The 72,089-nt window shown below is 39.5% G+C and overlaps 1 protein-coding gene across 2 annotated transcripts; it reads right to left on the reverse strand.

The window, feature by feature from the left end:
• Positions 1–29,743: 29,743 nt before the first annotated feature.
• On the reverse strand, positions 29,744–56,431 carry TRA2B (transformer 2 beta homolog). 2 transcript variants are annotated; one of them, XM_052000057.1, is made up of 9 exons: positions 56,237–56,429; positions 39,844–39,977; positions 38,432–38,594; positions 37,346–37,534; positions 35,920–36,035; positions 34,191–34,274; positions 32,379–32,438; positions 31,349–31,422; positions 29,744–30,729 (listed from the first exon to the last, which is right to left on the reverse strand). In XM_052000057.1, exons 1-9 carry the CDS (start codon positions 56,270–56,272, stop codon positions 30,719–30,721), a joined length of 867 nt encoding a protein of 288 aa, XP_051856017.1. In that variant the 5' UTR covers positions 56,273–56,429; the 3' UTR covers positions 29,744–30,718. The 2 variants fall into 2 exon arrangements, with proteins under 2 accessions (XP_051856017.1, XP_051856018.1); XM_052000058.1 differs by lacking the exon at positions 29,744–30,729 and having other exon boundaries at positions 31,341–31,422; positions 56,237–56,431.
• Positions 56,432–72,089: the final 15,658 nt, after the last annotated feature.

Genomic DNA, 72,089 nt, shown 5'->3' on the forward strand with positions numbered 1-72,089 from the left:
AAGGAAAAGATTACAAGCCAAAACTAAAGTGGAAGGAGTACTGATACATGATTTTTTGTTTGCAGATAATTGGACATTAAATGCAGCCTCCAAAGCTGAGGCAACAAAGTACAGATTTATTCTCTGCTGCTTGTGCCAATTTTGGCCCAACAATTAACATCAAGAAAACACAGATGCTACATCAGCCAGCTACCACATCGTCCAGATGTGGAATCACTGGTTACAGCAAATAGAGTTTTGAATGATGGATAAGCTCACTTACCTTAATAGTGTCATTTCCAGAGATGTACACATAAAGAATGAAGTGGACACACATGTGGCCAGAGTTAATTCAGTCTTTGAGAGGCTCCAAAGGAAAGCGTGAGAGATAATAGGTCTTAGACTGACTACAAACTGAAGTTCTTCAGAGCCTTGTGCTGACCTCTTTGTTGTATATTTATGAAAGTGGACAGTGCCAGCGCCATGCCAGGACACTGACTCGTTTCTGCCTGAATTGTCTTAGTAGGATTCTGAAGATCACCTGGCAGGACGAGGTAGCAGACTCCGAGGTCCCTTCTCGAGCTGAACCGCCAAGCATCCCAACTCTGTGGTTGGAGGGAGCACAACTCCGCTGGGTTGATCATGTTGTTTGAACGTCAAATGTACACTTGTCAAAGAGACTGTTTTATGGACAACCCACAGAGGGAAGCACTCCCATACATGATAGCCAGAAAAAACTCCAAGGACCCTCTCAAGGTCTCTCTTAACTCTGGAATTTATGGTGTGACACAAGGGACACTGGCACAGGACCACCCAGCATGGCATGCCCTTATCAGAGAAGGTGCTGTACCCTATGAGCAAAACAGAATTCAGAAGAAATGCAAGATGCACAAAATTAGAGAAGCCCCCCCCCCCTCCTTTTTCATATGGACTATTTGTGTCCGACCTGTAGCAGAGCATTCTGAGCTCGTATTGGTCTGATTGGCCTTGGTCAGACACACCGGACCTTGAGTCTTATAGTGATGACATTTTGGTTCTCTTCAAGAACGACAGGCAACAGTCAATGAACGACAATCTGACCAATTCCAGAGAGTGAAATGGCAACCAGAAAAGTTCATGTAACTTGGGCTGCGTTAAATGGCCCCTTTAAAAAACAGACAAACAAAAAAAGAATGGCACCTATTCAAACAATAAGAAGGAATTGTGCTTTACCCTGCTGAGACCACATGAAGTTCATGTCTAGGGGTCATATCTTAGGAAGGGCATTTATTAAGGCAATCAAGATGGTGAAGGGCTTTCCACGAGTTTAGGTTTATTCTAATGAAAAAGTTTCTTATTTATAAGACTGTTTCTAAAAGGAACGAGCTGCTTTGGGGAGGGAAATGTTCTTTATGAAGGTCTACAAACAGAGGGTGGAGGATCATTGAGAGGCAGTGTGGAGTAGTCAATAGGTGCTGGATTTGGAGTCAGGAAGCTGGGTTCAAATTCTCTCTCAGAAATTTTCTAGCTATATAATGTCACTTCAGTTGTCTCACAATCAGTTTTTTCCCATATAAATGGAGGGAATTGGACTTGATGACCTCACATATTTCTTTCAGTTCTAAATCTGTTTCCTTACCTGTAACATTAGGGTGATGGGGTGCAGCTTCTAGGAGAAATACAGCAGCAATCCTGAGGCCCCTAAACGTTAGGAGGGTAATTGTTCTAACAATCTGTTTGTCAATGATCCTAAAATCTCCTGGCCTTGGGAATCTTATAGTATAGTCCTACAACCACAGCTGACCTCCAGATAACAATCTGTTGGTCAGTGATTGTCTTAGTAGGATTCTGAAGATCACCTGGCAGGACAAAGTACCGGATTCTGAGGTCCTTCCTCAAGCTGAATGACCAGGCATTCCAGGTCTCCTGTTCCTGAGACAAATGATGAGATACCTACCAGACTATTCCTCAGTTCTACCTCTAAGCCATAAAACAAGCTTATCAGTGACATGAAGAACTGGATCTCTCTCTTTTCCTGTAAAGTTATCTTCTTGCTCCTGGTGCTGCATCCTTTTGGAATTTGGCCCACTTCAATTGGCGTTACAATTATAACAAACTTTGCCCCTTGACTTGGAGATGGGCTCAAGCCTTCAAATTCTTTTGAGACACCTTGGTCAGACACACCGGACCTTGATTCTAACAAGGCTTTTGGGGTCTCCTTTGAACCTCAACAAGAGCATTTCTAAGATTCCTGATCTTCTAAGATTCAGGTACATTTGGACACAATGGGCTCAGAGAAGCAGCAGCTTCTGGGAAATTTTGTTTCTACCTCTCATCCCTTCTCGTAGTTGAGTCCCTGGGATACCTAACTGGGACTAAGAACTCATCCTTCCCTAGAGACATTACTGGTTACTGTACTGATCTTGTCTTTGGTGCAAATTCACAGGATCTACTGCTAGTGCTTTGTTGCATCAGGAGACTTTAGGACAGGTGTAAGACTAACCATTCTTTTTTAACATTTTTCCTTAATTTCAAACAATCAACTCCCAAACCAACGATTGGAACCCAAGCCTCCGTATGCATTTAGGAAGCAGGGCAATTGTTATTGTCTTCTGAGTCAGAAATCAACCAGCGGTCCCACTCATTTCCCACACTTTGGGTCTCTCCCAAGGAGCCCATCCACAAAGCAGAAAAAAACCCATAAAACACTCATCAGAGCTCGTAAACAATGTTCTTCCCCATTTGGAGATTTTCACTTTCCAGAAAAATGTCCAAGTCTTCCAGTCTCATGGCGCCACCTTGCGGTTTGGACTCCCCTCAGGACACCCCCTTCCCATGCTGATGAGGCCTCGGTTCTTCAGGGGTGTGGCCAGTCCCAAGACTCCCAGAACCGCTCTATCACTAGAGCATCTTCTTGATGTTCCAGAATTCTAATTTCAGGCAGAGTGACCAGGTCTTTGGCCAAAGTGCCAGGCCCCTCCATCCCTGGGGCCCGAAGGGCAGACACGGCTTCTCCTTCCATCTGGAGGTCGGAGTCATCCCCGATAATGTTCTGGGAAGGTCTTGCCGTCTGCTCTGCCGCTCTGCCCTACGGACCTCTGGGCTCTCTAAGCTTTCAAAGCCTTTCCGTTTGCCCTACAGTTGAATTCTCCATGTGGTGTCTCTTCCAAATAGAATGTGAGCTGCTTGAGAACAGGGCTAATCTTAATCCACTTAAATCCCCCGTGGTTTAGCACAGCACTTGCTCAGAACATAGTAACCACGTGAGCCTTGTTTTTCACTTATCTAGCTAATAAGCAATATTTTTTTTGGTCTGTGTGGGGGAAGAGATGAGACAAATGAGACTTAAACCAGGTATGATTTCTGGCCTTTGTCCCAGAATTCCAAAACCCCTAGTGACGGCCCAGATCACAGCTGACCTCCCTGCAAAGCTGCTATTTGTCTATCTGGCTCCCCAGGTCGCAAACTCCAACCAATGGGGAACTTGGAAGAAGGAAAAAAAATCAAAAGATCTCAGGGGGGAAAAGTGCAAATAGAGGAAGAGGATGATGAGGGTGAGAGATAATAGATGGACGGCTTCAGTTTCCACTGATCTCCTGGAGATGGCAAGAAAAAGCAAGGAAAGCTTCCGGCATGTTGGGTGGACCTCCTATAGCGAACTTATGGGGGAGACCATGGCCAAGAATCTCAGCTTGGCCCCCATGGAGAGAAGAACACAAATCTTTGGGGTACCTTTTGTGAAGGAGTGAATAAAATCATATTAATAAACACCACATCAGGGATTTTTATCTTTACTATCATCATTCCTAGCATCCGTTACAGAAATTAGGGAAAGGAGAGAGGAAAAGGGATGAGCTCTACAGGAACTGATGAGTTCATCAATAAAGATATCAAGAAGAGAAGATCCCAGGGGAGAGTCGAGGGGAACAAGACATGAATGAGATTCTGCAAAAAAAGAATGAGAAGAATAGTCAGAAAGAAAGAGAAGCAGGAGAAAACCGTGTTGTGAAAACCCAGGAAAAAGTGAATATCTAAGAAGAGAGAGGGAGTAATGGTGTTCAGTGATGCAGAAAGCGCCACGAGAATCCCGACTCAGAAAAGGTCAATTAAAAGAGTGCTGGTGGCTACCACCGGGCACATCCACAGTCAAGGGTTGGAATGGGGATGATGACCTAAGACAGGAGCCCAAGAAGGCTCAGCCAAACAAGGAGAGAACAAGGAGAGAGCTGGGAGCCCAGGAAAGAGAGATTGTCTCGCGGAGAGAGGGGCTCAAGTTCCACAAAGAGGCTGGGGCCATTGGCTGTGACAATTAGGGTAGCACTGGTAACAGCTGAAAGAGGAAGTTGGAAGGGAGGTTGTTGAGGATCTGAAAGTGGAGAGAAGCGGAGGCCATGACTATAGACAACTCTTTCTAGGAGTCTGGCTATAAAAAGGGAGGAAATTACAGGGTACTAATTGAAGGGAATGGTAGAGTTTATGGCAATTTGTTAATGATGGGGACAGTTGAGTGTATTACTTAGCACTAGGGGAGGAATCAGTGGTTAAGGACAGATTAGAAACAAAGGGGAGAATCTCTTCTCGACAGGAGTGGAGGACTGTGGGTATGGAATATGGCTTATACATCCGACCTTGTCAACTAATTTGGCTGGATAGCTTTCTTCTCCCATTAAGTGGAATGGCTCTCTGGGAAGAGTCAGGGAGTGCTGGTTAGTGTTCAACTAATCCTTTATATTTTGCAATGCATTTTGTTGTTCTTAGTTCTTTGCTCTCCAAAGGACCAGTGACTTCTGGGAGGTGATATCTTGACTTGCCAGAGAATCACATTTAAGTACGACAGAGCTAAGCAGAGTCATCAGTCTCATTTTCTTCTCCAGAGCCATTCACACCCTGGGGTACAACATAAGTCAAGACAACTGACTTAGCAACGGCCTAGATGTAGTGCATGACCTTGGTCTCTCTAAATTAAAATCTTTCCCAGGTCTCAGTTTGTCCAGGCAATATCCATTCAGTGACTAAGGGTAGGTAAGAATCAAGAAAAAAGATGTCGTAGTTTACCATCACAAAAGTATTATTCTGGAAGGGGAAGACCCTTGAGAACAGAAAGCAGTTGCTTTCTCTCTTTCATTCTAAGCCATCAGAACCTAAACAACAAGCCATTTGATAATTTACTGAAGTGTAGGTGGTAGTAAAACAAACTGTCAATGACATTTATTTTATTTTTAAACAATATTTTATTTTTCCTAATTACATATAAAGATATTTTTCCTTGTTTTTCTTTCTTTTTAAAGTTTTAAAAATAAATTTATTTATTTTAATTTGTTTTACTTTTCCATTTTTTATTTACAATTTTTTGCTTTTCAAACATTTTTGGTTTTTTAATTTTTCTTTAGTTTTAAAAATATTTTTATTTACTTTTATTTGTGGTATTTTTATTACTTTTTCTTTCTTTCTTTCTTTTTGATTTTCCCCCCTTTCATCCCCACATCACCTCCAGGCAGGCTATAGTTAAGAAAGGATATATTTATGTACATATACACACACACAAAATGTAATGTCAGAGAAACTGAGGCAAGACAGAGATTAGGTTGTAATCTCTTTTTTTTTTCCTGAGGCAATTGGGGTTGTGACTTGCCCAGGGTCAAACAGCCAAGAAGTGTTAAATGTCTGAGACCAGATTTGAACTCAGGGCCTCCTGACGTCAGGGCTGGTGTTCTAATCACTGCACCACCTAGCTGCCCCATTTTTAATCTTTTTAATGTGGAGAGTTTAGGCTAGCCAACTGAATCGAACTCACGTTCAAAAATCATTTGGCCTTGAGGAACTGAGACAGGCAACTTTTATAGAGTTTTTAGCTAAACAGGATAATCCAAATGACATTTACTTTAAATAAATTAGAGATGGGATGTCTGGATGGGAAACAGAAGACAGGATCCAAGACACAAGTTGAGAAAGGTGATATTATGAACATCTTTGTTTATATTAAATATTTTATTTAATATAAACAAAGATGTTCATAATTATAATTACATGATAGTAATTATATAAGTAATTATTAAAATTAATCAAATCTTTTATGTTAATTAACAATATATCAATCATTATATATCATATAAATACATTATTAATTATATATAATTAATGACAAATTTAAATGTTAAAAATAATATATTGTTATGCCAGTTTCCTTTAATTGTTCTGCCTCAATTCCTTGAATTGTTCTACCTCAGTCCCCCTGGCTGTAACCCCCCTTCCTGACCATTAGGACTGATATAAATTAGGGTTGGGAGGCCTGACCACTAGCATTCCATAGAGCCATAAAACTGCAGATGGTTAATGTCTGACAGGGGGTGATATCTCCCATCTCAGAGTGAGTGACTCCCAGCCCTCCTGATGTATGAGGATTTATGATCTTTCCATACCCCCAACCTGTCAGAACCAGATTAAGGGAACTTCCTGGAAGTTCCCACTCAACAGTGCTCACCCCCACCCTGCTTTGTTCCCCTGATTGCTGGAGCCCTGTAAGACTCTCTGGAATCCATCACTTGCTGCTGGATGCTTTGAGATACGAGTCCAATTCAGCCGCTGGGGGTAACATGGATCCTGTTTTGCCCCCAGCACAATCTCTCCCTCTAAATAAAATATTAAAAACTCTCTAATCTCAATCTTGCCTCAGTTTCTCCAGCATTACAATACTAATATAAAAATATTAATAATAGAGTAGTTTAATTAATTTAATTAATTGGTCAAAAATATTAAATAATAATAATATTGAAGGTAACTAGCGCGGTTTTCACAGGAGCGGAGATTTGGGGATGGGTCATGAGCTAGGGTTTCATCAAGGTGTGTCCCTGCTGTGGAAACTCCCTCCACCGGTACAGATCTCCCTCTCCTCAATAGCTGGAATCTTGGCGATTTCTTAGGAGACTTTCCCAGAGTTGTACAAGCAAGCTGTGTCAGAGACAGGGCTGAAATCAATGCTACCTGCTTCCATCTGCTCCCCCCAGCCCTCCCCCAGCCCAGGGCTCTGCACAACTGGGAGTGCTCTGTCTGTGCTGCATGGAGGCGCTTGGGGGAATGTCGATGCTTTTGATCTCAGAGAGTAACCAAGTATCTTCATTCTGCAAACACTGTGCGAGGAGCCAAGGTTGGCGGGAAAGGAAAGGAAAGGAGAACGGATCACAGCGTATCCCACATCACCCCAGGCTTGGAATGGGGATGGTGTACGCTCACATACAGACTCATACATACACTCACGGAGCACTTATACAAACATGTCTATGTACATACTCATGCACACACATGCATGTATACTCTCATGCAATGCATATCACACATGCACACATTCATACACATACCAATATATACATTCATGCACTCAGTGCACCACACATCCATAAAACATTCATGATCATACATGCATACATGCAAACTCAACACATTCACACGCACACTCATACATGCACACGCTAATATACACATACAGACACTCACACATGCATTAGATTAATCACAGTTTAAGAAAACTAAAATTTGTGTTACAGCCAACTTGTCTAGGAATCTTCAAAGATCCGAGAGATCGGCCACTAGAAAGGAAGGGATGGGGGGGATAGCCATGGATTTTGTCTTTCAGACACATTTCTGGTAATGAAGTTGGAGATGGAAATATTCTGAGAAAAGTCATTTTCCCGCAATCAATTTTACATAAGACCATTAATTTTTTTTAAACTACTTTACATTTGGGATTAACTTTTTTTTTTTAAATTAAAGCTTTTTATTTTTCAAAACATGCATGGATAATTCTTCGACATTAACCCTTGCAAAAAAAAAAAATCCTTCTTCTACCCCTCACCTAGATGGCAAATAATCGAACATATGTTAAACATGATAAAAATATATGTTAAATCCAATATATACAAACATGTTTATACAATTCTTTTGCTGCACAAGAAAAATCAGATTAAACTGTAATGGCGAAGAAACTGAGCAAGACAGAGATTAGAGACCGATTCAATAGTTTATTAAATGGAGAGAGATACTGGGACCAATGGTTCCATGAGTCCAGCCCTGAAGCATCAGAGGGCAAGCCTTTCATAGGCTAACAAGAACAACGATACAATGGGGAAGGCTCCTGGGTGGGGATAACCCAATGGCGGGGAGGCCCCTAGGATGACACAATGTAGGGAGGTACTGGAGAGGTTACTGATATTCTAATGATGTCTAAAATGACAAACCTTTTTCCTGTCAAACATTAAGAAGGAATATATAACCTATGTCTATAACCTAAAGATATAAAACCTTTATCTCATCAACCATTTAAGAGGGAATGATTATAGCCTGGGATTTTGGGGCAGAGCCACAGAGGTAGACCTTTATCTCATCAAACATTAAGAGGGAAAGGTTATATAACCTGAGGCAGAATAATTAAATAGGACAATTAGAGAAACTGGATCACGACTTTAAAAGGAAACTTTGGCACAACAAAGCCAGAAAAGAAAATGATGAGGAGATTAATATGCAAGAAACAACAAAAAAGGTGAGAATGCTATCTTGTGATCCACATTCAGCTCCCACAATTCTCTCACAGGGTGTGCATGGCTCTCCATCACAAGGTCACTGGAACTAGACTATAAATATTTTTTAAAATACAAAGACACAGGAGAAGAACTTTGGAGATCTAGGCGTGAGTTCCCTGGTAGGATTCCTCTGCTGAGTTATTCTCCACTCTGATACACGTCCCACAACAGGAAAGAAATAGGTGAAACAGAATAATGGCAATAAGGGGGAAGCTAATGATTAGATCAATCAGTCATTCAACAAACATTTTCTTTTCAATAAACATTTATTAAGTGCATATTTGTGCCAGACACTACTGGACACAGTATACACAAAGATAAAAATGAAATTTAAAAAGTTGGAATTGGTTTAATGTTTTGGGCAACTAGGTGGCAGTACAGTGGTTACAGCTCCAGGCCTGGAGTCAGGAAGATTCACTGTCCTGATGATGTGATCTATGGGGTGGGATTTGTCACCAAATTGTGTGGAATAGAGAGATAAGGTGAAGAACTTACTATGTGAATTATTTTTCTATATTTTATTTTCGTTATTTCTGTGTTTCCCCTATGACCTGTATAATATGTGCAGGCCCATACTTACTTGTCTTGGCCAGCTATACTACTGTCTACTTAATTACCTGAAGCCTGAAGGTCCTGACTTTCTTTTTCCTAGAAATCAGGTGATTTTGGGGAAACAGAAACCTTCCATTCCAATCTCTCCCGATAGCAACAACCAATTAGATGCCTCCCCTTCCCTTCTCAATGCTCTCTTACTTATGATGTAATCTCTTGTAGAAAAGCTGTGTATCTTTACTACTTCTTAAGTCCTCAAGCTTTCTCTTCCTTATCTCGTGATGGGATGGCTTATCCTCTGGAGGTATAATAGACGACCTTTCTACAAAAATATTGACTGATCTCTGAGTAGTCATTTTGAGTAAGGGGCTTCTAAATCCCACACAAAATGATGGCAGGTACCAAAAGCTGGGGTTGTCATGTGGAGAATTACCAATGGCCATTTGTAGAGGGCCGGAACTCTGGAGAAGTATACTTGAAACAAGGATACTTACAACAAGGTGTTAACTCAGTGGGATTGAGATGATGGTTCTCTAATTCCCATATATACTTAGTACTTAGTATGGTGATATAATGGTTCTCTAGTCACACATACATAGTTGTAATGACATAATTGTAACAGGCTATATAAGGGCTGAGAGAAGTGGGGACAGAGTCAGCTATAGAGGGCCAGAACTCTGGAGAAGTATACTTGAAATGAAAATACTTCTCCAGATCCAGCCCTCACAGCTATTCTCTTTGGCAAAAGGTAGATTTATTTAGGGGAAGGGGTTACAGAACAGACACCCGGAATGGTAAATGTGTGGGACAGTGAGACCACAAAAATAATTGGGAGATTCTCAGAGTGAGAAAAAGCAAAAAGGGAGGTATTACAATCTCAGCAGAAAGAGCATTTCCAACTAAAGAAATGCAAAGCACAAACTACAAAACACAAGATTAAATAGAACAGAAGCGCCCCCCACCTCCCCCCACCCCCATCCCTTGACCTTCTCTTCCATTGTCTGGGGGAGTCCAGGCTTATATTCTAAACAGGGAAATCTATCCCAGAAACAAAAGAATAAATTGCCTTTAAAAGAAGTACTTAAATGCTAATTAAGAGTTGGGGGAAACAGAAGGGGAAGGTTCATTCAAGACAATGGAACACCTGCAGCTTTTTAGCTCTGGCTCCACTTGTTGCAAAGCTTCAAGGCCTAATTAGGGCACAGTTTAAGGCTGTTTCCCATGAGAGGGGCTTCACTCAGTTTATCCCATAGGGTAAATGGGAAATAGAGTGGGGGAGAAATGAAAGACAAGTTCCTCAGTGGAACTCCCAATTACCAGTAGAGAGGGAGGTTGGGGCATGGCCTCAGCTGGCAAGCTCAATCCTGAAAGGGACTTAGTATCCTAAAAGGGTTAGTTAGCTGTAAGGGGGAGAAGTGGAGCTGAGAAGTAGGGGATTTACCACATGGCTCGGGGGAAGGGAAAAGACACCAGGAGACAGAGTGCCCAGATGGACTGACCCTAAGCAGGGTAGAGGCAAAGCCCTGGGCCATAAATTATTTTATAGGGAAAATTTAGCCTCAGGCTCTTGACATAATTTCTATTTCTAACTAAATTACCTTTAGGGTGTGGGACCCAGGAACTAAATTGATCACCATTATCAGAGCCTTCTTCCTGCTTGCCTAAGGAATTAATTTTTTAAATTAATTCTTCTGCTAACTATACCTAACATCGAAGATCTCACCACTGATTCAAATTTGGTTTCAGACACTTACTCAGACACAATACTAATTGATTCCAACTTTCATTTCATTTTTATCTTTGTGTATAATGTGTCCAGTACAGTGCCTGCCACAAATATGCACTTAATAAATGTTTATCGAAAAGAAAATGTTTGTGGAATGACTGATTGATCTAATCATTAGATTAGTGAGATCCTGAGCAAGTCACTTTACTCTGTTTGCCACAGTTTCCTCATCTGTAAAATGAGCTGGAGAAGGAAATGGCCCACCACTACAGTATCTGCTGAGAAAACCCCAAATGGGGTCCCAGAGAATCAGACAGGACTGAAGTGATTCAACAACATATAATACTCTACACAGAAGATCTCAGTCGCTTCCTACAATCCTACCCAGCCTTCAGAGATAGATGCTATTTTGTCCTGATTTGGGAAAGATTTCTTTCTAGATTCCCACCCTCTCCTAGTTAATAATGTAAATTGTCCTTTAATCACAAATCCTGGTCCCTTTGGATTCCAATAGAAGATCTGACCTGTTCCCAGTCCCACCCGGATCTGAGCCAACTTTGGGGCTATACCCAAAAGGCCTTGAGCTAAGTCTCCTATTATTAAAAGGCCACACTGGGAACCCCTCTTTGCAGAGATTCCAAACATGGTAGCCATGTGAGGACCCTCTGTTCCCTGGACCCTTTGTCCAGTGCCCTCCTTATCTCTATCTTCACCTAATAATAAACCTCTTTTATCAATCTAGCTTTCCGGGCCAATAAATGCTTTTATTGGGAACTCGCGCTGCTACTAGACCTCATTTACTGCCGTACCCTTGCGCTGAATCTGTACCCCAAACATGCCATTAGACCTTAATCCTAATTTCATTTAGTTACCCCAAATCTAGACCTCAACAATCCCTTTTACAAATAGGGAAACTGAGGCTGAAAGGTAAAGTGACTTACCCAAGCTAAGTACCTGAGGCTAGGTCCAGTGCCTATAAATGCTTCACTGCCTGACATGGTAAATGGCTCATGGAGCCCTGAAAGGTCCTACTAAAGGATGATGATGATGATGATGATGATGAACAGCAAAGCATTTTATATCTCATTCAAAACAACAAAACACAAAACAACAAGAAGGTAACATGAAAACAAACAGAACATTTTGTGCTACTATCTTGTTAATAAACTTAACCCCACACTACCCTTCAAACTATCGTATAAATAATACAACAAAATCTTGAATACAATATATATCGGATTTAATATATTTTAACATATTTAACATGTATTAGATTACCTGCCATCTAGGAAATGGGGTTGAGGGAAGGAGGGGAAAAGTTGGATTTAGATTCCTAAACAAAAATAAAAACAAAAACAAACCAAAAAACTTCATTCTCATTGGTCTGTAGTTTGGGTCTACTCTTTTTTTTTTTTTTTTAATAACTTTTTATTGACAGAACCCATTCCAGGGTAATTTTTTACAACATTATCCCTTGCACTCACTTCTGTTCCGATTTTTCCCCTCCCTCCCTCCACCCCCTCCCCCAGATGGCAAGCAGGGACTACTACTCTCAGGTTCTGTAATGTCGTAGTAACTGAGGCAAGACAGAGATTAGGTTTTAATATTTTAATAGCGGAGAATGTGGGCTAGTCAGTTGGACAGGATTCCTGCACCAAAGATAGCCAACTTCTAACAATTAAAACACAGACCTTTTATAGGGTTCCAGCTATAAGGAAACAAAGGCAAAGGGGAAATGTAATGCCGAAGAAACTGAGCAAGACAAGAGATTAGAGACCAATTCAATAGTTTACTAAATGGAGAGAAATACTGGGACCAATGGATGCATGTTTGATCCCAGGGCTGGACGAGACTATCATCTCAAAGAGTCCAGCCCCGAGTATCATCACAGCAAGCTTTTTTATAGGATAACAAGAACAATGACATAATGGGGGAGGTACCTAGGTGGGGATAACCTAATGGTGGGGGAGACCCCTAGGATGACACAATGGAGGGAGGTTACTGATATTCTAATGATGTTAAAATGGATAAATCTTTATCCTGTTAAACATTAAGAAGGAATGTCTGTAACCTAAAGATATAAAACCTTTATCTCATCAAACATTAAGAGGGAAAGGTTATAACCTGAGGCAGAAGAACTAATAGGACAATGGGGAAAGTAGGTCAGGACATCAAAATGGAACTTTGGCACAACAGGACAACACTGGATAAGTCATTATTTCAGGAGGGATCATAACTTTAGTTCTGACAGATTGGGGATCAAGAAAGAGCAGGGGACAGAGAGTCTGGGACAGGAGATAGTGAGCAATACCTAGGCATTTGAGATAAGCCATCTGGGGTTTTAAAACACTGTAATGTGAGAGGGACCAGAGCTTAATGGGGTAAGGAAAAAAGGGATGGCCATAATAATTTTATTCAGGATATAGCATAATAATTCAGGGAAACTGAGGCATTACAGTTCAAAGGTGTATCCTGCAGATATCTGACTTTGGGAATGACATAATGGCAACTTCAATAGTAGTAGAGACCCTAATACTTTTCCAAAAAAGCCCAGATCACCTGGCTTTGGGAATGACGTATTCATCTTGGGAATGTAACTATTTGGGAGTGATATGGCACAACTTTAGAGAATGTGTGTGAAAAAAATGGGAGCCAAGCTTGATATCTTTATTCCACTAAGCTATCCTTCAAAGACATCTACCCTGTCATCCAAAATTCAGGGCTGCTATCTCACACCTGGACTCTGATTTTCTTAGTTTCATGAAAGGAAGGGGGTGATTGTTAGCACTCATTACGAAATTTCCCAGAAGTCACGTCAATCTGAATCCCATGATGTCATTTACCGTAAGTTCTATTCTCAAATTCTTATAAATTTACCTGCAGTATTACTCCTTGTGCTTTGCTGTCTTCCTTTCTTGAAATTTAGCTTGCTTTAATTAGTATTAATTATAATTAAAATCTGCTTTTTTTTTTTTTTTTTTTTTTTTTTGGCTTACTGAGGCAATTCGGGTTAAAGACTTGCCCAGGGTCACACAGCCAGGAAGTGTTAAGTGTCTGAGATCAGATTTGAACTCAGGTCCTCCTGACTCCAGGGCTGGTGACAATTAACTCTTAATGAAAGGTATTTACTATGCTAGAATAGGATTTTTTTTTTTTAAGTAACAACTGTTGTATTGCAAAAAACAGCCAGTGAGACTTGGTAAAATTTCAAGTGGAGTTTATGAATTATACTTGCATATGTTTTGAAAATAAAAACCTTCAATTAAAAAAAAAAACCATAAGTTAGAGGGCGTTAATTGTATAATCAGGAAGAGACAGAAGCAGACATCATTAGTTATCGAGAGCAGGGGAGTACCGAGAGCAGGGGTACAGGAGGGGGTGCTCTGACCACAGAGCACAAGGACTTTGCATTCTGCTTAGACAAAATGCTTGGGTAAGCAGGGGGTGGGGATGGGGCAAGCAGGAACTAGTTCAACACTCAAATACACACCCCCCTAAAAACTGGAGGGAGGGTACTCTCCCACAAAAATACATCCATCCACGATAAGAATGGGTTGAACTTTGGAGTTCAGCGATACACGTGTGTCAAAGGCCACCCATAATCCTGGCTACTTTGGGGCCTGGATGCTGTGTGTGTTCCCACTGCCTTTTCCATTGCTGGCTCTCTTCTCTGCTTCCAGTGGTCCCGCTCTTCAAAGCTGCTTTCTTCCTCCATGACTATCTCTGTTTCCCTCTATCTGGAGTTTATGGTTTGGCTTCTTCAATTTTGCCAAGATCTCTAATCAATGAACCCCTCAAACTGCTGGCTGCACTAACCAGTGGGAACGGGAGAAAAAGAAAGAACAATACTTTCTTCTTCCCTGGCATTGTGTCCTCCACAAAGCGTTCCCGAGTTTGCCGAGACTTCAGTTTTGACCTGATCAAACTCACTCAGGGCTTAGCTGAGAGCTGGAGCACGGCTAATTTGTTTGTTCAGTCAATCATGAGTCTTTTTAATTTAATCCGACAGATGTTCATACCTCATTAAAGAGTCCCATTGTGTCACACCTTGTTAACGCATTAAAATTTCTTCCCATATGACTTTTTCAACTGAATCGAGGGTGTGTGTGAGAGAACCATATTCTTTCCCCTTCCTTAGGTAGGTATTGGACTGACTACTAGGTCTATTACTTCTAAATCTAAAATTGCAGGATTTTGTGTGGCTCAGAAATGGTGAGGGGGGTCACCATTTAATAAAAAAAGCTGGAGAGATCTCTAGGAGCAAAGCAAAGTTTATTGTACCTTCACCCATCCAGCAGGCAATCTAAGGGAGGACACACCTTCTGGGGCAGGATTAACACTTTAGTCCCTAAGGCAAATACTCCTCCCACCTCTGACCCTCATCTCCATGGGCTGAGGGTCTCACATTCTAAATACAGGAACTACCCAAGAAATTGAACTTGACCAATAAGTACATAGTTGCCCATATTTGATTGAAATAGGGAGAAAATGATGTCATGGGAGTATAGCAGAAAGGGGACTTAAGTATGCCCTTGAATCAATGCTCAGAGTCCTTCAGGCCTCCTCTAACTCTGAAATAGATGGAGCCTTACTCGATTTTCACAATTGTCTTGAAAGATCTCACCTCATCTCGTTCAATTTGATAATAAATATATTATTGGGACTCCTCAAAAATCCACTTAGGGAATATAAAAGGCCATTTTGGGGGGATAAATTCTCAGCCCAAAACACAATTCAAAACAAATTAGGTTATTCAGTGGGTAGAGCACTGGCTCTGGAGTCAGGATCTCAGACTAAGTCAGTCTAACCTCAGACACTGAGCAAGTCACCTAACCCCAATTGCCTCCAAAAGAAAATTATGTCATTGTTCTTGTTATCCTATAAAAAAGCTTGCTGTCCCAATACTCAGGACCAAGATCCCTCTGGTCCCAGTATCTCTCTACATTTAATAAACTATTTAATTGGTCTCTACTCTCTCTCTTGCTCAGTTTCTTTGACATTACAGTGGGAGGGTCCACACTTGGACTAGTGGTCTTTCTATTCTTTGTACAATAATTCTGTGAATGGCACAAAGGATAGAGTGTTGGGCAGAAAGTCAGAAAGATGCGATTTTACTCAATCTCAGACACTTACTAGTTGTGTGATCCTGGGCAAGTCATTTGACTTCTGTCTGTTTCAGTTTCTTCCTCTGTAAAACAGAGATAATAACGGCACTTCTCACTCAGAGTTGATGTGAGGATCAAATGAGATAATAAGGATAAATACAGTACCTGGCACAAAGCAGGTGCTGCATAAATGCTTATTCCTTCTTTCCCTCCCTCCCACAGAAAAAGGGCTGGGAAGAAATGTTTTATTCTAAATATAAAAAAGCAAAACCAAGCTAAAGACTCTAACTGACTTTCTCAAGATATGTAGAAATCGGGCCGCTACCAACGTATTATGTGACCTTAGAGGAAGAAAGGAAGGAAATGAGCATTTATTAAGGGTCAACAATGTACCTGACATTGTGCTAAGTGCTTTGCAATTATTTTCTCATTCAATCCTCCCATTATAGAAAGAGGCAGATGCTATTGTTATCCCTGTTTTATGGTGGAGGAAACTGAAGTTGTCAATGATTTGCCCAGGATCACGGAGCTCTAGTGTCTGAGGCTGGATTTGAATTCAGCTCTTCCTGACTCCCAAACCTAGCACTCTATTCACTGTAGCGGCATCGAGCTGACTCTAGGGCCTAGAGAAGTTATTTCCCCAAGTTGGATTTCAGTTTTCCGACTACAAAAGGAGGAGAATGGACGATAGAACCTCTGAAATCCCTTTCCCCATTGGAATGGCCATCACTTGGAAGTAGAGATTGTTTTTATTGTTCATTTATATCTTTAGTTCATTCATTAGTTGATCTTTTTTTCGATGATGGAAAGGGGAAAACTATGAGAAGAAAATTTTTAAATGGAGAAAGGTATTGTCCTAGAATTGATATGAAAAAGTAGTCACTACTGGTTCTTTAACAAGTTTGTACAGGAGTCTAGACCAATGAGGGAGCTATTAAAAACTCCATTTTGCCTTGATTTCATTAAGAGCTTTGGTGCAATCAGAATGGTCCCTAAATAGTAGCCTCCACATTGGTTGTTCCTCAGAAAGTAAGCCATCCCATCCCATTCCATCCCTTTCCTCCCTTCCCCTTCCTCTCTTCCCTTTCCTTCCCCTTCCTTTCCCTTCCTTTCTCTTCCCTTCCTCTCCCTTCTCTTCCCCTTCCTTCCCTTCACTTTCCCCCTCTCTTCCCCCTCTCTTCCCCTTTCCTTTCCTTCCCTCCCTTTCAATCTTCCCCCTTCCCTCTTCCTTTCCCTACCTTCTGTTCACACAGGGCATCATATCCTCACCTGTGGCTGCTCTGCCCAAAGGAATGTAATTTTGTTTTTGATCACTGAACCCTCCCAAGACATCTTGGGGTTGCGCTGCTAGATTTTTTTCCGAAGGACCAAGCCTTAAATCCAGTCACTGTGGCTCTCATCGATTGGCCCACACTAAGTCTGAGCCAGAAGGTGGCAGAGTATTTCATCAGGAGTCCTCAGGAATTGTGGTTGGTTTTTGAGTAGAGTTCCTAAGTCATTTGAAGTTCTTTGCCTTTGCAAGGTTACTGTTTTGTATAAATTGTTCTCCTGTTTCTATTCACTTCACTCTGCATATAAACTTTCCCAGGTTTCTCTGGTACTAAGGAAAGAAAAGGATAATATTTTGCCCAACTCTTTTTTGGTTTTTGTGCTGAAACAATTGGGATTACACAGCCAGGAAGTGTTAAGTGTCTGAAGCCAGATTTGAACTCCGGTCCTCCTGACTACAGGGCTGGTGCTCTATCCACTGTAGCATTTAGCTGTCCCTTGCCCAACTCTTTTTAATAGAATTTTTTTTTCCAAATACAGGTAAATATAGTTTTCAACATTCCCTTTTGCAAAACCATGTGCTCCAAATTTTTCTTCCTCTTCTCCTCTTCCCCCTCCCCAAGACAGCAAACAATTTGATATAGTTTAAATGTGCAATTCTTCCAAATATATTTCCATACTGTGCAAGAAAAAAACAGATCAAAAGGGAAAAAACAAAAACAAAAACGAGCAAACAAAGAACAACAAAAAGGTGAAAATATTCTGCTTCGATCCATAGTGTCTCTATAGTTTTCTGTCTGGATATAGATGGCATTAACCATCCCAATGCTATTGAAATTGCCTTGAATCATCGAATTGCTGAAAAGAGCCGTATCCATCCCAATTCATCATCATGCAATCTTGTTGCTGTGTACAGTGTTCTCTTGGTTCTGCTCACTTCATTTCCCATTAGTTCATGTTAAATTTTCCCAGGTTTTTCTGAAATTGGCCAGATCATCATTTCTTCTTTTTTTTTAATCATAACTTTTTATTGAAAGAACATATGCATGGGTAATTTTTTACAACATTCTTGCACTCACTTCTGTTTTGACTTTTCCCTTCCATCCTTCTACCCCCTCCTCTAGATGGCAGGCAGCAGATAATTATTTCTTTTTTTTTTAAATATATATATGTACATATATAATTTTATAATAACTTTATATTGACAGAATCCATGCCAGGGTAATTTTTTTTTACAACATTATCCCTTGCACTCACTTCTGTTCCGATTTTCCCCCTCCCTCCCTCCACCCCCTCCCCTAGATGGCAAGCAGTCCTTTACATGTTGAATATGTCACAGTGTATCCTAAATATAATATATGTGTGCAGAACCGAACAGTTCTCTTGTTGCACAGGGAGAATTGGATTCAGAAGGTACAAATAACCCGGGAAGAAAAACCAAAATGCAAATAGTTTACATTCGTTTCCCAGTGTTCTTTCTTTGGGTGTAGCTGCTTCTGTCCATCATTTATCAATTAAAACTGAGTTAGGTCTCTTTGTCAAAGAAATCCACTTCCATCAGAATACATCCTCATACAATATCGTTGTCGAAGTGTATAATGATCTCCTGGTCCTGCTCATTTCACTTAGTATCAGTTCATGTAAGTCTCGCCAGTCCTCTCTGTATTCATCCTGCTGGTCATTTCTTACAGAGCAATAATATTCCATAACATTCATATACCACAATTTACCCAGCCATTCTCCAATTGATGGGCATCCATTCAATTTCCAGTTTCTAGCCACTACAAACAGGGCTGCCACAAACATTTTGGCACATACAAGTCCCTTTCCCTTCTTTAGTATCTCTTTGGGGTATAAGCCCAGAAGTAACACTGCTGGATCAAAGGGTATGCACATTTTGATAACTTTTGGGGCATAATTCCAGATTGCTCTCCAGAATGGTTGGATTCGTTCACAACTCCATCCAACAATGCATCAGTGTCCCAGTTTTCCCGCATCCCCTCCAACATTCCTCATTATTTTTTCCCTCATCTTAGCCAATCTGACAGGTGTGTAGTGGTATCTCAGAGTTGTCTTAATTTGCATTTCTCTGATCAATAGTGATTTGGAACACTCTTTCATATGAGTGGTAATAGTTTCAATTTCATCATCTGAAAATTGTCTGTTCATATCCTTTGACCATTCAGATAATTATTTCTTATACAACAATTAATATTCCATAACATCCATAACTTATGAACTTATGCAGCCATTCTCCAATTGATGGAAATCCCCTCACTTTCTAGTTTCTTGCCACCACAAAAAGGGCTGCCACAAACATTTTTACACATGTGGGTTTTCTTCCCTTTTATATGATGTCTTTGGGATACAGACCCAGCAGAAATACTGCTGACTCAAAGGGTGTGCACAACTTTATAGCCCTTTGGGCATAGTTCCAAATTGTTCTAGGAGACAAATTCTACAAGAGCAATTACAAAATAGCAAATAAATAAAGGTCACTCTAGTCTATAATGATAGATAAATTATGATTTCATTAGGTAGGGAAGCTCTCTCTTCAATCATTCATAAATGCGGAGGGATTTCTTGAGGTAACATGGTGAAATGATCTATCTAAGGTCATACAACTAATTAAAGTAGCTAGTCAGGGCTCAAAACCAGGGCTTCAACACTCCAAGATTAGTGCTGCATCAGAATGTCTCTTACAAACAAGATGTGATTTTATCAGCATCAGGAGCTTTCACTAAGGGAAGTTCTACCTCTGAAGCACATTATGACCCTTCTGTGATTTAGAAACTATATCCTAAAGAGATATTTGAGGTCCATAGGGTCCATATCCAGTAGGTGTCAGAGGCAGAATTTGAATCCAGGGCTTTCTAACTTTATGATTTAAGAAATCTACTCACTGGCTGAAATAGTTGTGTACTTGACATTTCATGAGTTTTGGCATCCTGTCTCTTGATAATAATTTGGATGGTATAATATATTGATTTTTTTATTAAAAATTTTGATGGCATTATTGGGACCAATATTTCTCCTCACTCTATTTTTGGTAGTTCTTAGAAAGATACTTCAATTTGCTTTTGAAACCTGATTTATGTTACAACTATATTTGATTTATTAATATAAGTATTTTATATTTTGGTGATAGTCCTTTTGTAATTCAATTTTATTAATATATACATTATATGTTATACATAGTATACATAATAATAAATTATGCTATTCTTAAAAAAAAATCTATTCACTATGCCAGTCTGTTACTTTAACTTATGAGGACTGATGCAAAAATTCTCAACCTAATCTTTGCAAACAATATGATAATAATTGAAGATGGTTCCCAATCGTCAAGGAAATTTGTCTCTGGAATTTAAGACTGGCATAATACAAAGAAAATTAGAAATATAATTTATCACATTAGAAGAAAATGATTGTTTTAATTTCTATTGATATCTTTTGTTTTTATATCACCTACATTTCCCAAACCATTCCTTTCTCCATCCTTGCCCAGGGAGCCAGTCCTTAAAAAATAAAAGAAAGGGTGGGAGGAAGCAATTGAGTAATCAGACCCATAGTCTAATGGTGTGTACCTTGTTCTATCTCCATAGTTTCCCATCTCTGCCAAGAAAAGTTTGAGATGAATTCTTTTATCTCTAGTGGGAAAATGTTAACATTATACACTCACCTGGGAAGCTATATAGGATAATGGGAATAGCATTCCCTCAAGGGCAGTCCTGAAATAATCTCCCAGGGCTGTGAGCTTATCTAAGTGGGAATTCTGGGTAGTGTTGTACTATTACTCATTGGCCACTGTGCAAGCTACACCTTGGAGCCACAGATAGAATTGGGTGAATAGACCCCAAAAATGGATGAGCAACCCTGAAAAGGGCTCAGCAAACCTCACTCCAGAGGAGCTAGTTCTCCCTGAACACCCTCAGCAGACTGGCTAAACCAGGTCTCAAACCTGTTGACGAGTTAGCAGGGCATCTAGTTGGACTACATAAAAAATAGTCAGAGGAGAACATTTTGTTCCAAAGGTCAGGAAGCAGATGCTGTGGGGTGCCTAGAGCTTGGTCAGATGTCAAAGATTCCCTAAATCATCCACAGCATCCTGGACCATTGCCATTCATCCTGACTTTTATCTTAACATTGGATTTCAATGATTTGAAGACTCTGACCCACTTAAATCCAATTCATGGGCAAGTCAAGTCATCACCCTGTGATGTCATTGAATCTCTTTAAAAATGAGAGATGAACAACAACCACCATCAATGGTTTCCCACTCTCTGCCCCTCTGCATGATGTCTACCCCTGTAGAGAGCCAGGAGGTAAAAATCCATTCCACGTCTTGAATCTTACAGTAACTTGGCTCACCAAAACTCCCTTTTCTTACTGAAATAGCAGAGACATATTTGTTAATATGTGATTATAAATCTAGCGACTGAAGCAAAATATAAAACTACTATACAATGTTTCAAAGGCTTACCTTTGATCTTAGGACAGGAAATGGAGGTTAAAGGCATTTGGGAGAAAGGTACTTGAGGACATTGGAATGATAAGTTTACTCTCAACTATTTACATCTCTATCTAAATACCCAAGATTTGGGCTTAATCATTTAGAACTCAGTAGATTGTGCTTGTTAGATTTTGTATCAAGTCTATAAGCATTGGAGGTATACATGTTTGTCTCTCTGCTCTCTGCTCAATAAAATTTTGAAGAGTTCTCATCAAATTCTTTCGCCTGATCCCTGCATCTCACGCCCTTCACTTCACTACAGGAACCAGACTCCAACACACCCCTGCCAACTCAACTCGGGCTTGACTCAAAAAGCTTTCTCTCCACATTGTGTGGCTACCAAGAAAATTCTGGCTTTATATTCTGCCCCTGCTGTTTGTGGAGAATTTCCTACTAAAGCATAGAAGGGTCACAATCTTCAGAGGAAGGAGTTCCTATAGTAGAAGCTCCCTATAGGAAATCTGATGTAGCACTCTCCTTGGAATCGAAACCTAAGAATTCCAACCTACTCCTTTAACTGTTAATGTGATCTTTAAAAAATTTTCTTTTTCTTTTCTTTTCAAGATCTTAATTGAATAAAAAGTTACCTACATTTGAATTTTCTCTGGGCAATTAGATGTTACATTACAATAAATCACGTCATAGACCAGTTATATCATTTCTGAAACTTAGGTTCCTTATAAGCAAAAGCAGGATACGTGACAAAAATGTAGTGTGCTCTTTCTGTGCCTCATGTTGGGCGCCAAAATGTACTGTCTGGACTAGCTCTCTGAGGGATCTCGGGATCATCCTTGGTCTTAGTGGAGGAATGAAGTAAACAGGAGAGCCACCAGGATGGTCAAAGATGTTGTGTTATGCAAATGTTAATTATTATTATCATTATTATTCACAGTAATCTTTGGGAATTTAGATTAATGTAAATGTAATAATAGTAGCACTATTATCGCAAGGCTGCCTTGAGGTCTAAATAATATATGTGAACAACTTTGTAGCCTTAAAACACTGTATACAAGCTGTGTGAATTTGGGCAGCTCGCTTAAGATATTTTTTGCCTCAGTTTCCTTAACTACAAAATGGTGATAATGATAGCACCTACTTTATCATAGAGTTGTTGTGAGGATCAAATGAATCAATATCTGTAAAACGCTTAGCACAATGTCTACTAGTGCACAATAAGTCCTTAATGAACGCTTCTTCTCTTTCCAACTAATATGGTTGGGGACAGTTTACCCAATAGTAGCAGAAGAAACAGGAAGCAGTGGTTGATTTTAAAAATAGTTTCTTCAAATATCTTCCTTTACTAATTGCCTTTGGTATTTGCATAATTAGTGAATTAGTCCTAATCACTGTTCACTTATACCAAGGCAAATTAGTGGAAGCAATGGAAATTAGATGAATGAACTTAAAAAGCACCCTAGGGATTTGTGACTAGGTAACTCCAAAAGGATGATTTGCCATAGGTGGAGTCATAGGAAATTTTCAAGAAGATCTGGGACCATTTTGATCCCGAGAGAACTGTTTTTGTGATCTTTGTGCTATCTGCTATAATTGCAAACTGTGACGTTTAAAAAGTTTAAGATATATAATTTCTGGGTAATTTAATGTTATTAATAAGGGTAACATGTTAATAAAAAAAGTCACTGGCACTCTCAAAGACCCTCATGGCAATGCGCTCAATGTCCTTGGAAGAATGGATGTTCCTAAAGGTGGCGATCAACTCTGATATGTTTACAATTAAGGACAGAACAAATATTACAATGAAAAATGGGTTGTATTCCAATGAGGGTACATGACTTGGATCAGCCAAGTCTTGATCAAAGAGACTTAGCAATTTCCCTATCACCTGTTTAACAAGAGACAGGATCCATATTTTCCCAGACTTGAGTAAATAGAACAAGCAGGAACCTTCCCATTAGCCCAAATTTAGAATTTCAACGGTCTTTTTCAATATTAGTCTGGGTAAATCTTTGCCTAAGATTTCCCACATTGGTTGATTTCTGGATCAGTAAGTAGAAAACCATCCATTCATCCATCTTTCTGTTCCTGCCAATGGTGATTCCCAAAGCTACATTTGTGTTGTATGTATGCTAAGTGAAAACTCTTAAAAATTATTTTTTCAATAGTATTTTATTTTTTTCAATTACATGAAGATAGTTTTCAACATTCATTTTTGTAAGATTTTGAGTTCCAATTTTTTTCTCCCTCCCTTCCTTACCTCCCTCCTCCCCAAGACAGTGAGTAATCTCATGTTATATATTACAACCATTTTAAACATATTTGTATATTAGTCATGTTGTGAAAGAAAAATCAGATCAAAAGGGAAAAACCTTAAGAAAAAAAACAAACAGAAAGAGTGAAAATAGTATTCTTTGATCTGCTTTGAGTCTCCATAGTTCTCTCTCTGGATGCAGACAGCATTTTCCAAACCAAGTCTATTGGAATTGATTTGGATCACTGTATTGCTAAGAAGAGTTGTCTTATCATCATAGTTATTACCATATAATCTGGTTGCTGTGTAAAATGATCCCCTAGTTCTGCCCACTTCACCCAGCATCAGTTCATGTTAAATCTTTCCAGGCTTTTCTGAAATCATCCTGCTGATCCTTTCTTATGGAAAAATAATATTCCATATAACATTCATATACCAAAATTTATTCAGCCATTCACCAACTGATGGGCATCCACTCAGTTCCCAGTTCTTTACCACTACAAAAAGGGCCATCACAAACATTTTTGCTTCCTCTTAGCAGCAGAGACACTGCTGGACCAAAGGGTATGCATAGTTTTATAGCAGTTTGGATATAGTTCCAAATTGCTCTCTAGAATGACTGTATCTCCACCAACAATGCAGTGTCCCAGTTCTCCCATATCCCCGTTAACATTTAGCATTTTCTTTTCCTGTCATAACCAATCTGAGAGGTGTGAAGTGATACCTCAGAATTTTTTTAATTTGCATTTCTTTAATCAATACTGATTAAATGCAATACTGCATTTTTTATGGCTATAGATTTTAATTTCTTCCTCTGAAATTGTCTGTTCATATCTCTTGATCATTTATCAATTGGGGTAATGACTTGTATTCTTATAAATTTGACTCAGTTCTCTATATATTTGAGAAATGAAGACTTTATCAGAAACACTCGCTATAAAAATTATTTCCCAGTATTCTGCTTCCCTACTAATCTTGGCTGCATCGGTTTTGTTATTATCCATTTTTGCATTTCATAATGTTCTCTATTTCTTGTTTGGCCATAAATTTCTCCCTTCTCCCAAGATCTGACAGGCAAACTATCCCTTGCTCTACTAATTTGTTTGCAGTACCACTCTTTATGTCTAAATCATGAATCCATTTCAACCTTATCTTGGTGTGAGATATTGGTCTATATCTACACTTTCTGCCATACTATTTTCCAGTTTTCCCAGGAATTTTTTCAAGTAGTGGGTTATCCCAGAAGCTGGAATCTTTGGATTTATCAAATAATAGATTATACATACTGATAACATACTGTGTCTTGTGTACATAACCTATTCCACTGATTCACCATTTTCTTAGCCAGTATCACATGATACTTTTTTTTTTTCTAGCACTATAAAATAATTTTTTGGCAGCTTGGTTGATATAGCACTGACTAAATTTAGGTAGAGTTGTCTGTTTTATTACATTTTATTACATTAGCTCAACCTATCAGCGATTGACATTTTTTACAATTGTTTAGATCTGACTTTATTTGTATGAAGTGTTTGCTAATTGTGTTCTTGGGTTTGTCTTGGTATACAGACTTACAAATTTTTTATTTTGTCTACAGTTATTTTAAATGGGATTTCTGTCTCTTGCTGCTGGGCATTGTTGGTAACACAAAAAATGCCAACAAATTATATGAGCTTTTTATATCCTGCAACTTTGCTGGTTATTTTTTAGTTGATTCTCTAAATATACCACCATATCATCTACAAAGAGTGATAATTATTTCCTCATTCCCTACTCTAAATTCCTTCAATTTTTTTCTTGTTGGTAAAGCTAACATTTGAATAGTGGTGGTAATGGGCAACCTTGTTTCATCCCTGATCGTAGTGGAAATGCTATTTTATCCCCATTACATATGCTTGATCATTTTAGATAGATGCTTAAGTGTAATTCTGGGAAGGGAAGAATGAGTTACAGAGAAAGAAAAGGAAGTTCTGGCCCACCCAAACTAGGCAAAAGAGATATAGATTGTTTGGACTTTCTGAGGTCCTATATATTTAAAAAAAAAAAGGACTTGTAGAAGCAATCTACTAGTATCCCTAGAAGAGGTAATGGATGTTTCTTTAATAAGTAGGAAGACAGTCATCTTCCTAATATATACCTGCTATGACTGAATGGAAAGTCTGTCAAGATTTATTAAATCTGATGATTCTTAAAAGCTTGGGATGTAACTCTAGGGATGATGACATCCTAAGCAGGAAACCAAAAGTTCTGAAGTCACTCGAAAACATTTCACCTCATATTGGAAATTATGAAGCAGTGGGAGCAAATGGCTAGCTATGGAGCTAATGAAGAGAATTTTGACTTTATGACGATTTGAGTTCTAAACTGTTGTATAAAATAGCAAAATGATGGGCTCTTGACCAGAGACAGAAAGTTTCATCAAGACTGGAAAGAACATTTGCCTAGAAGTCTTCTGGTCTGAGAAATTAAGGATTACGATTGAAAATGAAGGGGGAGATGTAACATGTTGTGTTATTATATAGCAAAGAAAATGCCCAATATGTCACTGGAGAAGGTTTTGGACACAAGGAAAATGGGCAGTAGATAAGGTGAACTTAATTTTTGATATGAAGAAGTTAATATAATTTCAGAGATATTGCTGAATGTTGATCGGAAGGGATGGACAACTGTAATCCACGAGGATTCTGGTGTCTGAGGTCATCTCCCATTTAAGCCTGGTTTGTGTCATTTGCAGTGAGCCCCTTGAAGGCAGCCTTCTTCTGTGTTCTCCATGTTCAGCAGTGGTTGCTGTTGTTCATCCCTCATTCCTGGAAGAGGACCATGACATCGGGAAAGTGAGGCCATAATGTAAGAGGGCTATGCAGTCACCAGCCTCACTTTTTCCTACAGAACCATCTGGATCCAGTGGCCAGAGATGGCGCTGCACATAGTAGGTTCTTAATGTTTATTGACTTCAGATCTTGATGTTCTTGCTCTATTTAGGCAACAGTTTAGACCATGTTTTTATTCCTGGCCAAATCCATTTCTTTGCCATTCTCAGGTCATAAATGTAGAGGAAAATGGGCAGCAGATGAGGTGAACTTAAGATTTGATATTTGATTTTGATATGAAAAAGTTAATATAATTTCAGAGATATTGCTGAATGTTGATCGGAAGGGATGGACAACTGTAATCTAAAAGTGCTATGGAAATGATCTTATGATCTACAAGCTTATTTGTAAATCTGGCCATTTTCAAAATTAAGAGATTATAACAAATTATAAATCAAAAAGCTGAAGAGAAACGATTATGTAAGGACTGTTGGGGAGGCCATATTTGACAGAAAAGTGGAGCTTCACATCAAAAGATGGAAAAGTGGAATCACTACAAATCAAGAAGCCCTGGTTTATGTCAATGAGGTAGATGGCAAGTGAAAGTGGAAGATGGGAGAAAAGAAAAAACCAGGAATGGAACATAAAGATTAAGACAGATGCCAGCAAGGGTCTGAAGCAAAGCAATCCCAAATGGAGAAGTGGAAGAGGATCCTATAGGTGCCAAGATCTGATTGTAGGAAAGCAGAATCACAAAGTTTGAGAACTGGAGGAAGAGCCTCAGGAGTGCCCTGGACCTCCTTCTGTAGCTTCTTTTAAACAGCAAAGCCAGGTTTGGAATCATGACTTTTCCAGCCCCGGCCAAGGATGGCTCTGTGCTCCAAGAACCTCAAGCTGACTCAGGGGCCAGAAGCTGGAGAAGCACTGACAGAAGTGGTTTGATCCAGCAGGCAAAATATGACGCAAAATGTTCCTGAAGAGATCAAGGCCTGAAATCTGGAGCCCCGAACTCCCTGGGCCCTAGGTTAGAGGTACTTTCCTAGTAGTGGGCTCACTCCTCTCCTCCATGCAAATGGACAACATGGGAACCACCCAGGTTTCCAGCTGGATGGTCATGTCTCCATTCCTTCTGCTTTTGCCATTTTTTTCAGTAACCCTATGACCCTATTTGGGGTTATCTTGGATGCCATTTTCTTCTCTAGCCCATTTTACAAATGGAGGCAGACAGAGTGAAGGGACCAACTCAAGGGTCTCACAGCTGGTATCTAAGGGTAGATCTGAACCCAGTGTCCAGATATGGCACTTGAATGCACCACCTAGCTGCCTTATTTAGTAAAGCTTTTTAAAGAGTGTCACTGTGACTCATTTTGTATGAATGGGAGAGGAGGCTGTCCCTCTGGGGTACCACCCCGATGCTCAGGCCTTCTAATCTTAGTCTCAGACCAAGGAGAAAGATGGGAAGTTGGGGAGCTGATGCCCCAACTTCTGCCTCTATTACCCTCCCATGCCCTGTGAGAGACATCAGCACCTGGGATGTAACAGTCCCAAAATGCTCCCTGGAAGGGCCAGTGCACCAGCCCTTAGGATGCTAGTTGTTTGGCATGGGAAAAAAGGAAATGACATCTTTTATCTTCACTAACCTCCAACCAAAATTTACCATTTCTTTCAGCTATAAATGAGCAAAATATTCTGAGGAAAGGAGGTCTTTGGGTTTGAGAAAAGAAGGCTGGTGACTGAAAAGCTCAAGCTAGGACAGTGCACGTGAGGATGGACCCCCGTCACTGGGACACACTTAAATGCCCCCTTTTATACCCGTCTGAAGTAACCTCAGCAGGTTCTATTCTGTAAAAACATCCTTACGCAGCCTCTGTACAACCAGGCCCTGCCCGTCCTCCAGGTTGTGGTCTTCCATTAAAACCACATGGTGCAGGACTTTGCCCACCACTACCTGGCATTTAATATTTAACCACAACCCCCAGGATGTTGTTAGCTAAGGGCCAACCTTTGTGAACCTAAATTTCCATCGTTGGCTTAGAAAGGTGTAAAGTTCCCTACTAGGACATTGCAGAGATTAATAATGGGTCCATCCGGCAAGAAACCCTGACTGGATGTAAACTTTGTGGCCAAGCTGATCTGTGTCTCTCCAAGCATGGATAATGATTCGCCACATGATTCCCTTAGAATTTGCTGGCAATTAAAATGGGTAGAAATTGAGCAATTCTTTTCATTTTAAGAACACAGAGCACTGATTGACATTAAAAATGTTTCTTCTCAAACTTAACACTTAATATTTTCCTTCAGTTAAATCTTACTCAAGTTCTCCCAAATTCAACCTCTAATTTTCCCAATGCCAAAAAACCTCCCTCCCTCCCCCCTGACAATTTCCTTTTCCCTACTAAGTGGGCTTGGGATCTTCCTCAGAAGAATTTAACTACCATACCAGTCAAAATGCACATCAGCCCAAAAGTAGATTTGAGGATAAGGGGACAAAATGTTTTCTCTGCCTAAGATAAGCAAATATTTGGTCTCCACTCTGCTTTGAACACTTCAATGATATGAAAGACAAGTTAGTGCGACAAGATGAGATAATCACTATTAAAAAAAAACTTGGAAATCCATTGAAGTTTTTAAAGGCTCCATGACACAATGCCAATTTGTCAGATTAGAAAGGATTCCTTATAAGAATGAACTGGGCATTCTTATAAGGACTCTTCTGTAATATTCTGACAAATTTGCACTGTCAATCTCATGCCCATCTATATTTTTTCCCCTAAGTACACTCAACTCCTTTTCTTGTAAACACCCCCCCAATCCAGGTCTGAGAACTTTAAAGGGGGAAAAAAAAAAAGATGGTATTGGGAGCTATCGTGTAACAGAAGATTGTTTCAATGAACGATGACCCCAAAATGACCAGATGTAAAAAATATGAGCAAACAAATGATGCTAGAATTCAATAAGCAAGCATTTCATTTCTTTGAATCAGTGATAGATGTAGTATTCTTTTAGGCAAACTGAAAGTGTCACCAACTTATCTTTTTAATTAACAGTTTATTTAAACACAGCTTTCAAAACAGTCGAGTGAATCAGGCCTCCTTTGGTAAGCAAAAGGATCTCAAAAGTTTTTGAAATTTAACAGGCAAAGTCTTCAGTTCACTCATCAAACTGCTGGCGTGTTCCTTTCTCCCATCTCTTATGAAGCACCCATTTTTATTTGTAATCGAAAGCCAGAAAATTAAGATTACATTTGTGGTGGAATGTCCTGTTACTCATCGACAGCCAAAAGCTCCACATCACTTCTAAAACAGCCTCGTGAGGAAGACAGGCCTTCTCAGAGGCCCCCATTAGCCCGTAACTATTGTCCTCACTTGCTATTTGCACAGATTACATAAAGGCTTGACAAACAACACTCAGACAAGCAATAAGCAATTGCTGGATAGAAATACCTTTAGTTCTAATACTAGTAATACAGAGTTACACAGTATTATAATCATAACACTCAGTTGTAGATATATTAAGTTCGGTGCTCTCTAAATGGCAAGGGTGAAAGGGCATCTGACTATTTTCCACAGACTAATTTGAAAATTCAGTTTTCCTAATAAGCATTGATGTGGTGAAAAGAAAAGTAGAAATCAAACTGTTTATTGTTGGTTTACCATTTGGAGGCATTTTACATAAATGTCAAATCTTCAGGTTACCCTGGATTCAGTAGAAAAACCTTTTAAATGAAGTTTTTGTACAATAGAAACTTCTCAGCAGTCAAAATTTAGACTGTAAAAAAATACATGCAAAACATACTTCTCTGAAAACACTTAACTTTGAACAAAGCACCAAACTACACAAATGCAGAATGAAAACAGCATTTCAACTCCACCAAAAGTAGTCTTCATAAAAGGTGTAAAAGTCACCTATTCACTAGGCACTGTTCACTTTTAAACAGGAGACAATAAAAAAATATTGTCCACAAAACAAAAATCCCATTTCAGAAATCCACCATCTTCATGCTTTAATAGCGACCTGCCCCAAACACACACACAAAGAGGAAGAGAGAGAAAAATATTAATAATGCTTTATCTTATTCAATAAAGCCAAATCTAGAACCCAGGCCCCTCTCCCGACAGTTCTGCCTGTTACCATATACCTAGGTAAATTAATTTGTCTCTCAAATTTCTGCCAAAATACACCAAATCTGAATGAAATATTAGCTTTCCAGAGTTGATCTAGGATTGGGAAGACATATGTCCTAGGCCTTTAACAGTCAACAGCTGTTATATTTTTAAGGCAAAAACTACAGGTAGTGTATACAACTCTGGTGCTGAGGAACACATACTAACCAATTACACCCTGAAGGTACAGGGAGGGTTTAGGTGTAAGTTTTTAAGTTAACTACTGGATAAATGGATAAATTTTAACTATGGATACTGAAATAAAGGACATAGTTGATAAAGAGCACTGAGACTTGTGTTGGTTTGAACTGGGAGATTGTAATACTACAACTGGCAAGTAACTAACTTTCTGATTTGGAAAAGGGGAACAACGCTAAGCTCAGACATCCCAAGACACCGAGGAGACCCACCAGCCTTTGTTACTCAAGAGCAACAAGAGCAAAGAACAAATTCAAACATTCTTTACTTACGAGGTGAATAAGATCGAGATCGAGACCGTGACCTGTAGCCCCCACGACTGTAATATGGAGAGGGTGATCGCCTCCTGTAAACAAAGAGTGATCAATCCTCAATATGAATAAACAATGTGACCTAAATTAGCCTTTGGGTGTACTTGGGAAACGAACTCTGAAGACAATCCAACTATGGAGTGCTTCCAGTAACCTGCACTAGCTAATCCTGAGGCTCAGTATAATCCAGAATGTTAAAACCCCCTCTCCCCCTTGGGGACAGACACTTCCCTACTTCAAAAACGTGATTTAAGACACTCACCAGAAGGGCTTGCTATTGATATTGGCTCTTGTCCAAAGCATGGTCCCAATTGTAGTGAAAAGTTTGATCTAGATCCCAAACAAGCCCCCTGCAAGCTGGATCCCGACAAGCAGCCAATTCTTCAAACCAAAGTAAGGACTGAGGGCCAGTATGGAGAGCTGCTATCTTTTAAGACTACTGCATCCCTTTCCCTCCTTTCCCAAAGCAAGCCTTTGACCTAAAAAGAGGTCTATATGTATGTGTAGGAGGTGGGGTACATAGGTATTTCATTTAAAATAAAGAAATCACACCCAGCTTGAATTTCAAAATGGTGTTTGCAGGTCTATGGGGACCCAGGTGCCAAAGCACACAGGGGTGTGGGGAGGGTGAATGCAGATCAAGGCTCTGAGTCACTAGGTTCTAAACAAAACAAACTAGCCAGACTTTTGAAAAGGTTAATTTTAAGTTGCTCTACAGTGCCACTTTTATCTGTCCAATTAGAACCTAGTGATCCACACTAAATTTAAAAATTAAAAACCCCTTTTCAATATCCAGTGAATTCCTTGGCATTGGCTGAAAATGTCCAATAACCCTAACATGGCACATCTTTTCATTCAGCCTTAATACATGTTCTAGCTTACAACTGGGTGAGATCAACAGTGCATGGAGAACCCCTTGGTGACCAAGTTTGGCGTGAGCCCTGCTGCAATCCGAGACCTTTCCCGACACCCAAGACCTTGCCTAGCATACCTGTAAATCTGATCCCTGTCTTGGGCAGCTCTCCAACCACCTCCTCCTCCACCGCCTCCTCTGTGAAGACACAAGCAAAATACTTTTTTTGCAGTTTGGTTTATGGAATTATAAAGTGTTTAGATGACATTAAACAACAAACACAAAAACACAGAATCACATCACTGGACCTCCGTGGCCATTTAGGTTCAACCAGGAGCAGAACAAACATCTCCTACCGCCACCAGCCATATCAGCCTGGGCTTGACCTCTGCAGCACCCCGCTTCCTCCACTTTGGGAGAGCCCTCATTGTTTGCAAGAGATTCCTCAATCAAGCCTCAATGGGCCAACAGGAAACATCAGGAAACATCTATTAACTTTCCCACATGCCAAGCCCTTTGCTAGTTATGGCAAAGTATAAGTGAATCCATCCTTTAAAACAAGTTACAAATGCTGGAAAGCAAAGAAGACTCCCTCATAGCTACAACGTGGCATAATCCCGTATACTTCAAAGGAAAACATATTACTCTAACAATGCTCCTCAGATATTCAACAATGCCTTATAAAATACAAATGAACTAACAATATAGCCCAGAACTCACCCTCCCAAACCAAGCTTAAGATTTGTAAATATTAACAAACACTTAGAGAATGGTAACATTCTCAAAACAAAACTTTGAGTATAAACTAGATGTCTTATGTGTACATACTCCCTCACTCCCACCATGCACAAATGCACCCACAACTACCTAACCTTGACTACTTGACAATAGGGGGTCTCCTGGACTCTTCAGGATTAAAGTCAGGACTGGTTCACTCCTGTCCCCCTTTTCGCTCCCCAACTCAATTCTTTTACCTCAATCTTTGCCTTGGAAGAATTCTTTTCATTTGAATTTTTTAAAGATCCTTATTTAAATTAAAAAAAAAAAAATGTCTCTTTCTCAAAGTAAATTTGAAGTTTGACTATTTACCCAGAGCTATTTTCTGTCAAGGGTTTTCTGAGGAATGATTTTCAGACATGCTCAACAAAGGCATAATGAAAAAGCCTTTTCCTGATTATTTGTACAAAACAGGATGGCTCTTCAAAAGATTTACTTCATAAAAGAGACACTAGAAAGAATTCTCAGAATGTGGTTTAATAGACTATTCTATGGCTCCTAACGACAAGCATTAAGACTCTACTTACTGAGTTTTGGCTTCCCTTTATCAACAAAATAAACAAGCATTCTTCTCTCTGGTCCTTGGGGACAGGGGAAGGAGATGCATGGAGATATACAAGAATGGGTCTGGCTAATATGTGGTTCATGATAAGTTTCAAGGGCTTCTGTCCTACTCTATTGGCTATTGCATCCCACAAACTCATTTCTATTCACTGGTTGAAAATATTATATCATTATCTCATGTTCCTTGGCAGAGTTCACCTCGTTTTTAAACAGATTAAAAGTGTGCCACAATATACCTACTTATGGGAGTACGCTGCACTTCTTTTATGTTGTTCAACAGATCATGTGAGAGGAACTCTGCATGTGCCAAGAAATTAATCAATAGATATACTGCCTTAGAATTTAGGTAAAATCTGGCTCTAAATTTCTTAAAAACAGAACAGCCATGCCCAATAAAGGCAACACAATTTAACTTGACTGAGTGCAAGAAAATTACAACACCACAAAGTTCTGAAAGTTCCTAGAAGGTGGGAAAAGTGCAGTTAAGATTTATCCTAAAGCTACTGACACCAAACTAATTTTGCAAGAATGATTTTAAAAGTAGATAAACCAAAGGTTGTGACCTCCCAGGACACTACAGAAATTTGGAAAAGTCCTTGAACTTCTTACCTGTAAGATCTGCTGTAATAATCACGATCATCATAGCCTCGATCGTAGCCTCGATCATAGTAATCACGACGGCGGGAACTGCCACTACACAGAATACAAAACAAGTTTTAGATGTTAAAAAGAAAAAAACCTCTGTACTTCATCCCTGGTTGAGTCCACACAGAGAGAAACATTTTAACAGAGCAAAACTTTATATACAATCTGTATCAAAGTAAGAGAAAATTTAAATTTCAGAGGGAAAGAAAAAAAAGGGCTCCTTTTAAACTGTGAATCCAATCACTTGTTCAGTTGTTTTAGTTGTTTTCAGTTGGTCCAACTCTTAGCAACTCCATTTGGTTTCTGAAGTGATTTGGCCATTTCTTTCTTTCTCAAGTTAAAGAGGGTTAAATGATTTGCCAAGCATTATATAACTAATAAGTTTCTGGGGACAGAATGAATTCAGATCTGGCATTCTAGCCACTGTACCTCCCAGCTGTCTCTAGTATAACATTTAATTCCTAGGAATACTTGAGAGCTATTAAAGAAAGGACAGCTAACTGTATACTTAGAAAAGGGAATGTTAATTACTTGATTGATCATAGCTTCATTTGACTTTGATTTTTTGACAGAGCAAGAAAATAGGTAACATCCTGCACTTCTGGAGGAGACAATAGTAAGAATGAGACTAGCTGCACAGTGATGCTTTGAGTGCAAACTACCCAAGTCACACTGAAGTATCAGCAAGTTAAGTGACCTGACAGCTGTCATTGCTGACATGTGTCAGTAACAGGACTTAAACTCCAAATTATCCCAAATCTATAAAGCCAGTCCTCATTCATTATGCTAGTCCATCTTGGGAAAATGAAACTGCTGTTCTCCCAACTTAAATTTCTCTACAACTACATTCCAAGTGATAGTATATTCATATATTGATTGTGCTTAAGTAGCTTTCACCTTGTTTTGAACATAGGCCATGAAAAGGGAGAAACAAAACAAAAACACCCCACCAAAATCTGTTTTGAATTCTACTTGAATATGGCTTATAATATAATATTGTATAGATGTTCAAAACTGTAACCTTGTAACCTAAACTATAATTTACAATAATTATTCTTCAACTTATAATAGATCAATTTTTTTGGCAGAGAAAATACATTACATTTGAGTGTTAACTTTACAATGGGTTACATGTGAGAGAACCTGACAAATGCTATTTCCCATGCAGCCCAGTCTTCTAGCACCTGGCCTTCCCTATTCTTTAATTGTCCTTTAAAAAGCACCAGAGGCATAGAGTCAGGCAGGCATGATTAACAGAAGATTCCTGTGGCTAAGTTGACTCATTTTTAATTGGACACAGAGATTGTTGTAAAAGATTTCATAAGAATTGAAAATGACAGCCACCAAGCCAGACAGCATTCATTACAAGGTCTACAAAGGGCTTGAAAGCCCAAGCAAGTCTTATTGCTTCTCACAAATGCCAATCTTCTGGAGGACATCCTTTAGCCACCTAAACACAGACCATCAAGGATGGCTTCCAGGGTCATCTCTAACTACACCTCAGTAATCAAAGTCAGAAGTGGGCATGCTGACAGTAGCAGGGATGCAGGGATCAGAAGATCTGCCAGCTCTGGGGAGTATGGGTAGCAGCTGCTCTGCTCATTTGGAACCCTAAGCTCAGCTTGCCATCTGGGAGCAAACCAGAATTTCTCTTTTTCCCAGTGCAAATTTCTGGACACCAAGAATCACTTACTAAGTAGGTCTTCCCATGTAGATTCCAGGGGTTGGGGTGTGGGGTCTTTTTGTTATAGAAAAGTCTACTCGGATCCTCCGGCCATCCAGTTCCATTCCATTGGCACGCTCTTTAGCCTTCAAAACAGAAACACAAGGGAAGTAACTTGTTCGAGAAGGGAGATCTGAATCCAAGTTCTTGCATGTACCAAACTGCATCCTGGCCCAAGTTCTAAAGATCATATGGGGCCATGGGTAGAGAATGGTTTTTAATGGCAAAGCACTTGTGAGGTATGTGACTACTTAGGATTATCATTCTTTGTTTTTGAACTGGATCTGTGATTTTATCACAAGGAGGGAATTCCCAGGGTGGAGAATTATTCCACAAATGTAGAGGTAACAGACAATTGCCTGCAAATGCCAAGGCAGCTTCATGTGGTTAAAAGGGTAGCACAAAATCAGGAAGACTGCGTTTCTGACACATTCTAATGAACTGGACTGTCACAGTAAATAAACACAAAAGTTCCTGATCACACATTACTTAACATGATATCTATCAAGTAAATAAGAAACAGATGAATTACAAGAATCTAGCAAGTAATGCATCAAAGTATGGGGATTAAGTGCTGTCCATTGCCTCGTACTCTGAATGAGAATGTATAGATACTGTTACATTTAGATAGAAAATGAGGACATATTGTAGACATATTGTAGAGGACATATTGTAGAGTCCTTCAGTCCTTCTCAGGGCAAAAGAGTCACGGAGGCTTCCTCCTACTGGTGTGTTAACAATGTTCCATAACAACTCAAAAGCCTTTGTGTACATACATAAAAGTGTACAGAGAGCAGAGGTAGGAAATCTATTTACCCATTTTAAAACATTCATCTCAAACTATGGACACAGAAGAATACTCTCCTTCCCATCTTCAAAATCTCATCTCTCTGAACTGTAAACAATAATCCTAATCTGCTCTCCAGGAATGGACATGAAAAGAATCTTCTGCCCTGAAAGCCTTCTCAGTCAAACCTCTGACAGACTTGGGAATGGAAGGAATTATTCCCACTGAATGAAAAATGAATTTGAGTCATTGTGAAGTCTTAAGTTGCATATAGAAAATGCCACAACTGATGGGTCAGATTTTCAGGCAGTCTTGTTTTTATAATACATATGCTCGAGAATTCCAACTATGCCATTAACTGGGACATATACTTTGGCACTCCCATTTCTAAAATTGTGGTGGTTTTCTTCTAAAAAGCTACCAACTATTCTTGATAGTTTTAATGGCTATCAAATGTTTGCTTTTCTTCTCATCCCCCTGATGAACTCTCGATCTTATTTTCGATACATTTTCATTTTTGAAAATTAATGCTGCCTTCAGCAATTCCCAAGTGTTGCCAACAATCGCAAACCAGATCTCCCCCAATTCTAGAAGTGTATATCCACTTACTTCCTTGGCATCATCCACATTCTCAAAGTAGACAAAGGCAAATCCTCGGGAGCGCCGAGACTGTTGGTCATACACAATGGAAACATCTGCAATTGGGCCATATTTGGAAAATACTTCTCTGAGATCCCTCTCAGTAGTATACAGACTCAATCCAAACACTCCGAGACAACAGTTGGGGTCAGGATTGGCCTGTAATTAAAAATAAGAGGACTTAAAAACAGCCTTGAAAAAAATTCAAGTTTTTTAAAGAAGAGCACAAATGAACAACACGAAGTTTCAGTTCTTCTAAGAGAGCCTTTAACAGGGAAGACTGGTGCTAAATCCCTTCCCCAGTTTCAGAATTTGGTCCCAAATATGCCAGTTTAAGGAGACAAAAAAAATAATTGCTATTACCATTAACATATTACATAATTACTAAATGATTAATCAGAATCATTACTAAAAAGATCAGGATAGGGTTTTTAAAATAAAAAAATACACTTGGATGGTTTAAGATTATGGAATGAAGATGAAGAATTATGTACACATGTGAAATGTCATGAGTTACTTGTTTTCTCAAAACAAAGAACACCAGCTTTGGGAGAATGTCTATTGTCAAGTGGCATTTTAATCTATTACATATACCAAACTAGCAGCACAAATGATGGATGTCAAAATTACAGACCTGAGCCTATCATTCTGTACAGCAATTATTAGCACGCACCAAGCCTTTACCAATGTGTACTGAAAAATAATCATTTCATGTTCTATTGCTCCATAGCTTTGTAGTCCTAGAAAATGTTCAATATTTGCCGAGTAGCCCAAAACACTGCTACCTGATCATATGCTACCTGATCATATCATAACCTAAAACAATCACTAGACTATACCAATGGCCATGAAGAAAGCAAAGACAAATTCATAATTCTCCAAACATGAAATGTTCCCTAGTTTTGCTGCCAATCCAATATTCTATGGACCAAGGTCAAATAACTGCTCATGAACACAAATTAGTGGACAAAAGAATCCAACACCAAGAAACCAAGAGCAGTTGCCAGATACAATTTCCGGCAACCTAAATCTGAACAATGAAACTGTTTTTCTTACTCGATTCCCAACGTGACGCCTACGGGTAGACATTGGAGAGTGACTGTGGCTATGTCGCCTTCGGTAATCTCGACTGTACGACCTGCTCCGGGATCGTCTGTGGGAGCGGGAGCGAGAACGTGATCTAGTATAATGCCTTCGAGAACTTCTTCTGGATCTCGATCTACAGGACAAAGTATCCATGGTCATGATCATTCGGACTGATGTCCATACCTGCCTTCCCCTTCCCCCACAAAGGAGGCAGAGTTGTCTTTGTGGAGTCAGTCTTGGAAGGGGCTAGAACAAAGCCAAATAGTTCACAATGGGAGAAATACAAAGTACCAAGTTAAGTACGAGAGAAACAATGTCTTAGTTAGACAGAAAAGTGAGGGAGTAGGAGACAATCAATGAGACAAATTTTTAGCAGGCAATAAGACAACTGAAGGGTTTGGGGGCAAGAGACTTGATGATAGCCATGCAAGGGGGATTCTCTAATAATGATGTCCAAGGACTGCAGAGAGCAGTGCTACCCTAGAAAGGAGAGTTGGAGGCAATTTGAACATCTTGTAGAGATGTCGCACTGAGGGTCTGCACTGGTGAAGTCCTAACAGGAATACTAAGGAGGGAGGTGCAGAGATAAGTCCAAAAAAGTAGGTAGAATTAGCAGTGTAGGGTCAGGGCATATTGAGAGACCTTAAGGGGTCACCAGGGTCAAATGCCAATGAGGGAAAGTTGGTCACTAATAGCCAATGAACAGTTAAGGGGAGAGTAGGAGGGTCAGAAGAACAGATTGCAAAGGGGGTGAGAAAAACACCTAAAGGATGCATGATATATATATATTACATATGTATAAACACATTTAATTTAAAGGTGAACAGGATGAGATGATACGGCTTATAAGGGTCAAATGCTTTTTAAAAATGCAGACAAAAGGAAGGGAAGCTTAGAGGCTACCGAGTCACAACCCCTGCATTTTAGGAAGAGGACTGAGGCTCGGGACCTGCCCAGGGACCAAGGCAGAACAAGGATTTGAAACAGAGGGCATTCGGATGCCCAGTCCCCATTGCACTACCTACTACGACACTGTCTCGAAAGGCAAAGACTAAATCTCAGAGATTGAAGATACAGGAGAGATGACTGATTAGCCTTGGTAAGGAACACAAAACGCCTGTCTGGAGGGAAGGAGCACAAACTGATACAGAAAAGCTTTGCCACCATTGATACAGAAGCTTAGGCAAAAATTTGGGGTGTGAGGAGCAAGGAACATGCTTGGAAGCCACTTTTGGATGAAACCAGCTTTCAGAAGGGCAGTTAGTACCCAATGAAGTTACAAAAGCACAAAATCATTTTCTTTCTCTACTGAGACTCAGCAGCCTCTGCCCCAGCTCCCAGCTTCCCTTCTAGAAACCCCTCCAAACTCAGGGCTCACTTACCGAGACTCAGACCTGGACCTCGACTTGGATCTGGAGCGCCGGGAATCTTCCTTGGAACGTGACCTTGCAGGGGTGTGCCTTGCGGATTTCCCAGATCCATGGGCACTCCCACTTCTGGAAGCGGAACGGGATTCCTAAGTGCAGATTTGTCAAGTTTAATTTGGGCCCTTTCTCGGCCATCACAATCTAAACAACCTGCAGTGAAACAGTGTGGCAGACTGACCCCCTTGCCCTTCCAAAGAGGTTACAGAAACACCTGTTCAGTGGATAACTAGAGGTTGTTTGGAAGTCATCTAGTTAACGTTAATGTTTTCCATCTAGGGGTGGAGTACATTATCCCATCAACCCCATTCTGTTTCACCTGGATGCAACTCTGACCAGAACTTATCTAAGCCTTCCATTGGAAGGGGCACTGAATGGGGGTGGAGGGAAGAGAATCAAAGCAAGAGAGTAATATGCAAAAACCAAAAGAATTTAAAAAAAAAAAAAAAAAGAAAAAGAATTTTGGAAAGAGTTCCCCAGATAAGGGCAGTCAAATCAAGGAAAAAGGAGGACTTGTTTGTCCCAAAACTTTCTAAGTCAAAACAATCTGTGGGTAGACTGGTTTGGGGCAGAAAAGCTGTGTAACTTTGGGTTTTTTGGCTCTTTTATTTCTCAGAGGAAACTGTTGACAAATTCTGTCCACATCTAAAAAACTAAAGGGGACAGTACAATCCCCTTCTACCTCACTGTCTGGCAGAAAGAAAGACTGGCACATCCTTCAGTGGCAGATTATAATGGCTCCCAAGAGAGAAGCCCACGCTAGTGGAGCTGATCAGGGTTGACTACAGCCCTGACACTACATATGGTGGCAATGTTAAGGATTCAAATGAATGAGTTAAACAGGCAAGCCTGTTACCAAAGGCAGCAGAGCAGACAACCCAAAGGAACTGGGGATGGAGTTTTACTTCGAGAGGAAATGATTAATAGCCTAAGGATCAACGAGCCCCTCTGCCATCATGGAGATGACCAAGGAAGAACTGAAACAGGAGTGAAGTCATGGCCAGATGAAGGTATGGTTGATGAACCGGAATAAGCCAGCCCATCCAATCAGAACCTGGAGTGGAGCAAAAAGACAAAGATGAGACGAGAGGGTTGACAGATTTGATTCCATAACCAGCCAGGAGCAGGATCCAATATAATGAACCGGAGTGTCAGAGAGCAAAGACTAAAGGCTCATTGAAGGATATCTACTTGCTGAGATACAAGCTCATGGGGGTAATTCCTAATAAGTGAGTTGAAGGACCAGAGGAAGATGAGCGGGGGGAAAAGCCTAGCCTACTAACATTCTCTATGATGGCAAGATAAGAGTTGGAAGGAATTTAGAAATCATCAGTACCTCACCATTGAAAAATCAAGAAAATCCAGCAATGAATCAAGATCATAAAAAGCAGGAAGTAAAATTCCCAATTCAGTTACTACTTTCAAAGAGGGAACAGTTATCATCGGAAAACTTGGCTGGCACTTTTGCATTAAAGAAATCTGATCCTCTTATTCTTAACTCAGGTAAGAGACGGAAGTCCTTAGATGGTAGAGGCACAAGAGAGTTGAACAGAACCATCCTCCCTAAAACTACTAGGAGAGGCACCCTAACTTAAAATAAACTAGAAGGCATGAGGACAATTCAAAAGAGTAAAAAGCGATTAAAAATTATGTTCCAGAATACTTTAGACTAAAATTCTAATCTATTGCCCACTTTAGGGGAGGCTGTATTTTAAAAGGTAGAGACTGAGAAATGCAAGATTTTTTCCCCCTTAAAGCAATATAGGCTTTCGTTTACGTTTTCAAACCGCTTACCTCACAATTATGAGGTGGCTCTAAGTAACATTAATTCCATTTTACAGATAAATGCTGTCATTTATGAATGACAGATGATGAATGTCAGAGCTTGAACCTGCATTTTCCACCATATGACAGAGTCTCTAAAAAGTCTTATTTGGAACAAGAAAAGCAAGAGAGAGAAGAAACACCACTTTGGAAAGACAGTATAATATCTTAATTACTCGAAAAATACAGAACTACTCCATTCCCATTTTACTTTCAAATTCTTCAAAGAAATTGATCTTCAAATCAGCAATGTTGACTGGAGGGGAAGTGTCAAAGTCCAAGATTTTACTTCAGACAAACACACAAACACTGAGAATGTGAAAAGTTCATCTAAAATGTGCCATGTCTGCCTAGGCTCCCATACAAAAGATAACTTCAGGGCTAGAACATCATCTGAATTCAGAACTTTATCTCGTTTTTGGTGAGCTGGACTCCTTTGGCAATCAGTCTGGTGAAGTCTAGGAATCCCTTTTCAAGAGTTTTCAGATTCATAAAATATATATGATTACAAAGGAAGTAAATGACAAGGCAATAGTTTTCTAAAAAATAACAAATTCACAGAACCTCTTGTTTCGTAAGGAAATCAAGGCCAAGAGAGATTAAGTGACTTTCATAGGATCCCACAGCTAGGCATGTAAATTAGCTCAGGTTATCTTTCTAGCAGATCCCACTGGCCATTTCCTATGATAAGTGGGGAAAGAAAAGAAAACCAAAGGATTTCCAAAAATGATTATGATCATGTAAGCATTCTCAGATGAACATCCATTCTGATTTTGCTTTTAGTGGGAGAAACAGTAGTTTCTTAAAACAGATCAGTAAACTTAATGCTGATTCTTATTAAGATACTAAAATGGAATTAGCACTCTTATGAGATTTGGATGTAAGTCCCAGTTGAACTATGCCCAAGTCATCAGTCTTACCCCCTTTCCCTCCCCTCATTTCAGTTCATTTGAAAAATAAGGAGACACTAAAGGTTCCTTTCTAAATAGCATTCAGTGGTTGATGAAGCAACCTTATTTTCCCTTTTGGTTAGATATTGCTACAGAGTATTTTTTGATTATACCAAAGTTTTTGAAAATCTCAATTATTCTGGTGTACTACAACAAATGTAGGCAGATAGGTGATATGTAGCTGAACTTACACCAAAAAAATAACAACAGCAAGGTACTCAGATCCTCAAGGTGTCTGCGGACTTGGGGGGTTAGGGGAAGGAAGGGGAAAGAAAAGAGGAGAAAGGAATTTACACATTTATTTTCACTAGCCCCAACTTAATTTCCTTAAATTATTTAAAAATATAATTCTCAGAAGGGGTTAGTAGGCTTCACCAGACTGCCAAAATTGAGAAACTCTCGTCCTGTAGAGCTGACACCTCAAAGTTAGCTTACTGACCTCAATTTTTGGCCCTGTTAAACATTTCTATCAATACCTTGGAATAGACATAGAAAGCAAATACGATAAATGGAAATGTTTAGAATTATATGGTAGGAAAAAATGAAATTGAATAGGGGATAAACGAAGAATCCCACACATTGCCAAATGCCTTTGCTAGCAATTCAGGTTAAAGACCAAGAGTTTTGAAAGACCAAAAGCTCAAGAGCAGAACAGACACTTGATTGTTCCATATGAAAACAAAAACAAAACCCCAGGACATTTAGAAACATACAGTCAAGCTCAAAGAAAGCATAGAAATCCCACTGTAAGCTATGCATTTGATTGACGTACCACAGTGCAGTGGGGTCCAGAAACCTTTCCACGGGCAATGGCCGAGCATGCCTTTTGCATAATTAGGAGGAAGCATTTGCCAATTATTGAATGACCTAGAATATATAATCTGGAAAAAGAGGACCTAGGAGACCTTTTATAGTAGCTCCGGAAGTCCTAACTTGAACTAATGGAAGATGAAGCATCCAAAAAAAAGGGCAAGAGGATGAAAGAGGGTAAATTTCCTATCCCTAGGTATAGAGATAACTAAGCTTTCTTATTGGGTGGGAAGATGAATCCACCTGTCTCATTGTTAAAAATGATTGATGTTCTACCTAGAACCATTTTTGAAAAGACAGAAGCTTCATGAGAACCAAATGTCCTGCTAGACCAATTCAACTTCCAAAGGAGCTAAAATTTTTAAGGGAGACCTGGTATGAGAAGCAAGAGAGTTTCAGATGCTACTGCAAAGATGTCTCAGCCAGAGAATGTCCAGGTGAAATTTCCCATCATGACAACTGCTCCCTTCCTGCTAAGAAAGTTAGGAATAATAGCAAGGACCTACTTATCAGATCAAAATTACCTATAGCCACTGCAGCTTTAAAGACTTGGATTTAAACAGGTTTGTGAAATGCAAAGTTTAGACTATCTGAAGGAAAGATTGACATTTAGAGAATCAATTATTCGAAGGAAATTTATTGTGCTAGAGGAAGTCATTAGAAAGCAAAGCTGAATGATGGGCCTGCTAAGTTCTTGTTTGGTGTCTATCTGACACTGAATGAAGAAGATATAGAAACCTGGATATTGGAATAAATTAACTTGAGAAAATTGCCAGTGTATCTCCCTTAAGGATGTAAGCTTTGGGAGAGAAGAGAGGTAACTACCAGGGGCCAAAAAGTCTAAATCACTGGCTGTGTAACAACAAATATAAACACTAGAAAACAAAGGAACTTTTCAGGATGATGTAAATACCTCTCCACTAACATTTCAGAAATAAAAATTCAACAGAGGAGATATAAGAGGGGGAAAAGTTTTTCCAATATAGACAGAATGAGATCAGTTATCTCAACAAATGAAACTGAAGAACTAAAATGATGATAAATTACTTTGGCATTTTCAGATATGCCAATATGAATGATTTATCTGACAAAAGTTAGTGAGAATAGATTAAATATTGGATGAGTTGAGGATAGGAAATTTAATGAAGTCATGTATTTCCTTCAGCCTCGATACTAGAAAAACACCCTAATTAGTTGAGTAGGGAAGATAAAAGATTTTGACCAAAGTCATTAGACTACCAGAGATAATACTGTTCAACTCTACCAGCAACCAAAACAATTGTAGAGATCATTATGAAGCTTCTTAAACTTGGTGTTTCCTCATGATAATGAGCCTAATTTTGTATGGATAAAAGGTTTTTTCTCATAAGGGAGTAATACCAAGGGCATCCTCAAAATCAAAGGGGAACAGATGTCCAAGAAAATGCCTTTCCTCAAAAGAAACAAAGGCATGATATGATAACGTGATTCACTGATACCAAGAAGGTACAATTTTGTATCTCCCTCTAAGTGCAAAAGTTCTTGGAATGGTTCCTAATTAATGGAAAAATGAGAACCAAGACATGTAATTATATTCTAGCTAAGGTCACATAGAAGTGTCCTGGGAAAAGTTGCACATGTTGCCATTTTAAAATCCTAAAGGGAAAAATATTAGTACCATTTCATCCCCAAGGAAGGGGTAAAGTACAAGGAATCTGCAAATGATAAAAGATTTAAATTCTAAGTCTAGCAAGCTTGGTGAGAGAATCTGACCCCAACACTTAAAAGACAGGAATATACTTTTATTAATACAATTTGAAATAGCTTTTCTGGGGAAACTCTGGCCAAGTTCACAATAAAGATGCCAGGTACCACACTGTCTCCCCTCCCCTCCCACAATCCATGTAACTCCATTCTAAATAATTGGCAAAATTCAGAAACAAAACTAATCCCCAAAACAAGAGATGCTGTTTGGGATAACTATTCCCGGCTTCCAGCAACCCCTGGACTTTTTATCATTAGTTCCATCGATGATTAGATTGTATGGATTGTTGATTCATTCCCATTAATAAATAAGAAATATAGCTAATGACCTAACAGAATGGATCTGCTCAAGTTGTTGCAAAGTCACATAATGGGGACCAGCATGGACTAAGTCCCTGTGGTCAGCACCCTAAAATTTTCATTGCCCACACAGGGGCCTGTACAAACACTATTCTCCAACCTCTTTTAAGCACTAAGTAAATTTGCTGAATGGAATGAGAGGATTGGTGATGATGCATATGGGTAACAGTTATTTTTAAAGTAGATATAGACATTTTGGGGACATGCTAATATAAAATCTAGCCTAAAAGGTACAGACCAGAGTAAGCTAAGGTCTTACAGCAAAGAAAATAGGACCAATCCAGGAGATAGGCCATACACAGATAAGTCCCCTAAAGAGAAAATGTGTGTTCTTGGGACCAGCATTGTACCACTCTACATTTATACTCCTTGTCTCACTTTAAAAAGATCTAAAAAATAAACCAGTTAAGATAGCCAAGGACTCCCAAATGCAAATTGTTGAACAACTGAAATCCAATCTTTCATGAAGTAGCCTTAATGGTCCCAGATTATGAGGCCTTATATAGCCACAGCCAATCATGAAATAGGTATTGGGGCATATATATAGGGAGAAAGATACCCTATGCTTTCCTGCTCAGGATTTGTATGTAAGTCCTAAGAAGAAAATATCCTCCAAAAATGATCTATGGCAACAGGCCATAGAGAATGCTTGGGGACAAGTACCTAATGGGTTCTATTGTCCAGAGACATTTTTTTTAAAAAACTTTTGCAGAGATGCATTGACAGAAATGGCTCAACACTATTAAAAACCCCAAACCCCTAGGCATGAGCCATGAATTTTTAAAAGAAATTGCCATGCAATGAAGTGTATGTCCCTGGAAACATAATAGTTTTAGATCGTGTCTTATCTCATTTATTTTTAGGGGGATTGCTAAGGGCTGATACAGATCTTTTTTTTTTGGGAAAGTGGGGGACAAGGGAAGGGAAAGGCAGAGAAAGAAAAGTTAAAATGGAAAGCTACCTGAAATTTTCTTAGTGAAAATTATCCCTTTGCTCTTCCCAAAAGGGTAGGAAAACATCTGTTGGGCAGGCACATCCTGATAATGGATATGGTGGCTGCAATCTCTAATGAAGGAGTAACAATTGTTATTTATTCCATCTAACTGAACTTTTAATCTTTTCACTGCTGCAACCCACATCTGAAAATGAAAAATAGGATTTAAAGCAAATTTCCCCAGATGGGTGGGGCAAAGTAGGGGAGGACAAGGAAGAGCTGGGGAAACCCTTAACTTGCACAAGCCAACCCAATCTGTGGCTGGATACTAGATCAGATCAGACATCTATATTCTATAAAAATTTATCATTTAAGTGATGGTGGGATGACTAAGATCATAGCAAAATGAATTTGGAACTGAGCAGACATTAATGCCCCAGAACTAAGTTCCTGTCTATTTGTGTATTTCCTAGCCCCTTCCTCACTAAGGGTGGAGGATGACAGTGAGGATGAGGAATTTTCAAGGAGTTTGGTACTTTGTGGCTCAGGTGTAGTGACTATATACAGGAGAGAAATTTAAGAAATTTCAAAGAGAACTGTGCATGATATTCAGAAATCAGGTCTGTAAAGGGTGATGCTAATATTGTTTAGTCGATAAGATAAAAGTAATTTGGAAAGATAAGAAAGTAATGAGACCACCAAAATACTGATGCAAAGAAATACAACAGATCATAAGGAGCAAAAGGGTACTTATAGTCATAGTTTATGAAAATTTTGGTGGTTTTCCTACAACTCAACTTTGGCAAAAACTATAAAGAAAAATAATCTTTACATATAGTTTTGGCTTTAAAAAGTGCCCAAGTGTGGTGGTAGCAGCAATTACCTTCCCCACTCCTGAAGTCCCAGAGCCCGGGTCCTCATGGGTCTGGGGGAGGGGAAAGTGTGGGATCAATGGCAGGAGGGGGAGGAAAACAAAGCCCCTTCCTGGCCTGGGTATTCCACTAACAGTAGTGCCAGAACTTACACCTCCATCATTAGTCAGGGCAGTTGGCACTAAAGCTGCCCAATCAAAAATGCTCCCCCTGATGGAGGCAGGCTAGGCCCTGCTCGGCCTCTCCCTGGGCCGCAGACCACGCATGCACGCTTAGCAAAATATACACAGGGACACAGAAACAGACTAGTGAGTACTTAGCGTAGTGCTTTCTCATTCCAGATTACTTCTTAGCTTAACTTCACTTTTATTTCTTTTCTTCATTCTTCCGTTTCAAATTCTGACTTCTTTCATCTTCCCCACTTCACACAAACTGCTCAATATTCTATAAGTGGGACTTCTGGTCTGATAATTAGCATGCATTCTTTTTTTTTCAAATTTCAGCTTCACTTATTCCTGAGCTTCAAATAATTCTCATTTATAAAACTTGTCAAATGACGACTTCCGCATTTTCCTTCTTCAACATTAACCTTAATAGAAAAAGAACAGGATGAAGAATATTTTAAAACTCCAGGATAAAATCTAGTGCCAAAACTGAAACTAGAAAAAAAAGCCTTGTTTTTTGGTTTGGACTTTTAAGAACTAGAATATGCAGTTCAAAAAACTGACACATCAGGTTTTCAGCTGGTTCTATTATTGTCAACTTTCAGTCTGTACTGCTAATAGTTACTTATCCCTGTATTGAACATGAAGTACACAACTGAACACTTGCTGTTCATTAACATTTAAAGGTCTATTAAGTTGACCAAGTGTGAAATTATTTAGATGAATAAAGAAAATGCTTAGATGTCAAAAGACCATATTAAGCATAGTCTCTAGTCAAAGTGATATTTTGAATTTTAAAAATGCAGGAACAAAAAGTCTAATTCATTTATACATCTGATGATAACCATTCAGGGCTTAAGTAATTCACATTTATTGTAATCTGAACTATTTAATACTCATTTAAATTCATAACATTTTTGCACTGCATATTTAAGGAATGAGTTAAGAGGAATCAAACTGTATCATTGAGTTTGAAAAATTGGGATACTGCTGTTTAACCCACCCCTGAAAAGTTCTAATTTTATCTAACTTCATCATTAAAAATAAAAATCTTTCCCCAAAACAAAAACATTAGTCTAATCAATTACAATGCATGTTCTGTTAGAATTGATAAGAGATTACAGAACTAAAAATAGCCAAAGGGAGTAGGGGGAATCTAAAGACTGTTTTATATTAACCATCTATGTGAACAGTCATAAAGAGCAAACCTGAATCCAACAGTAGTTATATCAAAAAAATTATTTTAAATATTAAAACAACAAAAAAACCCCCAACAAACGAAGTTTCAAAGAAACCTAAATGGACATTTCCTCATAAGCATCTATTATTAAGATATTTTTTTAAAGGCACTGAATATACAAAAGTGGAAAATTACTCAAATTGGCAACCATGAGGGGATGAGGGAAATGTTATTTCTCAAATTTAGGTGAATCAACTATGACTTAAAAATATTATTAATGCTCTCTGGAGCACTGAACTATAATTTAGATAGCATCACAAAAACAGTGCAACCTTAGTATTAGCTGAGTTAAAAGACAAATAAGCTAAAAACTATTAATGTGCCATGTCATCTAAGTTTATCTGAAAAACATTACCTACACTATTTTCAGAAAAACCTGTTGTTTATTTTTGTACCAAGGCAATGAAATAATGCCATCACAGTCATGTTTCATGCATTAGACATGCATGTTTCAAAATTTTCTCAACTCAGTTTACAGCATTTTAATTTTAGTCTAGGATAACTTTAAATGGGTTTTATTTATGGGATACTCTCACCTTTTACAAAAACTTGATTTACAAATGGTTATTTTAGAAGAGCTGATGGAAAAATGGGGAAGGTGGCTCATTTGCAGAATCCCAACCGTAATCATGGAATCAGAAGGCCCAAGCGCGTTTCCTCTTTGGCGCCTGACTGATGGAGTGGGCAGTGGTGGATAAAGGATCGGGAATGCAATCTCCTGGATGACACTACACTGTCAATAACTATAGTACTGATACCCGTTCAACTTATAACACCTCAAAACCTTAGTATTTGTGGTCTAAACCCACTGTTTATACCAACTCCATACAACCAACTGTAGCAATTTATGCCAAGTTGATTGTAGGCTCATCATCTATCCTGCTTGCTGTTCATTTGCTTAATGGCTACAAGAAACAAACCCTAGCAGGATCAATAGGGATGTCTATGCCACTAATATATTTTTAAAAGGAAAAATTTATTGCCAGAGATGGCTTTTTTCAATCCACTGGCATGCTCAAGTGCATAAAGCTAAATGTTCATAAAGCAATTTGAAAACTGATTTTCACACGGTTAAAGAAGGAAAAAAAAATGAATGGTTATAGTAATATTTTGGTTTCCTAAAACTGAAATCTTAAAACAATTGGTTTCTCCGTCAACAACACCAATATTCTCTTGGAGGCTCCCACAAATAAAGATAAAAAGCTAAGCTCTCTCTTACACTCAAGTCGTTCTGATGTCCTATTGTGGTATGGCAGCTCCAATGGCTACGCTAGAAAAGTAATAGTTCTGAAAAGGTCCTAACACCAAGCTGGAATGGATTCTGATGAAGGGGAAAGAGGCTAACTAGACTGACCGTGATTTGATCAATTGTTGAGACATAGCAATTCTTTGAAGAGCATCTGCTCAGTAGTTGAATGGTTTCAGTCAGTTGAGGGAGCACCCACCCACTCTAATTAAAGTCCCAGATCCTTGGAAATATGTAAGTAAATAAATACTGAGCCAAAGTAACCCAATGGTCACAAGCAGAAATGCTTTTTGTGACCCTGCTTGCCCAAAACAAAACACAAAAAACTCCCCAAACCCACCCTGCAAACTGGCACAGTATCACAAATTTTAAATTTATATTCTTAATGCATTCAACATTTCCCAAAATAGCAACCACTCCTTACATAAACCTTCTACAGAAGAACCACATTTTGATGTAACAGCCCAAATTAAGGTAGAAGTTACTGTAACCTTATACTACAAATACACTGAAGCTAAAATGCTAAAGCTGCAATAAACAGAAAATGATACTCCACATATATACAAACTTTAAAGCAACATATTTTGAGGAACCAAATTTGACACAGTAAAAAGAGAAAGTTAATTACCAAGAACTTTAAATTTGAAAACTGCAGACACCAATCTATGACAAAGTGAATAAATGCCAAACCCACATCAAGATGATGTATAAAGAGAGCAGATAAAAAGATTTATACCAAATTTCCTAAATACCACAGTTCTGTCACCAAAACTTAAAAGGGTGACAAAATTATGTTCTGCTTCTTTCATTAAAAAAATAAGAATCAAGTTTTCATGGAAAATCTTTGCAACTGTACTTCTGTTGTCTTTATTCAGCACTAAGGAACACCTGTCTCCCTCTCTGTTCAAATGGGCGAGATATTTGGAGGGTAGGCACCAAGGTCTACGCCATGAAACAAACTCTTAAGGCATTCCCTTCCATCTTTGACAAAGACAGCAGGTAGTTACTTACCTTGCCATTTGTCACTTTCACTTATCTCAAGTTAAAACTACCAGACTTCATTTCCAGATTTGAGCGATTAAAAGAATTATCACTGGTTGTCCAAGTTCTTTTTGGATGGTTTGTCTTTTTAAATTTTCATTTCTTTTTCTTTTGCTGAGCCAACTGGGGTTAAGTGACTTGCTCAAGGCCACACAGATAGGAAATATTAGGTGTCTGAGGCCAGATCTAAATTCAGGTCCTCCTGACTTCAGGGCTGGTATTTTACTGCACCATCTATCTACTACACTACTATCTAGCTGCTCCGGGTGGAGTTTTTTTCTTTCTTTTAAAACAAACTTATTCCAACAAGGAAATTTCAGCACTATATTCATTGTAATTATTTAATAATATCCTGAATTATGGCTTTAAGCACCAGAAAAAAAAGATTACAATACCATATTCTATTGGGCTTATGGTTTTTGAGGCTTTGGACAACATTCTTAAAAGTAGGGGTAAAGTGCTATGCTTTGAGAATAGAAACTGCTAGAACTAGACAATTGTTAGTGTTGGAAAAGATACAAGGGAAAAAGTTTAATATTATTAAGTCTGGAGAGAAGAGAGTAGTAAAATTTATCTGAAGGGTTATTACAATAAGAAAACATCTCTAAAGGGAATAAAGCAAGAAAACTGAGCTTTCAATCTTCTACATTTGATTCATTATAAGCAAGAATTATAAGGCTAGAAATCCCATTAGTTTGTGCAGGATCAATTTCCTTTGCACTACATGTTCAGCTTGTGGCAATTAGAAACAAAGAACCAGAGCAGCTATGGGCTTAGATAGCTGCCTACCACCATTGGTGGCTTCATCCACACTGACCCTCTGCTGCCAAGTTTTCTTGGGTAAAACATTTCCTGTAGTTTCTGGATACTTTAGGTTTAGTATCCCCTGAAGCTGGCCTACAAGTACAAAACTCAAGTAAAGTAGTATAAAGTAGTAATCAACCAACCATTCAGTGGTAAGAAGGGTAGACAATGATCATATCACTACTGTAGCCATTTTATTGTTCCTCTTCCCTCAAATTCACTGCTGAATCAAGTCTGCCCAACTGTTTTGTCCCTGCCAATCCTTTCAACTTTCTAAAAGTTAACATAGGTTAACTACATGTTACCACAGGCACTCATTTTTAAAGAAACCTTGCTAAACTTTTCAGTAAAAGTGCCAAACTCCAGTTTGACTGGCTAAACACCTTTAAAGAAATGAATCAAAATTTACTTGTCAAGTTCAAGAAGAAAATAAAAGCAACACAAATATTGAGAATAATAGTGGGTCAATAATATGGGTTATTAAAAAAGGAGGAGAAAACTTTTGGAAAATATCGATAAGCAAACCATTTAAAACCACAAACCATTCAATTAACATCACCTAAAAAAAATAAAACACAACAATAAGCCCTCCCCCACAACTGACCAATTTGACTCATCAAAGAAAATTCAGAAAGGATTAAAAGAAAAAGTATTTAGTGAAGAAATAATTTCTGTGAGGAATGAAATTTTCCTCCCACCCATCCAAGGGAGAGACATTTTCAAGTACAGTCCATTGTTGTTAGCTGGTTCTGTGAAGATTTAAAAGGCAGAAAGATCCATCCATGATAGCTGACATTACACTGACGGAGACAGGGCTTTAACATAGGAGTGTCCTCCAAACCAGGATTTGAAAATACTGCCTTGAAAGGTTCCACTGGGGTGAGGCTAGACACTGCAGGCCCTTCTCTTCCCTTGGGGTAGTAACTTCAGAAGCCTGTTTTTAACTTTCAAGAGAAGTTTTGTGTAGTTTCTCAAGCTTTTGAGAAGATGCTAAATGAAATAACTTTTAGACTTGGAAGAAAGCTTTTTGTAGCTGAATAGCTTCCTATCTTAAGCTTTTTTTGCATGTAACATCACATTCAATCAACTTTTTTTGCTACCTGCATTAAGAGCTCGTATTTCATGAGAACTCAATAGTAGTCTTTAAATTCAGATGTGAAGTTCCCTAGGAACTTAAAGATTTACTAAGCTTCCTCTGGGAATCCAATGCCCTAGACAATCTATTTGTGTTTAATACCATCCACCTATTTCAGAGCTTGTCAAATTCCTCTGAGAAGACTAAATGAAGGGAATAAGGTAGAGCTAAAACCTCATTTATCTAGAGGGAAAAGAAAATGTTCACAATATCTTTACAGGTCCTGGCTCTGATCATAGGCTCTTCAGATTAGAGCTACAAGGGATAGACCTTCCTTTGGGTGTCTTCTATTCTGAATCTCACATTTTACAGTTAAAAAGATTCAGAGGCCCAAATAGAGAGGCAAATGACCTGCAGCTCTCCAGATACAGTACTTTTCCCAGTGTCTCAAAATGACTTCTGAAAAAGGAGCCTACAATTCTATTTGACTCCAGTTTTGAATAAAGAACTTACTTTTGGTATCAAAATCACAATAAAATGCAATGCATCGATTTACAAGTCTAGTCTTCATAGTGTAAACATACACTACATTCTATTAGGCCACTATAGCAAGATTTGTATTTTCTACCCAGACATTTGCAAATTTTATGTGTGGGATGGCAACTTCACAAAAATTATAAAGGAATCAGAACTTTGCTCTGTTCTCTTCCTGAGTAAATTTTCTCCCAGTAGAATTTCAATTTAAAGGTCAGTGGGCAAGTTTATACAACCCCTAATCTTTTTTTTTTGTTATCGTTTGAGTGCCGAGGCAATTGAGGTTAAGTGACTTGCCCAGGGTCATAGGAAGTGTTAAGTGTCTGAGGCCAGATCTGAACTCGGGTCCTCCTGACTTCAGGGCTGGTGCTCAATCCAGCCACCTAGCTGCCCTACAACCCCTAATAAGGGAACAGTGGAGCAAAGACGAAGTTGACATCCCTTTGAATAAACTACATCTACATTGTAAATAGATATGTCAACCTGAGATAAACTGGACGGGTTAGTAAGTCATTTACTTTCTATATTCAATAGTGACCTGTCTGTTTTACAGTAGCAGCTAGTTACTGGCAGCCAACTAGAAGCTAATCATAGATATTCAAGAGTTCACAATCTTATTTAACAATAACAATTTGGTACAAAATCCCACTTTCCTATGGCAAAAATTTCCAGTTTAAAAAAAAATCAGTTCTATGGATAAACTTGGTTCATATCAGACTGATTCAATTTTGCCACGTTTCTTAATATGCTCAAAGTAGTCTGTGATATAGTTGGGGACCCTCCCCCCAAAAGATATTAAGTTTGGAGCTAGAAAGCATGGAATCAAGTTCCAAGCCAATGATCCTCATTGTCTCAGTTTCCTTTATTTTATTTTGTTTTCTCAGCATCTAGCACAGTGCTTGGCACATATTAAATAAATGTTGATTGAAATTAAGGTCCTAGGATTTACAATCAGCCTACAACACCTGTTCTTTGAATGGGCTATCCATCAGTTTAACTAAACTTACCATTTATTATTATATTGCCAATTAGTGGATTTTACTTACAGCAAGCTATCCCTCAAAGTAGAAAATCAATAAAAATTTTTGCTTTTGAAAAGGACCTCTTTCAAACCTATTATTTGAAGAATAACTCCTAAGCCTATTAGTTTAGCTAAAAATCTTAAATCATCAAAGTTTACTTTTTTCTTGGATTAGGTCCAGGTTATTGTCCAATGTCTAAATTTGATGATCTCTACTTAAGTAAACACAATGCTTACCTCCTCCACTCCATGGAGGTGAGCTTTAGATTAAAGCTCATTTCCAAAACATGGAATAGTTTGTCATCTCATGATCTGATCTTAAAGACCAATTCTGAAGATAACTACACAGTGAAATCTTGGGCCTCAGAAGGTCTACTTCAAGGAGGCAGTTTCTTTCTGATTATCTTATACAGTCATGTTCCTTGCACTTACTGGACAAGGGACTGAAAGCTTGATGTAAAAAAAAAGCCCCTTGTAACCTTCTAAGGTAGATAAAATTATTCCGTTTAAAGACGAGGTTACTAAGTAAGGTTCAAAGTAAATGTCTTGATGATCATCACATAACTACTACCAACAACTCACACTTCCACCTAAAATTTAGTGCAGGATCATTGGTCATGGCAGGACCCTCTACATAACCCTCAATTACAAATAGACAGATGGGGTCATAGTTAAGATGTCAGAGTCCAAACCCACACGAGTTATTTGTCGAGGTCCTAAAGATGTAAGGTCCTCATAAGAAAAATTTTTACTATTTGCCTTTAAGGTGTTTCTTCTATGAAACAAGTGGAAAATCAACAGGAAAAATGCTTTCCCAGAGTTAGCCTCCGAGCACCCAAGCTCAGGTAAGGAGGAAAGGAGGCTAAGGAGGGCTTGTCCTCAGACAGCCCTGGAGTAATGACCATAGCAGTCACCTTATCCTTCCACCCCCGAAAGGCGGGGGGGGGGGGGGGGGGAGGTTTCCTGGCGGTTCAAGACCCGCACAGGACATGATTCTTGAATCGGGGTCCTCCACGTGCTTGGGGGATTGAATTTGGAATCGGGTACAGACTAGATGCAAGCAGGGCCGGTGACCAAGCAGTCCAGGTGCCTCGTGGCACATAAACTGGGTCATAGGAATTGCCCTTCCCGGTCCCCCTACAGTCAGTTTGGGACCGTTTTCACTGGGCTCAGAATCTAAGGCCAGACTCGAACCCACCCTCCCCCCCACTCCAAATCCAGCACTAACTCCCCTCAGTGCCATCCCAGCCAGAATTGCGTTCAAACTCCTTCTTCCCCCCAGGGGAAGTCACTTGTTTGATTTCGCTTCCTCCACAGCCAAGCATTTATTCAACTCCTACAGTGTGACCAACGCTGGGGGCAGAAAGCCAGGCAAACGTCTCCACGAGGCCCTGCCCTCGAAGGGCTCACAATCTAGAGGGACCCAGTCCGCGGCCGCCCGCGGCCTTCACATCCGGGGCCTCGCGAGGCCCCTCTTCCGGTATCAGTATCTTCCCCCCGCCCCCAACCCGACCGCCATTTTGTGCCCTTGGCGGCGGCGGCGACGGCGGCGGCGCGGGGCCCAAGATGGCTGCGGGGAGAAACCAGACACCCCCTACCGGGCTGCCCCTCCCCCTCCCCCTCTCCCCGATCCGGTCCGGCTCCCGGCCCCGGCTCGCGCCCGCCGCCATCTTTAACGGCCTTTCCCAACGGCTGCGGCCCGCCCGCCCTCCCGCCCCGCAGCCTTCACGTACCCGCTCGCCGTAGTTCTGCTCGCCGCTGTCGCTCATGGTGCCGCTGGGCTGCCTCGCTGCCCTGTCTTGCCGTCGAATCCGCTTCTGTTGCTGCTGTCGCTGCCTCAGCTGCTCGCTGCTGCTACTGCCGTCTCCTCTGCCGAAGACTGACCTCCCGCCACTGCCTCTGTGTCCCGCTCTGCCCGCGCCGGAAGTGACGGAGAGCCTTTTCAATGTCGGTCGGCGCCCGGCGTGCGCGTGCTCATAAGCGCGGCTCCGCCCTACGAGTGGTGGGGCGCCTACCGGAAGTGACGTTGTTTCTCCACCCGCTCCGCTCTCAGCGCGCGCTCTGGCGGGAAGGTAGCTGCGAGGAGCGCGCGCCTTTGTCGTTAGAGGAATAGGGGAGGGGGAAAAAGGAGGGGAAGAAAGGCGGGGCCTGGGCTGCAGAACGCCATATTGCGAGGGTCCCTACTCCCTTCCCCCCTACCCAGGCCAGAGACCTTCCACTCTGAATCCCGCCCGCCGCGGCGTTTTTCCTGCCAAGGGCGTCTTAGCCTTTGGAGAGAGGAGCTGTGGGGAAGGCGGGAGCCGCGGGATGAGCTTGGTGCCACGAGGCCCGCCTTGGGACTCTTGTCCAGGCCGTGCCCCTCGCAGTACGGTTGTCCTCTCGTGGCTAGGATCCGGTTCAGTGAGGGACAGAATTTAAGGGAGCTTTACACATGTAGCTTGTGTGGCCTAAAAGAAAATCCCAGACTGTGACAGAGAACATTCTGCTCCATTTCGTAACTTTACCTGTAAAAAGCCCCCCTCGGACTCTTTTCTTTGTTCGGGGTTATTTTTCTGCCTCCTAAACTCGGGCTTCGGCCTAAATCAATACATCCGCGCCGGGCGTTTATGGAGCCCCGGTCCCCGGAGGGGGGAAGGGGAGCTTCTTGAGGAAGGAGGGGTCAGCTTCCTGAGGACAGGGCTTTCCCTCCCCATTTCCCCGGGGTTGGGCGCTGTCCCTGGTCCTGGGCGGCCTCGAGGGTCCCCAGCCTCTCCCTGCTCCGCCTTGCCTCCCGGGGCTCCTCCTTGCCCTTCGAACCCGAAGCAGGTGCCTGTTGGGGCCCAGTCTCGCCGGGAACCGCGCTGGGAAACGCCCATAATTGCTGGCCATCAGCGAAGCCAAATTAGGGCCCGGGGAGATGGGCGAAAGCCCAGGGAAAAGGAACCCGAACCCTGGGCAGGAGGGGGAGGGGCTCCTAGGGATGGCCACGGCTAGGGGTCTTAGGGCCTGTTTTGGAGCCTAGGGGTGCCCCGGTCAGGGGTCCGTGAGTGTGTAGCTATCGCCCAGGCCACCACATAGTCGACCCAATGCTTCTTGGAGGTCCTGTTAGCTTCAGATGGAGCATTCTGGCCTAAATGGGCTGCACTCTGGTCTGTCCTGGCAGCCCGAGCACGGTTGAGCCACTTTCCTAGAGTCGCAGATACCAACTCTCTGTCAGCTCGGGGGGCAGGGCCTGTTTGGGCTCCCCCTTTGGGGCTGCACCCAGTATGTGAAGCCTTGAACACATGTAGAAGGGGCACAAAGGGAATGTTGGCCAACAAATCAGTTCAGTTCTCCTTTTCCATGGGATCCCTAAAGTCCTCGGTACCATTCTGGGTTTGGGCTCCCTAAAAGGGAGACACTTGAATGACCTGTTTATGGGGCCTGCCCTGTCCAACAAGAGAAAGCAGAAATGGATTATCTATGGGGCCTTTCGGTGACCTACGGAATAGCTTTAGTCCCCGTATTGATTTCCTAAATGCAAGGCCGGGGGTGGTTCTGGAGCGGAGAGAGGAAGAAATTTTTCAAGAAAAACTTTCAAAATGCATAAAACACAACACTAAAGTATGTTCAATATTAAAGCTCTTTAAAGAAAGAATAAACTTAGAGAAATAATAGGGATGACTGGGCTGGGCCAAAATAAGGAAGTGACAACACTTCATTTATAGATCAGTTGCTGTATTGATCAAACTATTAAAAAGATAGTTTTACAGAGCCAGATAAAATAACAAAACTCATTTTAAGGATAATCTATGTAGAGGCAGTTCTGGACTCTAAGGGTACAAGTACAAAAAATGAAATTATTCTCAAGGACCTTCATGGGGGAAAAAATAAGGACATAGAAGAATATATAGGGAAAAAGAGAAATATGTGCAACACTTCTGAGAGGTTTGAGAGGGAGGGTATCAGCACTCTGGAGAAAAGAGAGACTTCAGGCAGAAGATGAGTTTTAACTCCCCGCCTCCTCACTCCAAACAACCAACCCTTAATGATTTTCTCAGAGGAAAAAGAAAATGAGCTGCAGCAAAACAAATCAATAGGCTAAAAAAAAATCCAAAGTAACATTTACTATAGGCCAGCAAAGAAGCCATCAGACAAAGGAGAAGCAAAATAGAATTATGTCAATGAAACCCAGAGAAAATCCAGAAAAGGGAACTCCCCTCTTCCCCTATCAATGCAACCCCTATCCTCAAGGAGATTCTGTTTTTCTAGTTAAGTCTAGTAACAGGATTTGGAGATAGCTTGAGAAGGGACCTCAGAGGCCATCTTCATTTTACAGAAAGGGAAACTGAAACTCTAGTTACTTAGCCAGTAATCATCAGAGGGCAGTTTTGGAATCTGGTTCTGACCCTAAATAATCAGTGTTTTGCCGAAGGGAGCTTGGGAGTTCAGGTTTCTCCTGTAGTCAAATATTTTACCAGAGACTTGGATGACCCCCTGGAAGCCTCTGGTTTCTCCTGTGTCTTTGCAGATTTTCTATTTAAAAAAAGGCTCCTCTTCTTTCAAGGTACCCTGGTCTGAGAGTGTAGATATTTGTGATCCCAGATTCAGATATTAAACTGATAGGTTCCAGGTGGTGCTTCTCCAAGAGTTGGTGGATTTAGTCAGTTTTAAACATTTTATAGCTATTTCCATGCATTTATAATCTGCTCCTCCCACTGGTCTTATTTTCCTTGATTTACCAGCAACAAAAAAAAAAAAAAATGAAAAATGAAACCATCACAAATAAGAGATACTAGAACAAATCCCTGCATAAGCCATGCCTGAAAATGTATGCGTGTCTCTGCATTTTAAGCCCATAACATTTCTGACTCTATAGTTTATCTGTGGTACTAAGCAGTGTTCCAAAGTTTTTCATAGTTGTTTTTCTCTTCTAATGTTGTTGTTCTTGGGTAAATGGTTCTACTTATGCTCATTTCATTTTATATCAGTTCATAGAGATTTCCCCAGCTTCTGCCACTATTTCTTATGATGCAGTAATATTCACAATAGCATATTTATAATATGATCATTTGTTTAGCTATTCTCTAATAGTAGAATGGTCCTTAGTTTCCAATTTTTGTCTACAACGAAAAAGAGCTGAGCCTCGTTATGTGTGTATATGTGTGCCCTACATAGGGATCCATTCTTTTTTCTTTCATTTCTTTGAGGTATGGGCCTAGTAGTGGTCAAAAGGATAAACACAATTTAGTAACTTTGAAGTATACTTCCAAATGGTTTTCCAAAAGGGCTTCACCAGTTCACAGAACCACCAGAGATGAATCAAATGTTACTATATTCCCAGAACTTTGCTAACATTTGTCATTTTTCAGTTATTTTGAAAGGAACTTACAGATAAGAGAAAGTAACATTCTGTCTTCCAGAATGTGGGTCAGTTAGCATAAGGCTCTGGCTTGATTTATTATATCAAAGAGAATTAATTTACCTTAACAAAGTGTTCCAGTTTGGGAACTTCCGTAGGAACATGGTGTTATTGTTCAGTTGTTTCAGTCAGCATTTGGCTCTCTGTGACTCTGTAGAGAGCCAGAACTCTGGAGAAGTATACTTGAAACAAGATGTTAACTTAGTGGAATTGAGGAGATGATGGTTCTCTAGTTCACATATATTCTTAGTACTTAGTATGGTGATGTAATGGTTCTTTAGTTCACACATATTCAGTGTGTTGTGATGATATAATTGTACTAAGATATATAAGGGCGAAGAAGGACTGGAAATGAGACATTCTATTTTTGACAATCCTCATGGTGGCTCTCCTGCCTTCATCACTTCTCCACCTAAAGACCAAGGCCCATCTGAAGGAGCTCCAAAAAACCTAGCCCAAACATTGCATGATTCAATTAGGAGTTTTCATGGCAAAGAACCTAGAGTGCTTTACCATTTCCTTCTCCAGTTCATTTTATAGATGAGGAACTGAGGCAAACAAGTATCTTGCTTAGAGTGATATAGCTAGGAAGAGTCTGAGGTTTCATTTGAATGATGATGAGTCTTCCTGACACCAGGTCTGGTGCTTTAGGCACTATGATGCCACTTAGTTGGCCCAATGTGTTGAACTATCAAACTGACCACCACCAGGTCTTTACCCATCCCTTCTCTTGTTTGTTGGTCTGGAGACAGCCTCCAAGTGTAAGGGGGAATTCAGTAACCTTGGTGGTAAACTGGTCTTAGGTGTCCCTTCTATATGCAGTCATTGGAGCCTTGCTGTGGGCTTCAGACCCAATGCACCAAAATGAGAACAAATGACTTTCCTTGGTGGAGGAGGTGCTATTTTTACAAATACAAATTGAGGGACTTGTCCATGGTTGTCTTCACCCATTGGTGGTGAAAGTAGGAATGCATATGGATCCTTTTAATACAAGGGATCAGATTGACAAATGGCAGACTCAAAGCTTAAAGAATGTTCGAGTAGGAACTAGGAGAGCTCTGGGTTCCAATCTTCTCTCTATCATTCAATATTGATCCTGGTATAGAAATACTTGTAGTTCCCACTTTAAAAGGGGGTTGTAAGAATCAGAAGAGATTCCATATCTCCTTCTGAGCTCTCTGCTACAATTATATTAGTGGGCTGGGTCTCCAAAGAGCAGCTTATTGTTTTTTCTCTCTGGATTCTAGTAACATATCACTCAACACTGGACAACTCTTGATCATTCATTCAGAAGCTTCACTTAGCTCTTAGCTCTTAGTAAAAAATCATTTACTGAGAAGTTATAGTGAGAACTATAGTTAAACAATGATTCTCCAAATCAGGGGCACATCCAAGGCCCTTGGGAAGAGCGGGGTCAAAATTCAAGTATGGGAATGAGGTCCACATGAGAAACATTCATGTAGTTGACGGGTCTGATTTTCTTCCTGTCCTTTTTTGTTTTCATGGAGTTCTTCCAAGCTCTAAAAAGGGGTCACTTTTCTGAGTCCATATCTGCTCCTTCTTCCATGATCCCTGAAGCTGCCACCACTCTTTGATGACTGCATTCCCACATCCACCTCTTTGTCATTGGTCACTGTTACTATAACTGCCCCCTGAAGACTCTGTTGTGGCTTCTGGGTGACAGACAGGGAGAGCTCCAGATGTCTGCAAAGCTTGATTGCTGGATCTATGCAGCTCAGAGAGTTCAGTTGCTTGATATCAAAAAAAGAAATGGAGACCCCCTGAAGACGTTTGACCAGGTGTGGAGTGGGGAGTTGACCCCCACTACCCTCCTTGGACGTTTGTGGCCCACTTGGCACCAGGAAGTAAAAGAGCCAGAAAGAGCCAGATGGGATACCCCCTTGATGGGGTTCTATAGCTCCTGAGTTCTAGCTCTGCAGTCAGAACATTTCCCAAGTTCTCAGCCTTGCGTGATCAGGGGAAGATTCCACCAAGGTTTCCATGTGATTTAATTGGATACGAGAGAAACTATCTATACTGCCTTCAAGGACTGGGCCTTTATTGGTCAGTCTCCCCATTATAATCTTAGCATACAATGTGAACACCAGCTAGCATAATTCTGCCTCTCTTTGGGATTATCCGAGGAAGATTTCCACATGATTTGGGTCATGTTTTTAGGCCAATAGCCTGGACAAAGGATGAGATACTGTGCAACCCTTTCTTGAGAAAATGCTTGAGTGATAGCAGAGAGAAGTCAGACCATTTGTGGACTGAAGCAAGTCTTCTTAATTTGTTATTTTCCACTTTGGGGCAAATTTTCCAATCAGGCAGAGGAATAACCTATACAGAAGAAGGACTCCTTCTGACACTCTGCCAGGATCTTAAGGTAGCTGGGTGCCATAGTACATAGAGCACCAGATTTGGAGTCGGGAAGGTGTGTGACCCTAGATAAGTTACTTAACCTCTGTCTGTTTCAGTTTCCTCATCTGCAAAAGAAGGATAAATGCTTCTACCAGTATTATTGAAAGATCAAATGAGAGCTCTGTAAAACTCTTTGAAAATCTTAAAAAGCAAAAATAATTTTTCCTGGGTAATGTTGGTGAGCCACAATTCTTTCCTAGACCTAAGCAAGGCTGTATCTTGATGCAGGGTAGGACAGACATAGTCCAAGTCAGGTGGCCTCCATACTTGTCTCATAGAAACTGGAATTGTGGCCTTGGGGGGACTCTAAGTTGTTTGATATAAAAGCAGGAGATTGGCATTATCCCATGGATGTTTGTGGGACATAAAAACTTTTTTCATTAAACTTTTTTTATCTTTAGCTATGATTTTTGTTTTTATATCAGCCTTAGAAGGAAGCCCTATCTTATACCAAAGATTTTTTTTTTAAGGAAAAAATAATTCAGCAAAAAACAAACCCCAAACAACCTAATGCATTGCCATTATCTGATAGTGAGCAATATTCCTCAGAGACAGATCTCTGCCTCTGCAGTGAAGGGAGGGTACCACATTTTTTCAGACCTCCAGGGCCAAGTTTGTTCATTCTAATCACAGGGCTCCGCCTCTCTGCATCAGTTAATACGCTTTATCCCATATTTCTCTGAATTTTTTCTTTTGCATGTCTCTTACAAGGCTGTAAGTCTATTTCATTCATGTACCAGATTGGTCATTCCTTCTGCTTTGCTTCTAGTTCTTTTCTAACACACATACACAGACACAATACTGCTAGAAAACGTGTTTTGATTTGTATTACTTTTTATTATTTAGTGATTTGGAATAATTATTCACAAGATTCTTAAAAAGTTTGTAGTTCTTCTTATGATTTGTTATATCCCTTTTGACTAGTCATCCATTTTTCTTATAAATTTGTATATTTTTATATATCTTTGGTATTAGACCTTTATCATAGATATTTAATGCAAAAATATTTCCCAATAGCTTTTTTTTTTTTTTTTTTTACCTTTTTATCCTAGCTACATTGATTTTTGTTGCAGGATGGTTGCACACAGTGCAGCCTCTGCAGCTGAGATGCAACAAATTATGGATTGATTCTCTGCTGCTTGTGCTAATTTTAGTCTAACAACATAGGTACTCCATTAGCCAGCACCATACCATCCATAAGTGAAACTATCAGTTACGGCAAATGGCAAAAGTTTTGAATGCAGTGAATAAGTTCATTTACTTGGCAAGCTACTTTTCAGAATTGTCCACATGATAACGAGGTTGATACATGCATTGCCAGAGTTAGCTCACCTCTGGGAGGCTCGGAAGGAAAGTATATGGGAGAGGAGAGGTATCAGACTGACCACCCAACTGAGGGTCTCCAGAGCCATTGTACTGATCTAATTGTATGCCTTGAAACTTGGACAGTATACCAGCATCGTGTCAGGAAAACTGAATCACTTCCAATTGAATTGTCTTAGGAAGATTCTGAAGATCACCTGATAAATATACTAGACACTGAGGTCCTTTTTCAAACTAAATTACTGAACATTCCAACTCTACTGCAGAGAAAACAACTCCTTTCGGTTGGCCACATTATACAAATGCCAAATGTACTCTTGCCAAAAAGGTTATTTTTATGGAGAATTCACAAAGCACAGGCATGCAGGATACAAAATAAATCCCCATAAATCCTCAGCATTTTTATACATCACCAACAAAATCCAACAGCAAGAGATACAAAGAGAAATTTCATTCAGAATAACTGTTAATAGCATAAAATATTTGGGAATCTATCTACCAAAGGAAAGTCAGGAATTATATGAGCAAAATTACAAAAAACTTTCCACACAAAGTAAGATTTAAATAATTGGAAAAATATTAAGTGCTCTTAGATAGGCCAAGCGAATATAATAAAGATGATAATACTCCCTAAACTAATCCATTTATTTAGTGCTATACCAATCAGATTTCCAAGAAAATATTTGAATGATCTACCAAAATATAACAAAATTCATATGGAAGAACAAAAGGTCGAGAATCTCAAGGGAATTAATGGAAAAAAAATCAAATGAAGGTGGCCTAGCTGTACCTGACCTAAAACTATATATATAGCAGTGGTTACTAAAACCATCTGGTATTGGCTAAGAAATAGACTAGTTGACCAGTGGAATAGGTTAAGTTCACAAGACAAAATAGTCAACTATAGCAATCTAGTGTTTGACAAACCCAAAGATCCTAACTTTTGGGATAAGAATTCATTATTTGACAAAAACTGCTGGGATAACTGGAAATTAGTATGGCAGAAAGTAGGCATGGACTCATACTTAACACCATATACCAAGATAAGATCAAAATGGGTCCATGATTTAGGGATAAAGAACGAGATTATAAATAAATTAGAGGAAGATAGGATAGTTTATCTCTCAAACTTGTGGAAGAGGAAGAAATTTGTGACCAGAGATGAACTAGAGACCATTACTGATCACAAAACAGAAAATTTTGATTATATCAAATTAAAAAGCCTTTGTACAAACAAAACTAATGCAAACAAGATTAGAAGGGAAGCAACAAACTGGGAAAACATCTTCACAGTTAAAGGTTCTGATAAAGGCCTCATTTCCAAAATATATAGTGAATTGACTCTATAAGAAATCAAGCCATTCTCCAATTGATAAATGGTCAAAGGATATGAACAGACAATTTTCAGATGATGGAATTGAAACTATTACCACTCATATGAAAGAGTGTTCCAAATCACTATTGATCAGAGAAATGCAAATTAAGACAATTCGGAGATACAACTATACATCTGTCAGATTGGCTAAGATGACAGGAAAAAATAATGATGAATGTTGGAGGGGATGTGGGAAAACTGGGACACTGATGCATTATTGGTGGAGTTGTGAACGAATCCAACCATTCTGGAGAGCAATCTGGAATTATGCCCAAAAAGTTATCAAACTGTACATACCCTTTGATCCAGCAGTGTCACTACTGGGCTTATACCCCAAAGAAATATTAAAGAAGGGAAAGGGACCTGTATGTGCCAAAATGTTTGTGGCAGCCCTGTTTGTAGTGGCTAGAAACTGGAAAATGATGGATGTCCATCAACTGGAGAATGGTTGGGTAAATTGTGATATATGAATGTTATGGAATATTATTGTTCTGTAAGAAATGACCAGCAGGATCAATACAGAGAGGCTTGAAGAGACTTACATGAACTGATGCTGAGTGAAATGAGCAGGACCAGGAGATCACTATATACTTCGACAATGATATTGTATGAGGATGTATTCTGCTGGAAGTGGATTTCTTTGACAAAGAGAAGATCTAATCAGCTTCAATTGATCAATAATGGACAGAAGCAGCTACACTCAGCTACACTGGGAAATGAGTATAAACTGTTTGCATTTTTGTTTTTCTTCCTGGGTTATTTTTCCTTCTGAATCCAATTCTCCCTGTGCAACAAGAGAATTATTCGGTTCTGCACACATATATTGTATCTAGGCTATATGGTGACATATTCAACATATATAGGATTGCTTGCCATCTCAGGGAGGGGGTGAAGGGAGGGAGGGGAAAAATCGGAACAGAAGTGAGTGCAAAGGATAATGTTGTAAAAAATTACCCAGGCATGGGTTCTGTCAATAAAAAGTTATAATTATTAAAAAAAAAAAAAAGTTTGAAAGTGAAAAAAAAAAGCACAGGCACTCACAAGATGATCAGGAAAAGTGATACAAGGACACTCAAACTCTCAAGAACTTTAGAATTGAGGAGGATTCTGGGAAGATGGAGTATGTTGGTAAATTTCAAACTCTCAAGATTTCCCCCACAAATCAAAAAAAAATTTGCTCCTCAGGGTGAACATAGACTGCTAAAAAATGAAGACTTTGGGCAGAACAGGGGTCCTCCAAATACATCCAGAGAAGATCTAAAGAAAGGGGGGAGGAGTGCACCATTAACCTTAGTGAAGTGCAAACATCTCAGGGCTAGCTCCCTAGAAACACCTAGTGGGAAGCCCTGGGGCTAGCTGGGTGTGGCTAGAATCTCTGCAGAAACCACAGAGATCTTCACCTCCCAGAATGTTTGTCAAGTTGGGGTCTGAGTCCTGCGTGAACTTCTGCTGACTAGGAACTCAAGGGCCAGCTGTGTTGCAGAGGCCGGGCCTTGGGGGAGAAAGAACCAGCACACCCATGAGTGCAGATGCTACTGTTGCAGGCACTTGCAGGAAGTTGGAACTCTTGGTTTAGGGTTCCTGATCAGGAGAGAGAGTTGCAGTGAAGCCAGAGACACTACCCCCTCCCCAATCCCACTAATAACTCTTATTTAAAAAAATTGAGCTGGCAAAGAAGAAAGAACCCCACGATAGAAACATATGGGAACAGGGAAGACCAGGGTTCATCTTCAGAGGAGGATATTTTAGTAAAATAGCTTTTACCTCAAAGAGTGATGTGAAATGACTCCCTGTCCAGAGAGAAATTATAGAACTCAAAAAAGAATTCAAAAATCAAATGAAAGACATTGAGGGAAAACTAAAGAAAAAAATTAAAACCAAGAAAAACAAGATTAGGAAAAAAAAAGTTAATCAACTAGAAAAGGAAATACAGTCTCAAAGATGAAAATAACTCTTTGAATATTAGAATTAGGCAAAGAGAAGTCAGTGAAGCTATAAGAGACCAAGAAATAAGAAAACACATTATAAAAAGTGAAAAATAGAAAACGTGAAACATAAGAAAAATGATAAATCTAGAGAACAGATCAAGAAGAGAAAATATAATAATTGAATTTCCTGAAAGTTGTGACCAAAACAAAAAAAGGACCTTGACACAGTAATGCAAGAAATAATCCAAGAAAATTGTCCTGGAGTGATAAAGCATAAGGGGAAAGTAAAAGTAGAAAAAATCCACCAATCACCACCTCAAAGAGATCCTTTGTGGAAAACACATAGGAACGTTATTGCCAATTTTGAAATCTCTAGATCAAAGAGAAAATTTTGCAAGAAACAAGAAAAAATCAATTCAAATATGCTGGAGCTACAATTATGATTGTACAGGATTTGTCAGCAACCACAATCAAAGGCCACAGATCCTGTAATCATATCTATCAACAATCAAAAGAATTAGGTCTGTAGCCAAAAATATCATATCCAGCAAAATTATCCATAATATTGAATAAGAAGAAAATGGACATTCATTGAACTTGCAGATTTTCAAGACTTTCTAGTAACCAAACCTGAACTTAATAGAAGAGCCAACATTAGAGCTCAATTTCAAGAAACTCAACATGGACAAATTATGTGGTTTTTTTTTAATATGGGAAATGTATAGCATATATTTAATATTGATATCTATAGAGGGACAAAACTCTGGAGAAGTTTACTTGAAACAAGGTGTTAACTCAGTGGAATTAAGGAGAGGATGTTTCTCTAGTTTACATATACTTAGTTCTTAGTATGGTGATGCAATGGTTCTCTAGTTCACACATACATAGTATGCTGTAATGATATAATTGTAATAGGGTATATAAGGGTTAAGAAGGATTGAAAGAGAAACATTCTATCTTTGACCATTCTCCTGATGGCTGTTCTGCCTTCATCACTTCTCCACCTAAAGACCAGGGACTAGGGGATCTCCAGAAGTTAGCCCGAACATTACAGACATCAACAATAGGGTAGCTCAAAAGAAAGATTGGGGCAGAGTTAAGGTAAAGATAGTAATTATGTCATACAAATGAGGTGCAGAGGAAGTATAGATACAGAGGCATTAGAAGGGGAGGGGCTTGTAGTTCTAAAAACTTACATTGAGAATGGGTTTAATAGGCAACATTACATATATACTACTATATAACACCCTCCAAGATCTCTAAAGATACGAGGGGGGAAGAATGAGTAGACAGGAAAGCAAAAGGTTGAGGGAAGAAAACATGGGGGGGGGGAATTCATGAGTGGGGGGAGAGGTTAAGTAATCACAAGGCAAATTGGGAGCAGAATTAAAGCAAAGATTCAGAAGGGATAGGAAAGCATATATATATGTGTAGGTATATGTATATATATATGTATATATAAATATATCCTTTCTTCACGATAGCCTGCTTAGGGATGGTGGGGGGAGGAATGAAACTGGGGGGAAAGTATAAAGTAAAAAAGATACACTGGAGAGAACAAAAATCTATAAGGAAGTAAAGAAAAGATAGACATTCATGAATACAATTTCTTCTACATATATATATATATACATATACATACATACATAAGCATATATATACTTTCTCGAACTGGTTTTTGTTGTTATATATTTTGAATCCTCCCTAATGTACTACTGGGCACATGACGACGTTTTGTTTTGTTTTGTTTCTTTTTGTGTTGTATTCCTTTTCTGTTTTTCTGTTTTTCTTACTGTTTCCTTAAATAAAATAAACTTGAAAAAAAAAAACTTTAGAATTGATTGTATGACATGGGAGATACTGGCACATAACCACCCAGCATGGCATACCCTCATAGAGAAGAAGCTTAGCTCTATGAGCAAAGCAAAATTGAATTAGCTGAGAAGAAATGCAAGATGTGCAAGGTTAAAAAAGCCCTCCCAAATGTTCAATAGGGACTATTTGTGTCTGATGCGTGGCAGAGCATTCTAAGCTCAATTTGATCTGATCAGCCCCAGTTGGACTCGTTTCTAACATAGTAATGTGATTTTGGTCGTTTTCAAGAATGAAGAACAACTAGTAGCCAAAATTGACTTTTACTTGATCTATAATCTTTTCAATTTCATATATTTTTACTTGATCTATAATCTTTTCAATTTCATATATTCAAAATTATCTATTTTATATTTTGTGCTCTCCTTTATATCTTGTTTAGCTAGAAATTCTCCCTCAAATCATAGCTTTGGAGGGTACCTGTGCTCATTGTCTTCTAATATTTTTAGAGTATCATCTTTGTTTTTACATTTCACAATCATTTTAAATTTATTGTATATAAATTGTGATATATAGTATAAAGTGTTGGTCTAAACCTGATTTTTGCCAAACTACTTTCCAGTTTTCTCAATAATTACTATTGAAAGGTGGGTCATGCCTTAAGAAATGTATGTTTTTCAGTGTTACCCAACACTTGTTTTTTTACTTTGATAATTTTAAATTTTTGGTTAAATCTTTTTATAAATAACTTACTTTAAAAATATAACCAATACCGATTTTGATAATTACAACACATTATATGATTTGAAACCTGGATATACTATTCCCTAGTTCTAGTTTTTTCCATTCTTTTCTTTTTTTTTTTTTTTTAATTTTCTCTTTTTAAAATTTTTTTTTCCATTATTTTCTTTGAGAAAGAGAAATTAGTTTTTATGTCATCTTTTTTGGTATCTTTTTAGGATGAGCAAACATGGAGTAGTACTTTGTGGTTTCCAGTTTATTCCTGGGTTTTTCACTATGTCCTTTGAAATTTAGGCCTTTTGTTCCTTCAAATTAATTTCACTATTATTATTATTACTAGAACCAGTTTCATAAAATGGGATACCCAGTTTTGCTAAATGTATAGCCTATATAAAGAGGATGACAACTGAGTCTTTTGCTGTTTCGGGTCAGGCCCATAGTTGCTATTCTCCCTCAGTTTGGTGTCATTTGACCTCACTTTTTAGTATTCTGATGTTTTGAGACTTCTTAAAGCCAGGGCTGAGTTAACAGAGAAGGAATACCCAAGGATTTTTCATTGACTATGGATTCTTGATCATAGAATTACAGATTTAATCTCATTTGACTGGTGAGAAAAAAGAGGGAGCTGACCTTACTAAAAGTGATCAATAGCAGACCTGGAATTCGAATCCAGATTTTCTGATACTAAAATCCTTTCCACCATGCTGGCACCAGCCACATTCTTGAACCTTTTGTGTGTCTCAAACAAAGTAGGTGAATTGAAGCAGATGAATCGAGACTATTTGATTGAAATGTGGACATTAATTCATTTAAATCTATTTAGGTAATCTGTGGTTGCTCAGAGGTCAAGATCACCACCATGTGGGAACTATGTGCACTACAACTCCACAGGAATCATCTGGAAATTGATGGGAAAATGGATCTTCTCCCCAGATGTTCATGGGTACTTGGACCGGCTGCATGGAGGATAGGGCGACAAGGGAGAGAAGTGTCCTGACCGCAGCAAAAGCCTTGCACAAGACATTCTGCCAGAGGGCGTGTGAATGTGTCTTTCATGACCAAATCTGATTAAAGGCAAATTTTTGTAGGCTCATGAGCAGCAGACCAAGACCGGGAAGAGATCTTAGACGTTATCTTGTTCTCTCATTTTATAGTTGAGTAATCTTAGGCCCAGAGACTTCCTTAGGATCACACAGGAAGTTTGCAAGGTGGCCATGCAACAATTGGTTATTGAGCAGTGACCTGTGGTCACTGGTGCTTTCAAGGAAATGAATAAGGGCCTCGGTCTCTCACCAGCCCTCTGAGGTTGGACCTGCTGACTTTCCAGGTCTCAGCTCAAAATCTATGGTCCTTTGGGGACGGCTGCATTAGGACACATAGGTAATATATCTTAGGAATTATTTTAGCTTCTCATGCTAGGCTCTCTCTGAAAGGATAAGCTCATAGAGGTAGAACTGCAAGGGACTTTAGAAATTGTCAAGTCCATCGAAGGGCCTGGAATCAGATATTCTGAAAGGCAAAAGAACTTGGAATGCAGCCAAGAACAAACTACCCAGCTAAGCTGAGTATTTTTTTCCACAGAAGAAGATGGACATTTAATGAAATAGAGGAATTCCATCTGTTTCTAAGGAAAAAAACAGACTTAAACCAAAAATTTGATTTCCAACAACAGGAAATAAGAGAAGTAGAAAAAGAAGAAACTAGACAACATAGTAAAGTAAGAGGATACAGTTCAACCCAACTCCTCCTACAACTACTTCAACAAAGATGAGAAATTGAAGGATACACTGCAAGACTCAAGTGTTTCATTCAAGTCCTCTATCTTCAGAGTCGATGTTCTTTTCACTTGCCATTGTGCTTCCCATGGTCAGGCACACTGTAACATGCCCTTGACTCCTGTGCCTCCAAATCCTGTATTTGGAATGACCAAATAAATGTCTCCTCCCCAACCCACTCACAAAAAAAAAAAAAAAAAAGAAAAGAAAAAAAAAAGAAAAAAAAAAGACTGTGATTGGCCTGACCCTCAGGGAAGTAAACAAGCTGCATTTAATTGACCACCTTACAGCTAATGTCAACTAAGGTATCATAAAGAACCTATGGGAGCCAGTGAGAAATGATGAGGCAAGGGGAAAACTCTCTTGCATCAAGTGCTACTGGAGGCCCTGTCCTATCTCAGTATATCTCAGAATTTAATCTAGAAAAGGCATAAACAACCTTTTACCTTTCCATAATATTTTTAAAATAAAAACTTTTGGAGGGTCTTATGTATAGTTTATATTCTTTTCTTATCTATTTAGTGCAATGGAACGCATTCAACCATATAGAGATCTAAAAGGCCTTCTGCGTCAAGGCACAAGACTGGAATATAGGGATGAAAAAGTAGATTGAGAATATATGCATAGCTATACACAAATATATGTGTATATATGTATGTATGTGTGTATATATACATATGATATATATGCTTCATCAGTGCCCATTTTGTCTGTAAGTGTAAATATAATATATGTGGCTGTATATACAAACATATATAATCCCTCGTGGATATATTTGTATGTATGTGTATGTGTGTAAATTATATATGTGGTTATATAAACAACAAAATA

The sequence above is a fragment of the Antechinus flavipes genome, chromosome 4 (genome assembly GCF_016432865.1).
Source record: "Antechinus flavipes isolate AdamAnt ecotype Samford, QLD, Australia chromosome 4, AdamAnt_v2, whole genome shotgun sequence".
NCBI lineage: Eukaryota > Metazoa > Chordata > Mammalia > Dasyuromorphia > Dasyuridae > Antechinus > Antechinus flavipes.

Bases quoted from the DNA above. Each gene is read 5' to 3' on its own strand.
- TRA2B (XM_052000057.1), bottom strand. From the start codon at position 56,272: ATGAGCGACAGCGGCGAGCAGAACTACGGCGAGCGG. The intron at 39,978-56,236 runs GTACGTGAAGGC...ATCTGCACTTAG, and splicing joins AGCAGAACTACGGCGAGCGG to GAATCCCGTTCCGCTTCCAG. The intron at 36,036-37,345 runs GTAAGTGGATAT...TCTGTTTTGAAG, and splicing joins ATGTGGATGATGCCAAGGAA to GCTAAAGAGCGTGCCAATGG.